Source organism: Gossypium arboreum, chromosome 10, assembly GCF_025698485.1.
Source record: "Gossypium arboreum isolate Shixiya-1 chromosome 10, ASM2569848v2, whole genome shotgun sequence".
NCBI classification, from domain to species: domain Eukaryota; kingdom Viridiplantae; phylum Streptophyta; class Magnoliopsida; order Malvales; family Malvaceae; genus Gossypium; species Gossypium arboreum.
Genome location: NC_069079.1, coordinates 114,958,776 through 115,029,660, shown reverse-complemented (window position 1 = coordinate 115,029,660; position 70,885 = coordinate 114,958,776). Strand labels below are relative to the sequence as shown.

Sequence of the window (70,885 nt, the reverse complement as noted above, 5' to 3'; positions counted from 1 at the left end):
TTTGTCACGTAAACATTAGTTACCATTGACATGTTATATGTTATTGTCTTGCGTAATCACTTACTATAATCAATTTTAACGAGAAAACTCAAACTAATTTCTTTTCAATAAAAAATTGAAAATATTTTATAAGGGTTTATATTTTTTTAGTAAGCATTATTTTAAAAAACTAAAAAAATAAAATTTCAAGTAAATAATAATAAATACTTGCATTTTATATAAAAATTCTAAATCATTTTCACTATTTTAAATATAATATTTATTTTATATTATAAAATAAATAGATTAATTATAAATTTATTTTTTAACTAATAATTCATAAATCACACGAAAAACATGTATTCAAATCAATTTCCAATTTTTTGATTATTGTGGGATAATCTACAAAACCGAAAGAAGTAGAAGAAAGAAAATTACCTGGAGTTCAGCCAGCTCCTCGAGATACTCAGGTGGGCAGAGATCGGGTCTAGTGGATAAACCCTGACCCAGTTTTACAAATGTGGGCCCTAGTCTGGTAAATATGCCTCTTAATTCAATGGCTCGCTTTCTCTTGTTTCGATCCAATGTCCCGTTCCGTTGATCCACCAACAGTTGCAAAGCAAATGAGCCTAAGGCTACCAATATCTCCAATGTCCTTTTCGCCGCCTATTCATCATATCAATTCCATCGCCATTAACCAAACACGAAACCCATCTTAATTCCATTCGTTCACAATCAAAATTTATCCCTAATTCTGAATTTTTACCAATATTCAATAATTAACCTCTAACAAGGGGATCAATTTTTGATAAATAAAAGATAGAAGAATTATGTTCAAATTTAAACCATAAATTATTTCTTGCATTTTTTAAAAAATAGTGATGAATTTAAGAGCGATGAAGAATGATAATGGCTAATTTTAATATATATATATATATATATATATGCTTACCTGAAAAATAACCAAATTAACTTAATTGAATTACACCGACTTTGAATTGATTATTATTAGAGTAAGTTTTCAGTGTTTTTTTTTCAATTTTTCTGGGGCCTAACCTGGACAGGTCGTGACCCATATTTGTTGGCAAGAAGTTCGGGGCTGTAAACGGAGGCATTTGCGGCTCGTGCCATGGCCCTGGCCTCCGCTTGCAGGTCCGCCGCAAGGTCCCCTCTCGATACTTGCAGAGCCGCCGGGGAACCATCGCCTCTTGGTCCGGCTTCTACCAAAGCAGCTCGCGGACCCAATTTGCAACCCTTGGGTTTGGAAATTGAAAACCTTTTACCGGCCTTTAAATTGAAAGAGTGAACCCCAGCTGAAACCAGATTCATGGCCGCCATTGCTGAAACTTTCCCTCTGCTTCAACAAATGGAAAGTGAAGGAAAAATAACGGAAACTGTACGCCACAGTTTGATTGATTTAACTCAGTTCAAAGAAAATAACTGGAGCCATTATTATTATTTAAAATGCGATTGGGTATTTGGATATTTTTTTTATTTGTATTTCTCCACGTAAGTTCGTTGCTTGCACGACTGCCATGAACGTAAGTGAACCAAAAACTGCCATTTGTCCCACTCTGACTCACTTCTGCCTCAGTGTTCATCCAATCAATCATAAAAAGATCCATGAGAATGTTCAACAATTCAATTAGAATTTTATATTAAATCTCAGTTTTAATTATGTCTCCAGTCTCTGTAATCTTTTAGACTTTGAAACTTAGTCCCTCTCTTTTCTTTGATAACGTAAATGTGTTCGAGTTTTCCATGGATTGAACTCAAGGCTGAGGTCAATTGAAGATTTTACATCCACCGTAGTTCAGTCAACAATCCCTCTAATTTTAATTCCAAGTAGTGTCTCTACTTATCTAATTTAAAAATTAAAAGTTGAATTAATGATGCTATTAAAAGAATTTTGTTAAATTTGAATATAATAAATTTTAATATTCAAAGGTTTTATTTATAAATTAAAGTCCAAATGATATCACATATTCAAATTTAACTAAGATGTTGTTTCATAAACTTAAAAATTAAGTCTTGACAAAATAAGTTTTAAAAATTTAGGTACTGAATTTAGTTTCTAAAATCATTTGATATATTATTTAAAATTAATTCTGAAATATAATTATATTTTTATAAATATATATTTTAAATTATAAAAATATTCTACATTCAAACATTTCAAACTTATTCTAAAAAATCAAATTTTAAACATTAAAATTTTATAGGATAATATAATGTTAAACTAAATAAACTAATTAATTGAAATATCTCCACTAAGTGATAAGTAGCTTTCATATACTTATTATTTTCTATATTTTTTATAAAAAAATTCTATCAAATTGTTTTGTTTTAGATTATCAAACATGTGTAAAAAATAATTAAATTATTTAAAATATTATTTTTCAATTGATTTAATTTTTTAATAGTCAATCAAATAAGCTTAAAAGTAATATTGATTTAACTTTAATTTTCAAATCAAATAAATAAATTTATATAATTAAAAATAGAGAAACTAAATTTCAAAAGTCTAAATGTGCAGGGACTGAGTGCAGAATTAGACGTAAGTTATAATATAATATCGTTTTAAGAAATATTTCCAAGAAAAAAAATCCTGTTTTGTTAACGGGTCTTGGCATCGAGCGGTCCAATTTTATGAAGTAGGCTTGCTTTATAAAATAAGAAATTAATTGGCAAAATAGAAGTTTGTTGGGCCGAACTGAGCCAACTTCTGAGCCGAGCCGGTATATCTCAATTTTCACCCTTTTTCAGACAAAGGTGATCGTTATACAGCAATTGGTTTCTTCTGTTAATAAAAAAAAATTAAAAAATTAATGGCTTATTTAGTATTACTGTTGAAAAGTATTTTTAAAAAGTATTTATCAGAATTGATTTTAAAAGTTCGATTTCAGATTTAAGTGTGTAGTATTGCTGTGAAAAATACTTTTAAAAAGATAAAATGTATATTTTAGACATAATGATGTTATTTAAATGATATTAAAATTAATTAATGTTATTATATATGAAATACATCAAATTAGATTATAAAAAATTTATTGTAACTTATATTAATATTTTAATACATTAATTAGAAAAGGTAAATATATTTAAAATAACTTGTATTATTTTTTATAAAATGTAATTTGAATATATAAATCATATTAGATATTAACCTAAAAAAAGCATAAACTTAACATAAAAAACATACCTTAAAGGAACAAAGATCAAAAGATGTATCTTTGAAGAAGGAGGGCAAAGGAAAAGTAGTTCAAAGAATTGTTGCAGAAGTTAAAATAACTAGAGAAAAAGTTATTTTAGTTGGTGTGTAGTAATAAAAAAAAAAAAATTTGTTGGTGTGTGCGTAAAAGTAATTCGACACCTTAAAAGTGATTTTAGTTGCAGCAAAAGCTCAAATTTTTTTGATTCTGCGTTTGATCAAATTTTGGCATTTGAAAAGTATTTTTCTTTCAAAAGTGTCTTGTTTTGGAATGTTTTTATCTCAAAAGAGCTTTTTGTCCCAAAAGTACTTCTTAAAAATATTGCTAAACTAACCCTAATAATCTGCCTCTAAATTTCATTTGGTATCTTTTGGGAAAAATAAACATTTAATCAATAGATGATGGGTGTCAAAACCACCAAATATAATTTTCTACGCTCTAACTTAATTAACCAGTAGTATAAAGTAGTACGGTCAATCCTACAGGATTGGGACTCCTAATTTTCCTGTTTACATAGTCAAATTCCTAAGTCTAGGCAACTGTTGTGCCCATGACTTGTGCGTTATAGAGCTAAAAAAAATAAAAGGGGGATTTTAGTTGATAAAAAAATAAAATAAAACAAATATAAAATAAAAAAATAGAATTATGATTGCAAAATAAAATTAAGAAAATTAAATTAAATTCGTGAATCAAATATATTAATGCTTAACCTCAATCTCGGTACACTCCAAAATTGAATCGTTCTTTGAAAGTAGATTTTCTTTTCTAAACGATAAACTGGTTACAGCAGTCAAGGATCCCCAATAGCCAACTTTTCCTTGTGTAGTTGGTTTTGATACAACCTGCAAACCAACTCTTATCGATTATCTAATCATGCGACATATGTCTGCAATTTAAGATCTCGATAGCCTTGCAATCTAGAAAAGCCCCAACTTGAATTAACAACCTCAACCACCTGAGTCATTTAAATTCGATCACTATCTTCCTTGATGGAATCCAACTTGCTTTTTCCAATTGAACACGCCAACTTATTTGCAAGAATTCAAACTCGGCAAACAACCGTCTCGTTTTCCCAACTATACGAGCGAGTCAAATAACTTCAACCCAACGCGCTCTTTTTAAATTGAAATTGAATTAACTTTAAGGGACAATTATGACTATCCCATATTCTGAAGAGATAATGATACCGTATTGGAAGGTTTTAGTACGGGTTTATATCTCACGATTTTCAATAAGAATGATAACCAACCTAAGGCTAAATAAGGTTTTGTTGAGCATTAAATTAATCATGCTCAACTGGGGTTTAAAAGTGGATTTAAGTGTAATTATGATAGGGGAAAAGGAGAAAAGGCTTACAATTGACAACAAGCTCAAAAGCTACGGACCTTAGATGAAATAAAAGAAAACAATTGTATTTAATTCCATTAATTCTGTTTTTTTCATGGCACCAATATAAGGTATTTATATACTTTTCATATGCTAAATTTAGCATGATTCATCCTAAGAATATATCAACTAAAATCAACTTTTTTTCTATTTATAGAATTTGACAACTTCAAAATGTGATTTAATCAGTCACTAATTCTACAATTTTTTCAATTCGGCCCATTTTCTTGCTTGTTGTTCCAATTTAACCCATTTTGCTTGATTTCCAATTTTGGCACTTTAATTTCATCCTTGATAAGATTTAAGCAATAAATAATAAGTTTAATAGTATTCTATGAAAAAATTAGCCAAAAAAATAGATACATTAAAAGCACAAAATTACTATCGATAGACGTTTAACCTCTCTCTAAATTTTAATGAATAATGGATTTTCCGTAGTTATACTAATTTAACTAATTTGACTTAAAAAGATAATTAATAATGTATGCACGTGAAAATTATATATTAAAATATATATATGTGTATGTAAAAATAACATCTATTAAATAATGAAACATATAATTTAAAATAAATAATAATAATACGATATATATAATATAAACAAAATTAAAATAAAACTACTTAGTTAAAAGGTTGTCATTATTAGGAAGCTTTAAAATATTAAAATACCTATGTCGTATTAAACTAATTGTAAACAAATATATGTTGAAGATTATAAAACGTGTTATGTACCGTGTAATAATTTTACACAATTCTCCATGTGTTGCCTTCCTTATAATTTCTCGAGGTTCAAAAAATTGCAAAATAAATTTTGTGATCATCAAAATTTTTAACTAAAATGTACATCTTATACTAAATTTATTTCAAAATCTTACTTTTATCATGTAACAATTTTGTTTGAAACGGATCGGATTGGTCGGATCGGGAACCAATCGGGAGACCGGTTTAAAAAGTGATTGAACAAGTTAGATCAGGAATTAGTATGAACTAGTTAAACCACTTTAAAACCGGTTGAATAAAAAAATTAAAATTAAAATATTCAATATTTTTTAATTAAACCGGTCCGGTTTAAAAAAAGCATTGTCATGTAGACTTCCTCTTTGATACAAGGTTGTTGTAACTGGACTAAACTATCGGTATACTGGTTTGGATAAAGAAGTTGAATAGATTGACTTCCGAATCTGTACAAATTGAACCGAGCTAAATTTTTATTTTTATTTTTATGATTTTTTAAATAATTTATTTAATCAAATCGAACTAACTAGTCAAACCAAAAACTAATAACCTAACAGCTCAACCATTGATTCAATTATAAAAACATTGTTTCGATATAATTTTTGTACCTAATTGAAATATTAAAGATCCAATTAATTTTTAAAATATAAATGTTTCAATAAAACCAAATTATGGTGGTTAAAAATATAAATTTTGCCCCAAATTTTTAATATAGAAGATGTCATGAGTTATATTTGAATGCAATCATGATCTTCTGTGAATATATTTCTGCTATTTTTACCTAAACTTAATAAATCAAATATAATATATTGGTTTAATATACTTTTATTTGTGAGCATAATTAATACATAAATATCATATTTCTACATTATATTCAGATTTTGATATGTTGTGATTCCTATCAACAACATATAATTAGGTATTTTATTTGAATATGATAAAATATAAGATAAGAAGATAAGAAATGTAACTAAATCATACCACTGCACCATTGTGACAATATTTCTTAATATTTTATAAATTATCGATTGAGTTTTAACTCGATTAGTATGAACATTGTTGTTAATACATGAAGACGTGGGTTCAAGTACGTATCCTCCTATTTATGAATTTGGTGATGTGTCAAAAAGAATTGATATGATAATCACCTAAATGAAATTATTTAAAAAAACTATATTTTATAAATGAGTTTTATTAATGTATATACTATCATTACAACCAAAATTTGTCTCTTTAAATTGTGTTTATTTATAAAATGAGATTAGATTAATTTAATTTGGTAAATTTATTAAACTATAAATATCATAAATTTGATCGTTTAAGTCCATTAAACCGATAAAAAAGGGAGTTCGAGGTTTTATAAATTTGATTAATGTACATAAAATAAATTGAATAAATCTATTTATATATATTTTTATAAAGGTTTAAGGGTGTAAAAGTCTTTAATTTTTTCAAAAAACCTTTTTTTTACATTCAATTAATCACTTGAACTTTCAAAATGCACCAAAAAAGCTATCAACTTCTTTAAAAAAAGCAATTAAGCCCCTGATTTTTTTCGTTCAATTGGATACTTGAACTTTCAAAATTCATCAAAAGACCCTCAAAATTTTTCAAAAAGAAATTAAGCCTGCTCTTATTAAAAATAATAAAATATAACTTTTAGAAAAATATAAAAATTAGAATTTTATTAAAATTAGAATTTTTATAAAAATTATAAAAAATCATATAAAAATAACAACCCTAGTTTTTTCAATTATAGTCATCATGTGTATAACACGATTGTGACATGTGGCGAAAAATAATAAAAATAATAAATAATAAAATTTATAGAAAAATTATAAAATACTTCTTTTATTACGATAATTTTATAATTTTTTCTGAAATTTATATTTTTTACATTTTATATAATTTTCTTACGACTTTTTAAAATTTTAAAATTTTATATTTCTATATATTTTATAATTTTTACGATTTTTATAAAATTTTACAATTTTATATTTTTAATGATTTTATATATTTTTCTAATTTCTAATAAATTTTTAATATTTTATTTTATTAAAATATAATAATACTTATAGCTTTTATTGATTTTAATTTTTTATAATTTTTAATAAAAGTAGGGGCTTAATTTCTTTTTTTTTGAAAAAATTGAGAGTCTTTTTGATGCATTTTGAAAGCTTAAGTACCTAATTGAGTGCAAAAAAGGTAGGGGCTTAATTGATTCTTTTTTTTTAATGTTTGAGGATCTTTTTGATATATTTTGAAAGTTTAAATATTCAAATAAGTGCAAAAAAAAAAGAAGCAATGGCTTAATTGCCTTTTCTGAAAAAAAATTGAGGGCTTTTTGCACTCTTACGCATTTTATCAATGTTTATTTTTATTTATAATCTCTCAACTCTTAAATCAAAAGAAAAAACGTACTTAAGCATTTGAACTCATATTTTCCTAATTAACAGTGTCAGCTAAATTAAGGCTCAATCAACTAATTTTATTGTCTTAATATAAATGTAAAAAGAACACAAAATATTGATTTTCATGTAAAAAATAAATGGATTAAATAAAATAAAAATAAACCATAATGAAAAGGAATAAAAAGGCTTAATGATAAATTTGACCACTAATGTTTGCATGTTTTGTCAAAATGGTCTTACTTGTATTTTGAGTCTTTCTTTACCATCAACCTTTGTTCTTTTTTTTTTTTTCAATATACTTTTTCTAACAGATTGAATGAAAACACTGTTAAAAAGGTTAACGGGATGATGCGAATTTTATATGTAGAATATTTTAATGAGATATAATTTACTACTTAGATAATCTAATAAGATAATTACATGTAAAAATAATAAAATAAATAAATAATACATTAAATTAAAAAGACTCTTATTTTAAATAAAATAAACGTAATTATCTAAAAAATGAACTCAATAGAAAAATTTCTCAATAAACAAATGTATGAAAGATTGAAACTTTTGAAAGAAAATAAAATTGAAACCTTAAATTTATTCATTAGATCTGCTAGAAAACAAATTTAAAAAAAGAGCAAAGATTGATGGCCAAAAAGAGCTAAAAATATAATTAGGACCATTTTGACAAAATATACAAATATTAGTTATCAAATTTAACATTAGACCGGAAATAAAAAATTGAACAAAAATTTAAAATTGAAGTAATGATTTTAGCTTATAACTTAATCAAAACTTTAATCCGCCCACCAGCTCCTATCCACTTCCTTGACTTTGAAATGAGTCATTAAAAGCCAAACATTAGTTCTTTTTAAAATATATATTAAAAAAGTTAAGCCATTCAAAATTTTAACATAATTTGAATTGTTAACGTAATGGTACAGTAATTCATCAAGAAAATAATGGTTGAATTTTTTGATGAAGTCATGTCGGTTTAATATCAATTTTAAATAATATTTAATAATTTTATCAACTTCATTATTAGGACATTTCAATTTAATTTGGTCACTATGGATCAAGTTGACTGAATTAAAATTATTTTCGAAATATTTTCAATATTAGGTTACAATTTTTTACTTCTAAAACTTTTAATTGTTTTATTTATATTAAAATAAATAAAGGGAGTAAGGTTTAATTAGTGGACGAACCAAAAGTTAGGAGGTCATAATTTCTTTGGTTAGGGTGTCATGTCTCATTTGTTTATGATTACTTTGGACTTTGGATAAAAGAAATATTTTTGGATTATTTCTTATTTTATTATAACGGGTGATTTACAGTTTAAATCGAAATAATAAATAATAATAATAAAAATTTTTTGGATTGTTTTATTTTTTCTTCAAAATTGTTTTGATTTAAAAGATAATGTTGTTATTCGATCTCTTTATTATATTCAAATTTGAGATATAGGTTTTATTTGATAGAGTGAAAAGAAAAATGAAAACATAAAAATCGAAGAGGTAAAAATTAAAATGATAGAAAATATAATTTTTCTTTATGTTTTGTAGAGTTGAAAAATAAAAAGAAAGAAAATAAAATATTTAAAAATACATAATTTTGAATTAATATATGTATCTCTTTTATTTTCTCTCCTTTCGTATTTTTAATTTAGAAGAATTACTTTTATGCATTACGATGAAAAATACTCATTCTTCTAACTAAATTAATGAGTTTTTTGGTGAAGCATATACGGTGAACAGCTCTACAAAATTAAATTAAAGAAAATGGAAAAATGCATATTATTAATCTTACTAACTAAATTGGAACTTACTCATTTAAACAATTTGGATTATTTTAGATAATTTTATCCAAAACTTTTATTTCCATTTTTTATTTTAGATATGCTCAATTCTAACACAATTTTTTAAAAATTAAATATTTTTGTTTATAATTACATTTATTTTATTTCTCTATATATTTTCCTTTTAATTTTGAATTTATTGATTGTGAGCAGTAATTTCAAGCACACAGTAAAATTGTGAAAAAAAAAAGAGAAACAGTGGGATGAAACTGAGAGAGCACACTGTAAATAATTTATATTTACCATTTTTATGACTATTATTATTAGGAAATTATTTTTTTTTTAAAGAACGAATAAGGAAATGAGTTATTTTGTAGTGGCAAGTGTTATACACGTGAGTTTATTGTGAATATTATATATATATATATATAAATAGACAAATCATTTTGTTCCATAAATCACACCCTTCAAAGAAAGGCAAAAGCCCAAAAAACCGCGTCTTTCAAAAGAGACAGCTTCTACCTCATTTCCTGTTCACCTACACAGTAAGTTTTATCTTTCATATATTAATATAATAAATTATTAATTAAATTAATTAAGAAAAAGCTTTTAATAAAAATTCCTTTTATCAGGAATTCTTTTTTTTCTTGACAAAGATTTTATTTTTCCATCAATTATTTTTAAAAATATTGTTTTTAAAATGATATCTTATCTGACCCTTTTTTATCACATAAATTTTTTAAAAAAATTACTTATAACGATAAATGACGTAAGAAGGACTAAATAAATATACCTGAATATTATTTTAACTTCATTTTTTTGAAAAATATTGTTTTTCAGCAGATTTTGAAAAAATCATTTACTGTAAAATAAAATTTATTTAATTAGAACTTTCCAAAAAAAAGTTTAATAAATTATTTTGTAAATTTAAAATTAAACAACATAGAAACAAGAAATATTTCTTGCTTTGCTGCTACGCCTACAAAAAAGCAAAGCTCTCTTCTTTCTTCAGTTACCATTCTCCAAATAAACAATTAAAAAAAAAAAAAGCTAACAAGAAGAAGCCTTCATCTTCTTTCAACCGATTGAAACGGATTCTATATTTTAGTTGTTTTATCAACGAAATCAAGAAGAACCCAAATTACAATTCCCAATAACCTTGATTTTTTTTCCGGAAAAGTTTGAATTTTTCCGTTAATTTGCAATTTTTTTTATCTGGGTCGATGGCAGAAATGGAAGACAGCAAGGCGAAATCATCATCTGGGTCGTTCTTCTTCAATCGTTCGTTCACGATGAACTCTACGGCGGCAGCTGAGTCGAATTCCCCCAAATTCCATCTCCTTCTCAACAGCCCTTCGTCTCTCAATCGAGCAGCTTCCATTTCGAGGTTTTACAATTCCTTCGATTCCGTCAAAGGTAAAGTTAAAAAGCTTTGCGATTTGTTCGAATCCGCTAAGTCTTCGTCTTCACCATCGAACTTAGCCAGTCCTAAAGAAACTTCTCCCAAAGTTGTTTTGAGACCCTCGAAATCGATTGCGTATTCGTCCTCGTTTTCTTTGAGCTTTAATAACTCTCCGATAAGGTTACCGGGAACTGAAGATCGAATTGTTGTTTATTTAACTAGTTTGCGAGGGATTCGAAGGACTTACGAGGATTGTTATGCTGTTAAGATGATATTTAGAGGGTTCAGAATTTGGGTCGATGAGAGAGATATCTCCATGGATGCAGCTTACAAGAAAGAGTTGCAAAGCGTTTTGAAGGAGAAGACAGTGAGTTTGCCTCAGGTTTTTATAAAGGGCAAGTACGTTGGTGGTGCTGATGTGATTAAAAGCATGTTTGAAGTTGGGGAATTGGCTAAGATTCTTGATGGGTTCCCAAGGAGACAACCTGGGTTTGTTTGTCAAGGTTGTGGGGATGTCAGGTTTGTGCCTTGTTGGAACTGTAGTGGGAGTCGAAAAGTGTTTGACGAAGATGAAGAGTTGCCTAAAAGATGCTTGGAATGCAATGAGAATGGCTTGATTCGTTGCCCAGATTGCTGCTCTTAAAGCTTTGGTACTTGCATGGTGCTAAGGTATATTTAGAAGTTTTCATTTTCGTTAACGAATGTAGGTGTTAACGAATGTAGATGTTGTGTTTAATGGTCTAGTGTGCCGGTATGAGCCCTTTCGGTAGCAGATTTAGAAGCTTGTTAATGTAGATGTCGTGTTTAATGGTCTATTGTGTTTGGCATGAAACGTTTTGTTGGCAGAGAGCTGATGATCGTTCGTTTGTCATGTTCAACTGGATGTTGACAAATAATATTGTAATGTAAAATCAAAATGCCCTATTTGGTTCTGGCATTTCGATTACGGAGGAGATCCGAAATTTCTCTCTCCCATATGGTATTGTAAATATTTAGTGCTATCTTAATGTAATGGACTCACATATTTTTGTGATAGATTATAATAAGAATAGAATATTATTTATGCTTTACTTCTTTTCTTGAATTCACTTTGTAATCAAAGAAGCTGCAATGCATATATATCTGGATTTGTAACCTAATCGCTTATTGCTCTGGAATTATTCCTACTTTAAGGAATGAGTGAACTGTAAGCAAAAGCTGCTTTGTGTGTTGAGTGCATAGATTGTGAGATTTTAGACAGATTGATGTCTAGATTCTACAAATGTCAACTATCTTTAAGCATTCATTGATTTGATAGCCTAACTACTTTACTTTGTACCAATTTTCTATCAATGCATTTCAGTCCTTGTGCCTCTATATTGATATGCTAAGAAATTAGAGATGCTCGAAAGGGTGGAATATTTTGGATTTTGGAGTCTGTAAAAGTGTTAGCAAATTACTATGTTACTTCGACTTGGTTGTGACAGTATGGGTATGCTTATTGTTTCCAAGTTTTTCTGTATTTGGAGGCTCATAATCTTATATCTTATACGGGGTACTTAAGAAAATTGAAGAGTCGTAGAAACATATCATTGGATAATACTTCTATATTGTTATATTCATTCTATCCCTTTCTTGTGAGGCAAATTTTTAATATGTTTAAGAGCCATGAGTTACATGATTAGTGCTAAACTGTAGTTGTGTTGGTCTATGAAGTATTTCCTTTAAATTTGGTTTATAGGATTTTCTGGGTTGTGTTTTCATGACAAATCTGTTCTACCTAAAAGACTGTTCTTAGTTTTTGCCCAAGTTATATTGTACTTTATCTCCTGCACGTTTTAACTCTTGATTACTGATCGATATCAGGGCTGTTATGTCAAGGATTATTTACTGTTTTATTTTCCAGCTATGTTAGTTCCGACTTTTCAGTTCACTTGAAGTATCTGTGTGGAAATAAGATACTACAAGGACTTTTTTTTTTGGCCACACAATGCAAAGACTCTTTACACTTATCTGTGCCTGTAAACAATAGCTTTCCATTTTCTGAAGGTAGACCTAAATTTGGGATGCTTCTGGCCTAATTCCCTTCCCCTTAGTTTGGTTGGGACAATCCGTCTCCATCATAATTCAGGTGAGCAGTCACCATCAAAATTCCTTAGGCTTGGAGTAGGCACTAATCACTTCATCTTCAATCCTCTCTTTTCCATCAGTAGAATTTTCCAGGTATGAATCAATGAAAAGAGAGCATTGTATACATGAAGTTACTAACATTTAGGTGACCATTTGCTATCCTTAAGAGCATGCATGAAAGAGCAACTGATACTCTAGCTATTAAATTAACGAGAACACTGGGATTATCTTTCAGAAACTGCACCATTTTACGCCTCCATTTTCCTGCATTCCAACATTGGGAGTACATTCACCAATAGGATGGTTGCCATGGAAATGCACCTATGTTACCCGGACTCTATATTTTCTCTAAAATCCCCAAATTTTGCCATTTACATCCAATTTAGGCACGACTATAATCCTTGAAATATATTAGCTCCATTGGAGTATCAGAGGCTTATGTTGTTCCGGTTCTCCATTTTCATTATTCGAAAGTAGGTATGAGATATTCCTTCGAAATATATGAAAAGACTAAAACATAATTAACTTCTGTTCAAATTCGAGTCTGAGTAAAGAACAGAAAGAACCATTCTCCCTATTTTGGCATTTATATTCAATACATATTTTAGGCATAACTCTCACTATATTTGCTCCGTTGGAATATTTGGAGAGGCTTATGTTCTTCCAACACATTCGGATACAAGTATGAGATACGATCCTCCGAATATATGAAAAGACCAAACATACTAGTATATGCCGCTCATATTTGAGTTCTAGTAAAGAACAGAAAGAACCATTATAAAGAAGAAAGCTGAGGAGTACAACTAGGTGCTACAAAATTATACACATCATTGTTTCACACTATAAAATGAGGTTTTGCCTGCTGCTTTATCATCACCAAGCCACGTTTAAAACCTTCTATGATGATGTTTTCCTAAAATTACACGTATCCATTCAAAGTGGTCATAACAAGCATATTTTCGGACATTCTGATATGAACCTGACTATTTTTCCTTCCTTTTACAAGCTATTGAGTAAGCGGAACGCATTCGAGCTCAATCTCAAGCACCCCTCTCTCCACCTTTTGTAGCCGAAGAGAGATATCCTGTTGTACTTTCCCATCTGTCACGGTAATTATACCGTCTTTTTCTAGGGTGTTGTCTTTGCTCGCAACCCATTTCCCTAGCTGCATTGATTCCTGAATCTCTGAACGCTCATGGGCTTTTGCCGCAGCAACAAGCGGTTGAATGTCAATCTCTGCTTCCCCCATAAAATCGTCATGTGAAAAAGTATCTTTATCATACACAATCTGCATATAAAGGTCCCGAAATGCGTTAAATATGAGTACTTAGAGAAAAACAAAAAGTTAGAACAACATAAAGGCAAATTACCACTATCTAACCAGAAAACGTTTCATTCCTGGACAAAAGCAGGAACTTATAATTATAATGTCTTGGTAGAGATTTAATCATTTTCTCTAGAAGTTCATTTGGTCGAGTAAAGATATTCTTAATGATTTACAGGCAAACATAGTACTACCAGTGTAATAAAACTTGCGTTGCAAAGTATAGTCATTTCGTGCTTTTGTGTTAAAAAAATCCAACTCACCACTTTCAAAGGAGGAATGCTATCTGGAATTGACAACATTAGGCTTTCGTTCCAGACTGGATTTAGGTTGTTCTTTATGACTCGGGTCTTGACTGACTGCAAGAAAAGAGATTACTAAGAATTCAGATCATTTACGACAACTTGCTTCACTAGATTTGTCCGTTTCAGTTCAAGATTTAATAACATCATCAAATTTGTGAAAAAGATAAAAGCATACTTGTTGACCCAACGTGAGGATGACGTACGGATCGCTGGTAACCATATCCCGGACAGCTAGGTTGGTGCCTTTAACAACATTCACCTTAATCATCCCAATGAATTCAACCATACCTGCCTATAAACAGTACATTTAAAGAAAAAATAACATTAACACAGTTAATTTGCAGAAATAACTTCATTGAAGGCTTTTCTATGATCATACTAATATTCCCAGAAAGCTAACATGAAATAACCGTGCTGTAGTACCAGTCCAGTTAATTTGGAAGGATATGAGGCATAGAAGATTGTATCAGATTTAGAGATATCAATTTTTCTTACTCCAATACGCACCAACTAGCTAGTTCTTGCGGAAAGAAGTGCTTCGGGAATCGGAAAATTAAAATAAGCATTGGTAAAAGAAAAGGTAATAATTACCAATGAGTTGCTCTTCCTTACAGACTTGTGATTATCACTGTCTCTTCTTCCCCAGCTGTTTCTAAATTTTTGCCCGATACGATGTCTGGTCGGCTGTTTCTCATACTGTCTTTTATCTTGACTGAACAGGTTGGACAAAGAACCCTGTGAGGAGGAAGACGAAGTCCGTTGATGAGAATGGGGGTCATGTTTATTGCCATCAAAAAATTGAAGCATCTCGTATTTTCTCCTAAGCATTCAAGAAGTAAAATACTCAGAAAAACGAATTAAGTGTTCTAGCCAGAAAAAGAAAGAAGGTATTGGCAAGTTAATTTTGGCATTACCTAATGAAATCGGCACGCTCCTCATTGGATGAATCTGGTGTCAGCTTTTTGAGGTTTTCAGGAATGAGAGCTTCATATTTATTGTTTGCTACATTATTGCCACCCAAATTTACCAGAACATCAACTTGTTCGTCTGTCCATTCATCGAGTTTCACTGATAAAACCTAGCATAATTGCATTTCAAATTAGAAAATTAGCAGATAAGTGCATGTCTGGACAGAACACTGTAACCATCTACGTAACTTGGATTCGGATGTAAGTGTAGGGTATAGGTATGCACCTGACACAATTATTTTCATTTTTTTTTTCAATTTTTTCTATGTATTTGAAGATTCTTGGATGTCATATCCCCATACCATGTCAGGGCATGGGTTAAACATGGATACTTCAAGCAAAAATGAAGAGTCGGAGTAACTTAGATAATCAAAACACTACAGCATATTACAGATCAATGACCATGGACTGATTGAATAGCCTCTATTTGGCAAACTTAAATGCAGAGTATCCATGAGAAAAAAATTACTAATACAGCAAGGCCGGTAATTTTATGTGGCAACTTCCAGTTACCAAAGATGGTTAATATGTGCAAGTCCAAATAATATGAAATAATTTTGATTCTTGGCTTTTTGTGTTCTGCAATGACAATGACTGTACATAGCAGACATAGGGATGGCTGATTCATGATGTTTTAATGCAACTAAATCAAGGTTTTATACCAGTAGAATCCTTTGACTATCGTATTTAAAGAAGTAATTTCTACTTAGAATAAGTTTTAAGAAGTCTCACTAAATACACAATGTAATACAATCCTTTAGAACTTCAATCAAGTAAAATATGAGCCAAATCCAAGAACCATACCTTTGATATATGTACTCCGAGGCTTCTATGAACACCAGAGCATTTAATACAAATAAAAACTCCAAGTGTTAATGATCTGATATGCAAGAAAAGGAAAACAAAGTAAAAAAGAAGGAAAGGTCGATTTAATATACCAAACTTAAGCACAAACAAAATGGAAAAACACCTGAAAAGGGGCTAACAAATGAATTACTGCCACTATTACAGATATTGGGACAAACTTCAATGGAAAAAGAGAGATAAAAAGTATTTACTAAATAGAGCATAGACATATGTGGCATGGACTCAGGATAAGTGTCGGATATGGAAATGCTACCTGTCCAATACCAATATGCTCAAAAGTATGAATTCAGTTTCAGTACATGAATTCACCCCCGGAAAGTTGGGAGACGCATTCACGTCACTCAAGAAAAGAGTATTAAAACTTGAAATGGAGTTCCATAAAGAAAGATACCGAAGCTTAAGTCTCGAGAAATCCAAATTATTTCCTAAAAACGAACAAATCAAACTTTATAATAAATCGAAGTACTTCACTTACACCCATTTTGGATCTGGGGTCCCACAATCTGCACAAACACCGTTCCCAGACTCTTTCAACAATTTCTCCAGCCTCTCTTTTGCACCTATTTAATGAACAGTAGAAGTTAAAATTTAGAAATCAGGATAAAATTATATAGCTGTACGGGAAATCAAATGAGATACTACTGCTACTATAGGTTCCGTATTCGAACACGGACTGAGGTCCTCAAAGGGATAAACCAAAGAATTAATCCAAATGCACAAAGGCAAACACGAGTGCTTTCACAAAACTACAACACAGGGTTCTGTAAGTATATAAGCACTGGAAAGGCATCCATGTTAGGGACCAACATAGTGTAGCGTGCTGGAATTAGGTTCTATGCCCTTTGACGCATTTCATTTTGCAATTGCTGTTTTTCATTTTCCATTCGTAATGCTTCAAGCGTAACATTTGAGTTAAAGGCCATCATACCGGAAGATTTCCACAACTCCCTAAAATTCCAAGGGGTACTATCTGCATCACTTGGTCGATTCCAATATGGCTGTTCCGCACATAGGAGATCATATAAGCGAGAACCGGATCCTACATGTGCAACACAATGAATAAACCAAACATATTATCAGAAAAATCCAAGTTCCCGGCCAAATGTCATTGAAATACTAATAGGGGAACCGCTAAAGGAAGTTCAACATGTCATAGTAAGGAAACAATTAATCACAAGCTCACAAAACATAAAAAATATATGTGGAAGGACTCTTGGCTTCGGTTCAACCAAAGGTATCATTACTCGCCAAAATCGATCCAGAAATAGAAGATCACCATCAATAAGCACAATCATCGGCAACGGACGATGAGAGAAATTCAAGAATCTAACCTATTATTCAACATATGGAGCTAAAATGTTTTGTTTTCATTTTCCCCCCAAACTCAGGTAAAACATAAGCCAACATGGTTTCCAACATAGTGTTTTTTGTCAAGAAATCGCAGCCAAATCCATTGCCTTGGCAACAATTTAGATGATCTGATGTTATGAATGTTTTTCATTGCTTTCAAATTCCTTCTTGTTTTTTTCATAATCATTCAAAGTAAGAAATTATTGAAAATAAACCAACAACAACATAAAAAGAAGCAAGACAGCCCTTTTGTCTTTAAATGGTTTGCATGAATCATTACCAGAAGGTGGTTTGGTATCAGAATTTCCATGTTGGGTAGACATCTCCAGCGTTCAAATTTGAAGACCCTAATCACTGCTATTATTTGGAAAATCCCATTTATGACTTCTTTAAATCTGCACTAAAATAACATTAAAACATCCATTAAACAAGAAGCAAAATACAATAATTAGAATCCAAAAACAAACAAGAAATAAAAAAGTTCTTACATTCTAAATATTTGGCTTTTTCTATTGAAAAGAAGATCATCAGAAAGAAGAATGATGAACCTTTGATCAAGTTTTCTTCTGCATCAAATATATTATTTTTAAAAATAAAATAATGGTATTTAAAAATTGAAACAAAATGTTAAAAACAAGAATTTAAAAAAAGGGTTGTTCTTACATTGTTGGGAAAACCAAATTACAAAGTCAATGAAGGAGTTTGCATAGGAAACAGAGAAGTTTTAGTTGGAACAACGAGATTTTTCAAAAGAAATTAATTTGGTTTTTACTGTAAAAATAAAACAAATCTAAAAGAATTAAAGAAATGGATAAGGGAAGAAAAAAGAAAAGAAAAGAAGGAAAATATTACCTGAATTTAAATATTTTTATCGTTTTTTCATTATTTTATAAAAAAGATTATATTAATTTTTAATAATAGAATGTTGAGGAATAATACCCTCAAAAAGTCAAAGTCGTAATTCTGGCAACTCAAAACTTAAATGCCCTTTTTTTGTCGGTTGTCTTCTTACCAGACGCACGAATACTAATTTTTTCACGCGCACGAACATTTTTTTTTAAATAACTTGCTTTTATATAATTTTCAAATTTTTTGAAAGTATAATTTTCAAATCTTAACCTATCAATCTTCATGTTAGTTTTTTTTTCCCCTAAACCATGGGTATTCCGTACATATGTTGATAAGTCGAATTATCTAATTAAGTTTAAAATCTTATGAGAGAGTTAAAAATAAAGATACGAAGTTTAGACAAATAAAAGATCTATTTAAAATATGAATTGACTTAAATTTTTATATATAATGTATTTTATATAATATAAAATTAAATATATAATAACATAACATAATGTAAATATTAAAAATATGTTTAATATTAAATTAAAAAATATACATTTAGACGAGCTTAAAACATGTTTTGGGTCAATCATTTACAAACATAAGTGATCTTGAGCAAAATTTTAAGCTTATATTTTGGGTCAGATTTGACTTGAGCAAACACAAAGTATGCTAATATTATACACAAGCTGAGCATGAACCTAACATGATTCGATCCATAAACATCTCTAATTTCAACCCTATTAAGAAAAATATTTTCTAAAAAAATTAGGTGGAATTGAGAATCGGCTCTGAAGGTTTTTGTGTCTCGTTTCAATATAATTATTAAAATATTTGTATTTATTATAAAATTTTTAATTGAGTTAGTGTCACGAATTAATTAGATACTACCTTAGATCATGTTTGATAAAGTGTTGAAAAATTCAATCAAATAAAATTTAATATTCTTAGAAACTTGATTTTTTAAACGGGTTTGATAACCCACAATGAAATTTACTATAAAATTTTTTTCAACAAAAAAGTGTGAAAAATGATAAGTAGATAGAGACCTACATAGCACTTAATAAAGAATAAATTCAGGCTTTTTTACATATATAATGCAAATAAAAAATTAAATATTGAAATGGCATGTCAATACTATTATTTACCAAAATTGTATGTTTGAAACAATAATAATGGGTGGAGGGAGAGAGATAAGTGGCATCCATAATTTCTTTGATACATTCGTTGAATCATCATTACAAAATGATGTGTGTATAAAAAATATTTTTTTTAAGGGTGGAGAGGGAGAGATGGGCGGCACTAGTTTGGTACAAAAATACAATCTGACTGGTGGAGGATGAGAGAAAGACGGCACCAAAATGAAATGTGATAATTTAAAAAATTTAGGGATCTAATATGTAAGTTTTCCATTTTAATTGAACGAAAAAATTTAGGATGACGCCTTAGGTGGCACCAAACTTCAAAAAAGTTTAATTCCTTTATAGGCTCTTCTTATTTACTATTTTCTTTTATTCTCTTTCAATACCAAAAAAAAAAGAAAAAAGAAAAAAAGAAGAGAAAAGAAAAGAGAGGCTTATTACCAATTAGCTCAAAGTTTTTTGTACAAATTTTTTTTTTAAATTCGATTCCAACTAGAAATAAATTTTATTTATTTTTGAAAATAACTTCTTTTTGTTCAAAGTTTTTTTTGTTTAAATTATTTTATTCCACTATTCAAATAAATTTTTTGTAAAATTATTATATGAAATATCACACGTTTAAATTTAGCAACATTCTTTCCCTAGGATTTATTTCGGAAAAGATAATATGCAACTTTGAGTTGTCGATTACATCATTTATGGAAATGACAAACCGACTCGGAGCATTTTTGACACAAGTGTTCAACTAGTTCGGACTTGTAAAGTGTTAAGTTGGGACCAAGACAATAAAAGTTCTTCCGCTGAAGAGGTCTATGCTTCCTTTGTTGAAATAATGACAAATGGTTTGATTCGAGATTTCCAAAGAATCGACTTAGTGAAATATTATATTTTTTATATCAGAAAAAGAAATGATCCGTCAAGTTCAGGATTGATTTATGATAATAGGTCAGATCGTACCAATAAAAATTCGTTTTATTCTATTTATTCTAACGTAAGGATTTAACAATCGTTTAGCCAAAATCACGGAACTATTCATACGCTCTTGAACAGAACTAAGGAATCCCAATCTTTGATAATGTTGTCATCATCTAATTGTTTTCGCATGAGCCCATTCAACGATATAAAATATCACAATGTGATAAAATAATCAATTAAAAAGATCCTCTAATTTCAAGTAAGAATTTATTATTTAGTTTTATTCCAATAATTATTTGAACAAAAAATATTTTTAAAAAATAAATAAAATTTATTTCCAATTGGAATTAGATTTTTTACAAAAATTTTTTTGAGCTAATTGATAATAAGCCTCTCTATTTTTTGTGTTGAAAGAGAATAAAAAAAAATGGTAAATAAGAAAGACTTATAAAGAAATTTAACCTTTTTGAAGTTTAAGTGCCTCTAAGCAGCACCCAAAAGCTCTTATTTTTAGCAGTCAATTAAAATGGCAAATTTCCATATTAAGTTCCTGAATATTTTAAGTAATTATATTTCAATCCGGTGCCGCTCTCTCATCCTCCACCAGTCAAACTATATTTTTGCATTAAAAAATACTGGTGCCGCCCATCTCTTCCCCTCCACCCTTTGTTATTGTTTCAAACATGCCATTTTGATAAATAATGGTATTGACATACCATTTCAGTATTTAAATTTTTTTATTTGTATTATACAGGTAAAAAAGCCATAAATTCAATTATTTTTTATTTTAACCTATTTCATTAATATTATATTATCTTTTATAAAACAATCTAATTGTAATAAGTATTTAATTTTAAGTAATACACCAAACTAGAGTTATTCATGGGCCAGACCGAGTTTGGACTTTAGGCCCAATTTATAAGCCTAACTTAGGCCGAAAATGGGCCTAAAATTTTGCCCCAAGCATGAACAGAATAAAATGCTAAAACTCGAGCTCGACCCGCTTGTATTAATTTTTTTTGTATAAAAATATAATATATCAAATACATTAAAAACATCAAAATAAATGTTTCCCAAGAAATGAAAAAATTAAAAAATATATACTTAAATAACATTAAGATAAGTGCAACTTAACAAGCAAATACCTCTAAAATAGTAGTAAAATTAATAAAAAAATAAGAGTTACACAATATCCAAATAATAACAACAAAATAATAGCAATATAATAGCAAAATGATAGCAAAACAACGAAAAATAGTAAAAAGTAGCAAGTGTTTTTTTTACAAATTCGGTTAGCCTCAGGCCAAAAAAAACTTATCCAAGGCTCATTTTTTGGCAAAAAAAATGAATTTATTTTTTGTCTAAGCCCAATTTTCGGAACTATAATTTTACCTAAACTCTTCCACTTTTTGAACGGGCCTTTAGGCCGGGCTGAGTGGCTCAACTCATAGACAAGCCTACACTAAACAATTTGTATAACTTAAATTCAACATTTAATTTTTCAATATTTATTTTTTAACACTTAATTTTTAATTTATTAAACATAATGTAATTGAGAAAAAACTGTACTCATGATGTTGCTTTTGTCTTTAACAATCGTGTATAGAAGGATCAGACATGTATATATATTTTACCACTCCATTTATAATTATTTATAAATAAATTTTTAAAGAAAATATTTTTCACACAGTTAACATAATCCACTATCTTTTAATTATATAACTTCTTTTTACATGTTTTATTAACTTTGTAAGCATCTTTATATATTTCAACTTTTAATTTCTTAATTATGTAAAAATTTAAAACATAAATTTTATTAGTCATCACAATGAAACTTAACAATTAAATACATTTATGTTAGATTTGTAAAATAAATCTTAAATAAAACTTAATAAATTAGGATCTATCATGTCAAATCATCAAGAATAAATGAAGAATAAAACTAGATGCGGAAGCGTACCTGAATCCATGAATTCCTTGAAATCTATGGATCTTGGGGATTTGATCTTCCAAATTAGCACACAAATATTTAGAGAATATTTGCTCTCTCTTTTCTAGGGATGTGATATTATAGAAGATATCTTGTGTGTAAGTTGGGGACCATAACCTTAATATTTATAACATTGGCATATTAGTTCTAATTCCTAATTAGCCCATCATTAATTACAATTTGATTAGAACTCAATTACTAGAGTATCTACACATATTTGACCCATACTTTATTTAATAATTGAAGCTCAAAAAAACTCTAACAAAATTAGATCACTTTTAATTTGGGCTAACCTATCATGATAGTAAATAATAACATGTAATCACCCTTATTATATATGTGATGTCTATATTTTCCAATAATCTCCCACTTGGACCACACATATATATACTAATTACTTAATAATTACATGTCATTATATAACCTTATGAGCTCAAAATTTTACTATCATATCCAAAAGGTATTCTGAACAATCTTGTCCATTGATTATGCTAACATATAACCAAGGCGACTTTCGTTACATATATCGTAATTAAATCTATCTCTAATCACATATATTAACACAAACAAATGACATAGATCAAGTATGGATGTGTAGCATGGAAATTACATGCAATATGATCTAAACATATCTATTTCCAACTAGTCCCCCTTAAACTTAAGTGAGGTCAGTATCAAAATAACAAACAGAGTGAATAAACTGAATACTTCATTTCTGATCAGAAAATAACCAAATACATAAATGTTTGAAAACAAACATAAAACAAATAAAATATATAAACTCCTACTAAATCATGATATCCTTAAACAATGTAACACCCATGTGAGCAGTGTGCTCATAAAAGACCTTAGGTGGTAAACCTTTTGTGAGTGGATCCGCTATCATGGAGTTTGTCCCAATGTGCTCTATGGATATTTGACCATTTTGCACTCTTTCTTTCACAACTAGGAACTTTAAGTCAATATGCTTTGACTTAGATGAACTCCTATTGCTATTGGAATGCAGCATTGCTGACTTATTGTCACAAAATAATTTGAGTGGTCTTTCTACATTCTCCAAAATGAGTAACCTTGTGACGAAATTTCGCAACCATATTCCATGGTTTGATGGCTCATAGAATGCTACAAACTCTGCTGCCACAGTAGACGAAGCTACAAGTGTCTGTTTGACACTTTTCCAAGATATAACTCCTTCAGCTAACAGGTAAATATAGCCTGATGTAGATTTCTTTCTATCTTGGCACTAGCGAAATTAGAATCAGAATACCTTATGACCTCTAAAAGATCCGATCTCTTATAAGTAAGCATGTAATCTTTTGTTGTTTGAAGAAATCTCATAACCCTTTTGGTTGCTATCCAATGGTCTATACCAGGTTACTTAAATATTGCCTAACATCCCAATAATGTACGCAATCTCCGGACGCGTACATATTTGAGCATATATTAAACTCCTACCAGTTGATGCATAGGAAATTTTTTGCATTTCTTGAATTTCAAGGTTACTTTTAGGGCATTCAGTAAGACTAAATTTGTCTCTTTTAGCGTCAGGGGTGTCACCTAGTCTATAACTTTGTATGCCAAACCTTTTGGAGTATTTTATCAATATAGCTTTTTTATGATAATCCAAGAATACCTCGAGATCGATCTTGATGTATCTGAATTCATAAAACAAAAGAGGTGTCCCCAATATCTTTCATCTTAAAATGCTTAGATAAAAACCTCTTAGTTTCATGCAATAAGCCTATATCATTAGCAACAAGCAAAATGTCATCGACATATAGAACTAGAAATATGTACTTACTCCCATTGAATTTGTGATAAACACAATCATCAACAATATTTATATCAAAATCGAATGAAACAATTATTTGATGCGACTTGTGGTACAATTGACGAGAAGCTTATTTGAGTCCATAGATGGATTTTGTCAATTTGCAAACCATATTCTTTGAGTCTTCCGACTCAAAAATTTTTGGTTGCACCATATAAATTGTTTCTTCAATGTCGCCATTAAGAAATGTAGTCTTAACATCCATGTGATGTAACTTAATATCAAAATGAGCAACAAGCGCCATGATTATCCTGAAAGAGTCTTTCGATAAAATTGGAGAGAAAGTCTCTGTAAAATTAATACATTCTTTCTGAGTATATCCTTTAGCTACTAGACGCGCCTTATACCTCTTCATATTACCATTTGCATCCCTGTTGGTTTTAAATATCCATTTACAACCAACTGGCTTTGCACCTTCAGGTAATGAGACAAGTTCCCAAACTTAATTCTCTTGCATAGACTTATACTCATCTTTCATGGCATCGATCCATATTTAAGAATTAGGCCTTTTCATGGTCTGCTGAAATTTTATTGGATCATCCTCCATCTTTCCATTGTCATCCTCATGTTCTTAGAAAAATATAACATAATCATTTGGAATAGCAGTTCTCCTTTCTTTTGTAGCCTCCTTAATGTCATTTGTTATTGAAAACAATTACCTTATCTTGAATGAAGAGTTGTTCAATATTATCTTGTTGAGGTTCTGGATTCACTTCTTGATCAATGATAGGTATGAGAACCTGAACATTGTCAAAAGTAATAGTAGGAACTGAGTTAGAATCTAATTCCTTCTCAAAAGCAATGTATCTAACCTTATTTCTCCCCTCAAACTCAACATCCTCAAAAAATATTACAGTTCCCGTCTCAAAAATATTCCTTATTATGAGATCATAAAACTTATAGCCCCTAGATCGCTCAAAATAACCAATAAAGTAGTTGTTTCCTGTTTTGGAGTCTAATTTCTTTTCATGTGGCCTATAAGGCCTTACCTCAACTGGACATCCCCAAATGTGAAAGTGCTTTAGATTAGGCTTTTGACCTCTCTAAAGCTCATAAGGTGTTTTTGCAACTGCTTTATTGGGTACTCTATTCAGAATGTAAGCTTTTGTCTTTAATGCTTCTCCTTAGAGGGACTCAAGTAATGTGGAAATAACAATCATGCTCCTTACCATATCCTTGAGAGTTTTGTTTCGTCTTTCAACTACACCATTCATACAGGGTGATTCTAGCATAGTGTACTGTGGGACAATACCATATTCCCCTAGGAATTTCACAAATGGTCCTGTATATTGTTCACCTGAACCATTATATCTACCATAGTACTCACCACCACGATCAGATCTGACGTTTTTAATCATTTTGTTGAGTTGATTCTCAACTTTAACTTTTTAAGCTATGAACACGTCCAAAGACTGAGATTTCTCATGAATGAGATATAGGTACCCATAACATGAGTAATCATCTATAAATGTTATGAAATATTGTTGACCATTCTAGGATGTTGTAGGGAATGACCCACAAATATCTATATGAATTAATTCTAAAATGTTTGAAGATCTGTTGGCACCCAATCTCTTGGTTTTGGTCTGTTTTCCCTTAATGCAATCGACACAGACATCAAAATCTGTGAAGTTAAGGGATTCTAAAATACCATCAAACACAAGGCGTTCAACTCTACTTTTTGAGATATGACCTAAACACTTATGCCATAATGATGCTGAAGTTTTCTTATTTAATTTTTGTTTAATACCACGTGATTCCACATGTAAGGTTTTATTATAGAATGTAACTATTTCTAGCAAATAAAGGTTGTCATAAGTATTTAAATAACCAGTTCCAACAATATTCAAATTTAAAGACAAACTAAATTGATTGTTTCTGAATGGACAATAATATCCAAATTTGTCCAACGAAGAAACATAAACTAAGTTCTGTCTAAATGACAGTACAAGAAAAGTGTCTTTTAAATCCAAATAAAAACCAGTTCCTAATAGCAACTTAAATGCCCAATCACTTCCACTTTTACCAATTTTCCATTACCCACGAAGATGTGTCTTTCACCATCACTTGGCTTTTGGTAACTCAAGCAACCTTGCATAGAAAAACTTATATGAGTGGTAGCACCAGAATCTATCCACCAAGTGTTTCTAGGTACTGAAGCTAAATTAATATTAGAACAGACCAAATTAAGAATTATACCTTTTTTTGCACGCCAAGCATGATATTTGGTACAACCTTTTTTTATGTGTCCAGACTCGTTACAAAAGGAATAACTCTCTGTAGTTTGTTGTTGTTTCTTTTAAGTTGGACCCTTAGCAGCTTCATTATGATATTATCTTTATTTGCCATTACCTTTAGGGGCATTGGCCAAATGAGCACTTTCAGACTTATCACGCTTTAACATTTCTTCTTCTTGCACACAATGAGAAATAAGCTTGTTTAGAGTCTATTTCTCCTTTTAACAGTTATAACTTATTTTAAATTGATTAAATTGTGCAGGAAGCGATACCAAAAATATAAGAACAAGCAATTCCTCAGAAAGCTAGATCTTAAGTGCTTTAAGTCTTGAAGCAGTATGGAATATCTCCATAATGTACTCCCTTACGTTTTCTTGACCCTTATACTTCATAGACATCAAAGAAGTCAGAAGTGATGTCATCTCAACCTTATCGTTTTTAGCAAAACGTTTCTCAGTTTCATCAAGGAAATTTTTAGCCTGAGTAATCTCTTCAGATTCTATGTGTAACAGTCCGGTTTAGACCTTAGTCAGAATATTAGTTTCGGGACCACAAATTCAAGTCATAGAAATATTTAAATATTATTTTATGTGCTTATGATATGTGAATTAGCATGTGTGAAAGTTTTATATAAAGATTTAATCGTTTGTGTGCTTAATTTGATAAAATGGCCTAATCACGTAAAATGTAAAAGTTGCCTGTTGTTTGTAAAAGTGTTTATTTGATTTTCCCTATTAAAATAGAGGTCCTTATATTGATATTGGACCATTTAAAGTTTGAATGGAAATTGTTGGACAACCATTACATGTTTAAATGTTTATTATATTAAGGTTAAAATTGTAAAAGATGAATTGATGTTAATAATTAAAGAAAACATGATATTTGCTTCATATTATCATCATTTGGCTGATTATATCAAAGAAAAAGAAAAGAGAAAAGCTTGCTAGTGTTCAACACTATTAAGCTTTGAATTAGGTATGTTTTTGTCTTGATTTTTGATAATTTCTACGTTTTTATAATCGTTGCTTCGTATAATATCAAACCCATGTCCCAATTTTTGATATTGTTGATGATTTTGAGTTGAGAGATTGATGAAATAGTGAGCTTTGTGAAATTTGATGATAGTTTATTAAAGATGTGTGTTAGATTACTAAGTTTTGTCTTTAGATTTTTGACGAATTTGAGTAAAATGGGCTAAATTGTGAAATTTGTAAATTGAGGGACTAAAATGTAAAATAAATGAAATGTGTGGACTTGTTGAGTACTATGAGAATTCGGCCAAGCATGAGTATATGCAAATTATGTGTATTTTGTGATTTTGTGAAATAGGGACTAAATTGTCAAATTGTGAAAATGAGAGGGCTAGTTTGTAAAATGCCCTAAATATGTGTTTGTGGATTGATTTGAATGTTTTGGTGAATAAAAGAGTTAAATTTGAATTTATATAGATCTAGAATTAAAGAATATGGAATTAGATCGGGGAAAGTAAAAAATTGTTAAGTAGCCAATTCCGTCTATCTGAATCCGTACGAGGTAAGTTGATATACAAATAAACGTGTTCGAATTGAATTATTATTGTTCATATGATATTTAATTGTGATGAATGAATGTTCAAGCTTAATATGTGCTATCCGAGAAAGTATCTACAAAGTTCCGATGTCCAAAAAGCCCCTACGAACCTTAGAAATAGTTAGGATATATATTCATGACATAGGATTTTTGATATGTGTTATCATGTAAGACTACGTCCAGGACGCTGGCATCGACTTATGATTTACGTGTAAGACCATGTCTGGAACATCGGCATCGTATTTGATTTCGTGTAAGACCTTGTCTGGGACAGTGGCATTGATGTTTGATTACATGTAAGATTACATCTGGGACGTTGGCATTGTATATGTTTTCTGAGCTATTTGCGTATCCTTACATTTCCAAACGGTTCAACGGGCATTCCGAGAAAATGAATGATTAAGTGAATATGTATCCGATTCAGGTACGTTTGCATTGTATATTATGTTTGAGAATGAAAGGTAAGTATATGTACAAATGATGATATATGATTTAAGTATATGAATATGAGGTTTGTGTTGGTATTTGGCTACAAAGTATAAGTAATTTGATGATGTTTATATGTTTTAAATGATAAGTTTACTTGTATATGGCTTACTAAGCTTTTGAAAGCTTACTTTATCTGTGTTTGCATTGTTTTATAGATATCGTAGCTATTGGGAGCTTGGGGACTGTCGAGGATCATCACCACACTATCGAATCTTATTTTGGTACCCTTTTGAAAATATATATATTGAAGTGTGGCATGTATAGGCTAGTAGTACTCAGAATATGTTTTGTAATGTATATATCATGCCATCTGATATGGCTAAATTGTGTTTGAAATTATGGTTGGATAATGATATAAGATATGTGATGCAATGGTGGTATGTATGATGTGTTTTATATGGCCAAGAGAGTTGGTCAATTTTGTAAGTTTTGTTATGTGTTTGTTTGAGAATTCGGTAAGTTCATAGCATGAAATTGAATGATATGTATTAAGGTTTATAAACCATATGTTTTGATATGATTTTGTTTTATGTTTTGGCATAAATTAGTAAGGTTTATGAGTATGTAAATGGTTGATAATGTTATGGCATGAATGATGTATGGTTTGGTATAGAAGTTGGCTGAAATTGTTGTGCAAATATGCTTGGTTTGGTGCTTGTAGGTTTGACCCAATTGGGTGGCAAATTAGCTATTCAAATGACCTATTTTTGTTCACACGGGCAGAGACATGGGCATGTGTGACACACGGCTATGTTGCACGGCCGTGTGTCCCCTGGGGTATCCTATAATGGTAAGTCAGGCTCGACCACGGCCAAGGCACACAGGCGTGTGGCTAGTCGTGTGACCCAAGTCAGTGTTGACCATGGCCAAGACACACGGGCGTCTCTTATGGCCGTATGAATAAGTCAGTATGTATGCCCTGTTTTGACACGGCCTAGAGACACAGACGTGTCTAATGTCGTGTGAGGCACTGGCCTGTTCGCACGGACGTGTGACCTATATAACTTTGAAAATTGTTTAAGTTTTGGAAAAATTTTGTATGTGTTCGGTTTAGTCCCGACCCCTTTCTAATGCATGTTTAAGGTCTTGATGACCTATATGAGGGGCTCTATATTGATGTTTGGTTTCTGATGATATGATGTTTATGAAATAAATGTTAAATTTTTCGATTTTTCCGGTAAAGCCTTTAACCCTAGTTTGGTGATAGATACGGGTTAGAGGTGTTATATTTTATTAGTGTCAAAGCTATGGTTTAGTCAGTTCTGGGACTACCATAACGTATATGAGTCTAGCTATACATGCCATATTTATAAACTGCGATAGTATGATGAATCTTGACATTGAAAATGTGCTTGTATATAGCAAATGGATCCCGAACGAGCCGTAGCAAACGATGTCAAAAGCAATGCGCCTGCTCCCTCGCTAGGGACAACGCCATCCAATTCTAGACCGTTTACGAGTAGCCCTGATGGTGAGCCTAGACAAGTCTTCTATCAAATGATAAACGATTGGTTTAGCCAATACATTAGAACCAATCTGGCTGTTCAGCAACCTCCACCCTCGGTAAATCCTCCACAAGCCTCTGTTATGCCACAAGCTAATCCAAATCCATTGATTAAGCCTTTGGTAGATAAGATTAGAAAATATAGGGCCGAAGATTTTCGAGCTACAACGAACGATGATGCTGAAAGAATGCATAAAATGTGCCGTTTCACTTCTGAGAGATACAGCGTATCACTTATGGAAAACTTTGATTTCGGTGGTTCCGAGTGAGTGAGTCACCTGGGATTTCTTCTAAGCTGAATTTCGAAAGAAACACATTAGTTAGAGATTTATAGATCAGAAACATAATGAGTTTCTTGAGTTTAAACAAGTCCGTATGTCTGTTACAGAATACGAGCGGAAATTTGTAAGACTGAGTCAGTACGCTCAAGAATGTGTATCTACTGAGGCAATAATGTGTAAAAGGTTTGAGGATGGCTTGAACGAAGATATCTGTTTGTTAGTTGGAATTCTTGAGATCAAAGAATTCGTTATACTTGTTGAACGAGCATGTAAAGTCGAAGATCTCGAGAAAGAGAAAAGAAAAGTCGATTCAGAAGCTAGAGAAGTGAGAAAGAGATCAATGAGTAAGTCATTTCATTCGGCATCAAAGAAGTTTAGATATGATAATAGCCGTTCAAAGGCTAATGTGGGACACTCGAATAGCGATCGTGCTAGATTATATTCGAATTTCAAAGCTCCAACTACATCTATTGCCAATGTTAGAAATGCTAAATCCGATCACCCTGAGTGCAAGCATTGTGGTAAAAGACATCCTGGTAATTGTATACTGTATGATTGAGCTTGTTTCAAATGTGGATCGTTTGACCATTTTATTCATGATTGCCCCGAATTTGTTGAGTAAGAGATTGTGCAAAATCTGAGGCCAAGTGGTAATGCATCTCATGGTAGACCTCCTAGAAATACGAGAAATGTGAGTGGCAGTCAGAGAGGAACAAAAGACACTACTGTTAGATCCGAGGCTCGTGCACCTGCCAGAGCCTATACCATTCGAGCTCGTGAGGAAGCTTCATCTTCAAATAATGATTACGGGTACTTTCACACTTTATGATACTTCTGTGATTGCTTTGATAGATCCTGGATCAACACATTCGTATATATGCATGAACTTAGTGAATAATAAGACTTTGACTGTAGAGTCTACTAAATTTGTAATTAGAGTTTCAAACTCTTTAGGCAGTTTGGGTTGATAAAGTCTGCAAGAATTATCTATTAATGTTTCGAGACACTTGTTTTCCAGCTGATATGATGTTATTGCCCTTTTATAAGTTTGATATAATTCTGGGTATGGATTGGTTAACTTTACATGATACTATTGTGAACTGCAAACGAAAAACTATTGATTTGAGTGCAAGGATGATGAAATTGTCCAAATTGAATCTAGCGATTTGAATGGGTTCCCTGCTGTGATATCTTTGATGAAAGCTCTGAGTATTGTGAAAAAGGATGGTGAAGCTTACTTTCCCTATGTGATTGATTTGAAAGTGACAGAAAAAAAAGTTGAATCGGTGCCAGTTGTCTGTGAATTTTCTGATGTGTTTTCTGAAGAACTTCTGGGATTTCATCCGATTCGAAAAGTTAAATTTGGCATTGAATTAATGCCTGAACTACTCTAATTTTGACAGCTCAATATAGAATGGCTTCGACTGAATTAAAAGAATTAAAGTCTCAGTTGCAAGAGTTGACCGATAAAGGGTTTGCTAGACCAAGTTTCTCACGTTGGGGTGTTCCGGTTCTGTTTGTGAAAAAGAAAGACGGTATGATGAGAATGTGTATAGATTATCGTCAGTTGAATAAAATGACTATCAAAAATAGGTATCCTCTGTCCCGAATTGATGATTTGTTTGATCAGTTGAAATGAGCTGCTGTGTTTTCGAAGATAGATTTGAGATCAGGCTATTATCAGTTGTGAGTGAAAGACACAGACATTCCGAAAACTACTTTTTGAATGAGGTATGGCCATTATGAATTTTTAGTTATGCTTTTCGGATTAACGAATGCTCCAGCTATCTTTATAGATTTGATGAATAGAATTTTTAGATCGTATTTGGATCGATTTGTTGTAGTATTCATTGATGACATATTGATTTATTCACGTGATTAGTCCAAACATGCCGAGCATCTGAGAATTGTGCTACAGACTTTGAGAGATAAGCAATTATATGCGAAATTTAGCAAATGTGAATTCTGGTTGTGCGAAGTTGGTTTTCTAGGCTATATTGTGTCAGCATCAGGTATCCGAGTTGATCCGAGCAAGATTTCAGCTATTTTGGATTGGAAGCCTCCGAGAAATGTTTCTGAAGTCTACAGTTTTCTGAGACTTACCGGTTATTATAGACGATTCATAAAAGACTTTTCAATGATTGCAACTCCGTTAATGAAAGGTCTAAAAAGTGTCAGAAAAGTATTGATCAGTTGAAAACTTTGTTGACGGAAGCTCCTGTATTGGTACAACCTGAATCGGGTAAGGAATTTGTGATTTACAGTGATGCTTTTTTGATCGGTCTAGGATGTGTTTTGATGAAAGAAGGCAAAGTTGTTGCTTATGCTTCAAGACAATTAAAGCCTCATGAAAACAACTGTCCGACTCACAATCTGGAATTGGCGGCTATTGTGTTTGCTTTGAAAATTTGGTGCCACTATCTGTTTGGTGAGAACTGCCACGTATATTCTGATCATAAGAGTTTGAAATATCTGTTGACTCAGAAAGATTTGAATCTTCGATAGAGAAGATGGCTTGAATTGCTAAAAGACTATGAACTTGTGATAAACTATCATCCGGGTAAAACAAATGTTTTTACTGATGCTTTGAGTCGAAAATCATTGTTTGCTTTGCGTACGATGAATGCTCATTTGGTTCTGTCCGATGATGGTTTGATTTTAGCAGAATTGAAAGCGAGACCTTTGTTTTTACAGCAGATTATCGAAGCTCAGAAGATTGATAATGAGATTTTAGCTAAACGAGCTCAGTATGAATTAGATTCTGATTCAGAATTCAAAGTTGATAAAGATGATTGTTTGAGATTTCGAGATCGAATTTGTTTTCCGATAAATCTAATTAATTCAGATGATTTTGAATGAAGCTCACAATAGTCGATTATCTGTGCATCCGAGTAGTATGAAAATGTATAATGATTTGAAACAGCATTACTGGTGGTCTGGAATGAAAAGAGATATCTCTGACTTTGTTTTGAAATGTTTGATCTGTCAACAAGTTAAAGCTGAACATCAAGTGCCATCTAGTTTGTTACAGCCGATTATGGTTCTGGAGTGGAAATGGGATAGAGTGATAATGGACGTTATTTTGGGTTTGCCCCTGTCTCCGAGAAAGAAAGATACTATCTGGGTTGTAGTTGATCGATTGACGAAATTTGCTTATTTTATTCCGGTACGATTTGATTACTCACTTGATAAGTTAGCTGAGTTATACATTTATGATATTATGAGATTGCACGGTGTGCCATTATCTATTGTGTTAGATAGAGATTCGAGATTTACATCACAATTCTAAAAGAAATTGCAAGATGCTCTGGGTACGAAATTGCATTTCAGTACTGCTTTTCATCAGCAAACAGATGGTTAATCCGAGCGGATTATTTAGATTCTCGAGGATATGTTGAGATGTTGCATTCTTGAGTTTGAAAGTACGTGGGAACATTATTTACCTTTGATTGAATTCGCTTATAATAACAGTTTTCAATCGAGCATTAAAATGGCATCGTATGAAGCCTTATATGGTCGTAAATGTCGTACACCTTTATATTGGACTGAACTCAGCGAGAATAAGATTCATGGGATTGATTTCATAAAAGAAACTGAACTAAAAGTAAAAGTGATTTGAGATAATTTGAAAGCAGCTTCCGGTCATCAGAAATCTTATACAGATTGAAAAGAAAAGACATTGAATTTGAGATTGGCGACAAAGTGTTTTTGAAATTATCTTTGGGGAAAAAATTACTTCAATTTGGTAGGGAAGGCAAATTGAGTCTGAGGTTCATTGGACCGTATGAGATTACCGAACGTATTGGGCCGGTAGCATATAGATTGTTATTACCACCAAAGCTAGAAAAGATTCATGATGTATTTCACGTATCGATGTTTCAATGATATAGATCCGATCTTTCACATGTGATTTCTCCGTCCGAGATTGAGATTCAGTCTAGTATGAATTATGAAGAAGAACCGATCCGTATCTTAGCTCGCGAAGTTAAAGAATTAAGAAATAAGAGAATTCCATTAGTAAAAGTGATGTGGCATCGACACGGTATTGAAAAGGCTACGTGGGAGCCTGAAGATGTTATGAGACAACAATATCCAAATCTATTTAACGGTAAGATTTTCGAGGACGAAAATCCCTAAGGGGGAGAATTGTAACAGTCTAGTTTAGACCCTAGTCAGAATAGTGGGACCATAAATCCCAGTCAAAAAAATATTTAAATATTATTTTATGTGCTTATGATATGTGAATTAGCATGTGTGAAAGTTTCGTATAAAAATTTAATCGTTTGTGTGCTTAATTTGATAAAAGGACCTAATCGCGTAAAATGTAAAAGTTGTCTACTGTTTGTAAAAGTGTTTATTTGATTTATTAAAAGAGAGGTCCTTATGTTGATATTGGACCATTGAAAGTTTGAATGGACATTGTTGGACAACCATTTCATGTTTAAATGTTTATTATATTAAGGTTAAAATGGTAAAAGATGAATCAATGTTAATAACTAAAGAAAACATGATATTTTCTTCATATTATCATTATTTGGCCGATTATATCAAAGAAAAAGAAAAGAGAAAAGCTTGCTAGGGTTCGATACTATTAAGCTTTTAATTAGGTATTTTTTTGTTTCGGTTTTTAATAATTTTTACGTTTTTGTAATCGTTGCTTTGTATACTATCAAGCCCATGTCTCAATTTCTGATATTGTTGATGGTTTTGAGTTGAGCCATTGATGAAATAGTGAGCTTTGTGAAATTTGATGATAGTATATTAAAGAAATGTGTTAGATTACTAGGTTTTGTCTTTGGATTTTTGACGAATTTGAGTAAAATGGCATAAATTGTGAAATTTGTAAATTGAGGGACTAAAATGTGAAATAAATGAAATGTGTAGACTTGTATGAGTGCTACGACAATTCGGCCAAGCATGAGTATATGCAAATTATGTGTATTTTGTGATTTTGTAAAATAGGGACTAAATTGTCAAATTAGGAAAATGAGAGGGCTAGTTTGTAAAATGTCCTAAATATGTGTTTGTGGATTGATTTGAATGTTTTGGTGAATAAAAGAGTTAAATTTAAATTTATATAGATCGAGAATTAAAGAATACGGAATTAGATCGGGAAAAGTCGAAAGTAGTCGAGTAGCCGATTCCGTCTATTTGAATCTGTACGAGGTAAGTTGATATACAAATAAACGTGTTTGAATTTAATTATTATTGTTCATATGATATTAAATTGTGATGAATGAATTTTCAAGCTCAATATGTGCTATCCGAGAATGTATTTACAAAGTTCCGATGTCCGAAAAGCCCCGTACAAACCTTAGAAATAGTAAGGATACATATGTCATGACATAGGATTTCCAACATGTGTTATTGTGTAACACCACGTCCGGGACGTTGGCATCGACTTATGATTTACGTGTAAGACCATGTATGAGACATCGGCATCGTATATGATTTCGTGTAAGACTTTGTCTAGGACAGTGACATTGATGTTTGATTACATGTAAGATTACGTCTGGGATGTTGGCATTATATATGCTTTCTGAGCTATCCACGTATCCTTGCGTTTCCGAACGGTTCAACGGGTGTTCCGAGAAAATGAATGATTAAGTGAATATGTATCCGATTCAGGTACGTTTTCATTGTATATTATGTTTGAGAATGAAAGGTAAGTATATGTACAAATGATGATCTATGATTTAAGTATATGAATATGAGGTTTGTATTGGTATTTGGCTACAAAGTATAAGTAATTTGATGATGTTTATATGTTTTAAATGATAAGTTTACTTGTATATGGCTTACTAAGCTTTTGAAAGCTTAATTTGTATGTGTTTGCATTGCTTTATAGATATTGTTGCTATCGGGAGCTTGGGGATCGTCTAGGATCGTCACCACACTATCGAATCTTATTTTGGTACCCTTTTGAGAATGTATATATTAAAGTATGGCATGTATAGGCTAGTAGTACTTAGAATATGTTTTGTAATGTATATATCATGCCATGTGATACGGCTAGATTGTGTTTGAAATTATGGTTGGATAATGATATAAGATATGTGATGCAATGGTGGTATGTATGATGTGTTTTATATGGCCAAGAGAGTTGGTCAATTTTGTAAGTTTTTTTATGTGTTTGTTTGAGAATTTGGTAAGTTTATAGCATGAAATTGAATGATGTGTATTAAGGTTTATAAACCATATGTTTTGATATGATTTCGTCTTATGTTTTGGCATAAATTAGTAAGGTTTATGAGCATGTAAATGGTTGATAATGTTATGGCATGAATGATGTATGGTTTGATATAGAAATTGGCTGAAATTGTTGTGCAAATATGCTTGGTTTGGTGCTTATAGGTTTGACCCAATTGGGGTGGCAAATTGGCTATTCAAATGGCCTATTTTTATCCACACGGGCAGAGACACGGATGTGTGTCTCAGCCGTGTGTGACACACGGTTATGTTGCACGGCCGTGTGTCCCCTGGGGTATCCTACAACTGTAAGTCAGGCTCGACCACGACCAAGACACACAGGCGTGTGGCTAGCCATATGACCCAAGTCAGTGTCGACTACGGCTAAGACACACGGGCATGTCTTGTGGCCGTGTGAATAAGTCAGTATGTATGCCCTATTTTGACACGGCATAGACACACGGGTGTGTCTAATGCCGTGTGAGGCACACGGCCTGTTCACATGGGCGTGTGACCTGTATAACTTTGAAAATTGTTTAAGTTTTGGAAAAATTTTATGTGTTCAGTTTAGTCCTGATGTAATACCCCTACCCGTATTCATTGCCGGAATAGGGTACGAGGCATTACCGGAGTTTACGAATTAAATTTTTTTTTTATATTCAATATAGCCCCTTTGTAAATTCTAACCTTCCCTGCAATATTAAATCGAGACCACTCCACATCAACCAAATCAATTCAGCATATTTTCAAGATAAATTCATGCATATTTATAAGATAACGTCATCACATATTTAAAACCAGGTTTGTTAACCATACTAATGGCTAACTTTACATTCATTTCACGTTAACATTTACTTTGTTAGCTTATACATGCCTTTGATTTCCAAAATAAAGTTTCTTTATATACCGAAATCCTGAGGTTGACAGTGTGATGTGTCTCCGACCAAATCCAACCTCCGAGCTCTTAACACTTGATACTTGTTTGTAAACAATAAAAATCTACTAATCCCGAACTTTTTCCTTTCCTCGATCTAGCTTCGTATTTGAATCTTCCGGATTTGGTGCAAAAATTATGAAATACCAGCTTAGAGAACCCTCCTATGGCATTTTTAGCTGCTGGAATTGAAGAGAAATGAAGAGAAATCTAGATATTTCCTATTTAGTCCTAGTTTTATTTAGTTAATTTTGTAATATTCCAATTTTACCCTTAATTTATCAATTTTTCTGCTGATTTCATACCCTTGCCGTCCAGCCCAAATAACTTTGGGTCTAATTGCCTTTTAAATCCTTTCTCATTAGATTTTTAAGCTATTTAATCATTCTAGCAACTTTTACACCTATTACAATTTAGTCCTTTTCATTTAATTGACTACCCAAACATTAAAATTTCCTAACGAAATTTTAATACCACATTAATAACATTTCATAAATATTTATAAAATTATTTTTGACTCAGTTTTACGAGATAGAGGTCTCGATACCTTGTTTTTACCCAATTTCTTCAATAATTTCTTTTTCTATCTAATCACTAAATCGGTAAAATTTTTCTATCAATATTTTCATACAATTTTCCTATCATATCAATTTTCATGCAAAAATATTGAAATAAATTTCTCTTTAAATCGGATTTGTGGTTACGAAACCACTGTTCCGATAATTTTGAATTTAGGCCATTACACCTGACCTCTTTCTAATGCATATTTAAGGTCTCGATGACCTATATAAGGGACTCTATATTGATGTTTGATCTTTGATGATATGATGTTTATGAAATGAATGTTAAATGTTTTGATTTGTCAGGTAATGCCTTTAACCCTAATTCGGCGACGAATACGGGTTAGAGGTGTTACACTGTGCCCTAAAGGCTTCTAGAGTACTGTGTTTCATGATCATTCGACTCCTGCAATTTGAACGATCCCACATCTCAAAATGCCTCTTAACATCAAGGGTGTTTTCCGCAGTGAGAGGTGTAGGTTGTTCTTCCCTTAATGCATGGTCTATATCCATACAATCAAGCACTATAAGTAAGTGCCTTTTCCATTCAAGTGCCTTTTCCATTCCTTAAAATTAGTCTCATTAAGCATGAGTATAAAATTTATATTAGCACATATTGTGGTAGCAGAAGATGAATTAGCTGAATATAGAACAAATAAAAAACAAGTTCACATCAATATTCATAAACAAACAATAAATTCAAGATAATGGCTAATCCCATCTCAAGATACCAAGCACAACATTAATATCAAGTCTTTAAACAGTAATATTAACAGTAAGCGATACTCTTGTTGTAGCAATCAAATATTGACAATAAATAATGTCAAACAATTAACTAATCTTTGGATTAACTTATTGCTCACATAAAATACCTTATAATTGTCACACATTTATCACCACAGATGTCGTTGAAATTCTTCCAAATATTAACTTACCTTTGGGTCAATTAATAAACGCATGAATCACAAAAACATATAATCATCTTGATATTTCAAATAAACTAATCTATACAAAAGATGCCACTTTGGAGACATTTTGTTTCAACTAATTTATTTAAAATATTAGACATCCTTAATTAAAAGTCAAAATCTGAATTTATTTGTTTCAAAATATTTACCTTAATCTTATCTTTCAATCAAATTAAAAGATAAACATATATATTTATATAATTTTCCAAAACCACATATATTAAACCAATCAAAACATGCATATATTATATATTTATATATATAAAACTAAACATACTGAAACATATATATGAATCAATTTCTATACTTTGAATTTTATTTTTATTAAAAATACCAAAGCATTGACCAATTTCTATTGATAAACTTTAATAGGTCAATTCCATAATAATTCTGCCAGAAATTATAAAGATATTGTGTGAAAAGAAAGGAAAACAAATCACACAAATAAACTTTTATCAATTGATTAAAGATATAGGTATAACGACATATTGAGTTCAATAGTAGAGTTCAATTATAAAATCATAATATATATACTTAAACCGATTGAAACAAACAATTGATTGAAAATTAACATAAAAATAACAGCCTTAAAATTTTAAATCCAAAAGATTAAATAGGTGTATGATCGAAACACCAAATCAGTATATCAAATCCATAAAATCTGAAAAATAAATTAATTCATATATAAAAATAATTCATTCTCAATAATTTAATATGACAAGGCTCTGATACTACTTGTTAGATTTGTAAAATAAATCTTAAATAAAACTTAATAAACTAGGATCTATCATGTCAAATCATCAAGAATAAATGAATAATAAAACTAGATGCAGAAGCGTAACTAAATCTATGAATTCCTTGAAATCTACGGATCTTAGGGATTTGATCTTCCAAATTAGCATGCAAATATTTAGAGAATATTTCTCTCTCTTTCCTAAGGATGGGATATTAAAAAAGATATCTTGTGTGTCACCATAACCCTAATATTTATAACATTGACATATTTGTTTTAATTCCTAATTAGCCCATCATTAATTAGAACTTAATTACTGAAGTATCTAAACATATTTGACCCATACTTTATTTAATAATTAAAGCCCAATAAAATTTTAATTAAATTAGATAGATCACTTTTAATTTGGGCTAACCTATCATGATAGTAAATAATAGCATGTAATTACCCTTATTGTATATGTGATGTTCATATTTACAATATTAAAGCCATATATAAGTTAATTAATAAACAACGGTATTCACATTGAAAATGCAATTGATAACCCCATCAAACAACATATATAATTAGAACCACGATTCTTTACTCATCCCCACTCCCGACCTTACTAGGTTCTTACCCTTTTGCTTAGATTTGTCCTATGTTTTATGTAATAATTGGAACAATTATTGAGCTTTCTTGGTATCCTTATCTCTTACACTTAGTTCCAGTTTATTTATTTTCTAGAAATGGCATGTTATGTTTTCAGAGTTTAGAGCAATTTAATTTCATTTTAACTTGAACCCATGTGATGGCCTGATGATTAGGGTAAATACCTTAAGTATGCCTAAGTTCAAGTCAAGCTAGTTGCGTTTATTGTTCGAATTTTTTCCTATTATTATAATTAAAAAAAAAATCATTTTGACTTTGCCTGATGATTCTCTGGTTTTAGATTGCTTCATAAACAAAAACTTTGTGTTGAAATCAACCAACGAACAACAAGAAACATAAAAAAAATAACAAAAAGGTCTACTTATTTTTTTAAACTTACTCTAATAATCCCAAAAGGTCTACTTATTTTATTAAACTAGCTTTAATAATCCCAAAGGGAACCGAGTCTGATATTTATGCTTAGAGTATCAAAAATTAAGTCTAACAATACATAACTAATTCTCGGCTAAACACTAGCAGATTACATTGAATTAAATTGACTTTGATTAACTACTTTAACTTACTCACCAAACTAACAACTGACCATAACAAAATTACCTAACCTTAACTGTTACCAGCTGCAACTGCTTCAACTGTTACTTTATAATTAGGATTTAGGAGTAAAGTCAAAAAATTGTTTTAAACGGTCAAAAATGAAATATAATTTTTTTAAGGTCGAAGTATAATTTTACCATTATATCGACTTATAATTTCACAAAATCTGAATGGTTTAAATCGTGATTTTACCATTTTTTGATGTCTAAGACTCCCTCTTAATATTTGTACATGATGACATAAGTGGTATTTAAAAACCTAAAAATAAATAAAGGCACAATGACTTAGTTAATCCTCCAACTTTACAAAAAAATTATCTCTATTTAATTTTTTTAAATTTTTAGTAATTAAACTTGTGTTTTTTTTGTCAAATCACCCTAAAATGGATGAAAAGTTAACATTTTTTAACATTGCTAATGTGACATACACATGAATTACCACATGAATGACACATCAAGATTTAACTAATTTTTAAAATTTTAAAATTCAAAAAATATAAAAAAATTCTAAACATTAAAAATCATTAACATTATTAAAAATTAAAAAATATATTTAAATTTAAACAAATTAATTAAATGCTAACATGTCATCCGCGTGGTAATCTATGTGTATGCCACGTCAGCAAAGTTAACAAATGTTAACTTTTCATCCATTTTAGATTAATTTAATAAAAAATACAAATTCAAAAACTAAAAGATACAAAAAAAAAAATAATAAGGAGCTAAAATGAAGTAAAAAAAAGCTTGAGTGCCAAAAAAATGTCATTATACTCTAAATTAATGGAACATGTGTCTATATTAAATCTACCTGTGAAGTTTCTATTTTTCACAGAATTTTAATTAATATTTTGGTAAAATGATTTATTTGGTTCTCAAATTTTATAAAATAATGTATGTTAACTTTTCATTTAATTTTTCGTTTCTTTTACATTACGTTTGGTTCATTGTAATGGAATAGGGCTGTAATTGAATAGAGCTGTAATGGAATAGAACTGTAATAAGTAATTCAACTGTTTGGTTGAATGAAATGTTATAGAATTGTAATAGTATTCTTGTGTTTGGTTGAATGGAATGATGTTGTAATAGCATAAGGAAAAAAACTAAAATGACCAGCATACCCTTAGCAGAATTTTTTTAAGGTAGATGATTATTGTTATTGTTATTAAATTTTAATAAGATTATTATCTAAAATAATTTAATAAAAATAATAAATAGTTTAACTATATTTTAACATAATTATTATTAAATATAATTTAATAAATAAATATAATGTAATAACATTCTTAATATAATTATTATTATATAAATTAAAAATTAAAAATATAATACTATAAAAATATATAATCTACTTTATTATTTTTAAACGCAATATATATTTAATGTGCTAAAATATCATTACTGAAAAAATAATTTAATTATTCTACAATAAAAATAGTTAAATATTAGAAGTCATAAATAACTTATTGTTAAAAAGTAATAAATAACTTGAGAATTATATTTCACTTCCAAGTATAATATTCATATATTAACAAAAAGTTACATGATTTCATTAGTTTATATGTCATAATCCATATGTTTTAAAATTTTACAACATGAAAGAGTTACAACATTGTCGACATTCTATCATGTCATTATACCATCAAAATATTACAAACACAAAAAGTTACCAAAATATCAACACAACCATGATTTTTAATGGTCAGCAAGAAATCTTCTGATCCATTCTAATCACACAGCAGAAGGTAAACTAAATAAAATGAGCATTTGCATTGGATGATCTGGAATTTTGCTCAATGCTCGATAGCGTTCATCCTCAGTTAAGCCTTCCACTTCACATAATATTGGATATAATTTCAAAGTACTTTCTTGAATGGTCATTTCTGACTTTTGTTGAATTACCACTTCGGAGGCAATACTTTTACTGATTTCAAGGCCAACGGTCCGTATATTTTCCGCCAATAAAGCGGCAGCATCATTAAATGAAGTAGAAAAATCACTTGCATCAAAAATTCTTTTTTTCTTCTTTGAAAATGCAGAATCACCTTGGTTTCTAGCTGGTTGCGGTTCTGATTGCTGTTGTGTAGCTGAAAGATCCATGTCATCCAAAGAAACATCAGCTTCGGATCCATAGAAGTCGTTTCTTTCTTCACGAGTATTTGTAGAAGCTACATCCTCAACATTTATTTCTTCAAAAATATCAGCAGCTGTTTGAGTATCTTTTCCAGTGGCTCGATCTTTTGCGTAGATGGCAGTAAGTTGGTCATAATAAGGGAAACTTCGATGGCAGTAAGTTGGCAGTAAATTTGAATTTTATTAAATTTTTTCACCAACTTTGATTTTTTTTATTAAAATTTACCGCCCAGTATTGATTTTGAAGATTTGAAAACAAATTTAACAATAAAAATATTCTTTCAAATATTTTATTTTAATAGTTAACCATAACTTAATTTATAAAATATAATAAATTAAATTAGAATTTTTATTTATTAAATTAAAAGACTTGAAAAGTAAATATAACTTAAATTTAATTTGTAAAATTATATTAATTTATTTATTATTTTAACAATTAAAATAAAACATTAAAAATATGTTTTAATTAAAAATTATCTTTAAATTAAATAGAGAGTTAAAAAAATAATAGGCAAAAGTTGATGTTTGAAGCCTCCTTTACAAGTTCTTGAAGTCTCTGAATGTTCTTCTTGTAGAAGCCCAAATTGCCCGGGCCTGATTTCATCAAAACCCAACCAAACCTCTAAACCCACTAAAACCCTTAACCCATGACCCATTTACATCTACCCAAACCCATTACAAAACCCAAACATTAAACCCAATTCAAAAGCCCATTAAGCCCCCCAAAAAAAAACCTAACCAAAAAAAAAAAAAGAAGAAAAGAGAAAAACCTAACCCAAAAAAAAAACTAAGAAACCCTAGCCACCTAGCCACTTTCCCACTGCCCCATTTTTCTTCCCATTTTTGATATCCATTGTCTACCACCACCACCTACAAAATAGAAAAAGAAATAATAGAAAATCATGTAAAAGATGGCTATAAAAGCCATTCAAAAATCATGTAAAAGGGGAGGATTTTACAAAGATTGAAAAAAACACAAAATCCTTCAAATTTTGAACACAAAAGAAACATCAATAAAAGGTTGCATCTTTTCTTTTTCCTCTTCTTTCGAATCTTTTTTTCTTTTTGTGTTGTTTTTTTTTTTCTTTATATATACATATATTGTTAAAAAATTTTACCTTTTCCGCCACAGTAGTTTGACGAGTGATTGGTCGATTTACAAGACGACCGACGATCGATCGGTGACCAAGCCCCCCTTGGCCGGATTTCCTTTCCTCCTCCTTCTCTCTTCTTTCTCCTTCTTTTTTAGGTATTTTACATATATTATGTATATATTTTTAATGCCATTAGTTATATATTTCTTATGTATATATTCTTAAATACTATTATATACATATATATATATATATTTTTAAATACCATATTGTGTATATATTATTATTACAAATTATTACTATTGCTAGTATTATTATAACTATTATTATATCAATGTATATTTTATGTACATATGTATATATATATTTTTGCACATATCATTATTTTATATTATTGTTGTAAATTTTTATGTATATATTTTTTATGTACGTTTCCTAATATTTTCTTTTATTGTAGATATTATTATTATTACATACTTTTATTATATGCATATATATATATATGTATTTTTATGTACATATTATTATTTTATATTATTATTACCAAATATATCATTTTTCCTATTTTATTATTAGTACATGATTTGTTTTTATTTTGTAAATATCATTATTATTGTTATTCTAATATTCTAGTATTCCATGTTAATATTTTTCATTAATGATATCATTTTTTTAAGTCCTTTATCTATTTTTAATTTCTCACTTTAGGAATATTTTTCTCATGTTTTAATTAATTTCAAAATAAGGCAATGTAATGATTTAATATTAAGCAATCGATTTCATCGTTATGTTGGGTGAATTCGTCAGCTTGTGTTAAAAAACGGGACACCCTTTCTAAAAAAAAAAAATCGAAAACTAAAAATTCTCATTTTTCAATCGGATCACGATTAAATATTATATTGAACTCGTATTTTTGAAAATCAAGTCAACACATGTTTATGAGATACCAATTTTGGGCGTCGCGAGGGTGCTAATACCTTCCTCACGCGTAACTGACTCCCGAACCCCAATTTTTCTCTGGACTTTCATGTAGACCTAAATTTGGTCTTCTTTTTGTTTTAAAATAATTTTATTAGGTGTCTGATCACACCTATAAAAAAGGATCGGTGGCGACTCCCTTTATTAATAAAATCAAAAGTTGGTTTTCATATGTTTAATAAATCGCCACAATTAGCGACCAAGCGAAACTAAAAAATTTTTTACGTCGCTACAGCTGGCGACTCCACTGGGGACCCTTTGTGAGAGTCGAGTCGAATTAAACTCGTGTTGTCAAAATTTTCAAAGTTCCTTGTTCAAATTAACATTTAGTCGTGATCCTCAAATTTTTTGTTTTCAAAAAAATCATGCATTTGCATCGTGTTGTATATATTCTAACTTGTTTTATCAGGTTGTTTTTCAGCTTTAAATTTTTGTGATTTTAGTTTTGGTTTAGTTTTTCTAAATAAAACGTAAAGGTTTGCAAGTTTCTCCCCACACACCGTGCACGTGCATTTTTGTTGCATAACATGAGCTCTATACCCGGGCTCCGTCCCTGTTAAGAGAAAGTAAACGCTACGCCTTCATGAATTAACTCGTTCCTCCGCACAGGCTAGTGAATACTTTCGGGTTACATATGACTTATGCTTTCGTGAGTTAACTTGTCCCTCCGCATAGGCATAAGTAAATATAATCCCTCGAATTGATCTCGTAAGCCTATGATGGGCCATGACCGAGGCTCTGTACTAATCTTAGTAGATGACAGTGCAGACGATTCGAGTACCATCTAAAACCAAAACCGCATATAGTGAACCATACGAGCCATCAAACTAGAGCCATGCCTAACCTCCGCTCGTTTAGTAGTCACCAAAATAAGTACACGGGAAAAGCACATCTTACCTTCTATTTCTTTTACATTTGTGCTTTCTAAACAAGGGAATCGAGTCCACTGGACCAAGTAACTTAATTTGTTAGATTTTCCACAGTTTTTCTCTGTTTATATGTGTTGCGCTAACCAATGTCGTTTGTCTGTATTTCTATTTTTCATCATGCATCGAAGGCATCTTGTTAGGAAGGTGTTGATTAGAGATTGGTCGCTAAAAACGGGTTTCTAATAGAGGAGTCAATTATACGAGTGACAGAAACGTTGTGTAATAGACTCCTTTGATTAAGGAAATGCCTAAATAGGGGCTATCTTAAAATTAACACCAAAGTTTTGCATATTCATTCATAACTGACATTCATGCATTCATTCATGCATCCATTCATTCATTGCATATCCCATACTCGTTCGCTGAGGTTAAAACGTATAATTCGCAGTTGCAAGACTTCAAATCTAGAACCACGCCATTCCTATAAAACGCCCCGACAAGCTAGAGTAATGGAAGCTGAATTCAATGAGAGAATTGAAAGGATGGAAAGGGCTCAAAAGGAATTACAAGAGCAACTGGCCAAATCGCAACAAGAGACGAGAGACCTAATGGTGAGATCTTGAGAGGAATCACTCGAGCAAAGAGATCAGATGGCTAAAATGATGGAGATGATGACAACTTTGGTCAAAGGAAAAGGACCCATGCAGAACCCCGATGTTATGGAACCTCAGTCAAGAATTCACCATGATCAGGATCCACTCTATCCCCCGGGATTCACTCCACCACCCGCATATACAACACAAAGAGGGTATACTCAAGGGGAACCCACAGTCTTGGAACAACGATCTATGCCACCTGCTCCACCCACTAATCTGGGGCAAGGAATATTCGTGTCGAACCTAGGGGCAAGCCCTGCTGATCCACTAGTTCTAGATCTGGACGACCCAACAGAGGTAGCCAAGTTGAAATTGGATAATCATGATGCAAAATATAGAAGTCTAGAGGAAAGACTCAAAGCAATAGAAGGCATTGAAGTCTTTTCCGCACTAGGTGCCAAAGAACTCAGTTTGGTACCTGATCTAATCTTGCCTCCGAAATTCAAGGCGGCTGATTTTGAAAAGTATGATGGGACAAGGTGCCCAAAAGCACATCTCATCATGTTCATTCGAAATGACCGGTTATGTGAACGAGGATAAGCTACTCATACATTGCTTTCAAGATAGTCTAACAGGTCACTCTTGGTGGTACAACCAACTTAGTAGAGAAAAGATTCGATCCTAGAAGGACTTGGCGTCTGCATTCTGCGAGCAGTACAAGCATGTATCAGACATGGTGCGGACCGGATGACCTTGCAAATGATGGAGAAAAAGCCATCGAGACCTTCGAGACGATGTCTTGCAGAAATGGAGAGACGTCTCGGCCCAAGTGGAACCCCCACTAACAAAAACGGAGATAACCGTTCTCTTTATCAACACCTTAAAGGCGTCGTTTTATGACAAACTAGTGGGAAGTACCACGAAGGAGTTTGCGGATATTGTAATATCTGGTGAGCTCATAGAGAATACCGTCAAGAGCGGTAGAATGGAAGGTTCAAAAGGTTCAAAAATGGCAGCGCCTATGAAGAAGAAAGAACCAGAAGCCCACATGGTGGGAATGGGAAACTGTTATGCCCCTAATCCATATCCAAATCAACCCTGACCTCGAAATTATCCACCTCTAAATTTCTATTATCCTTCTCAAACCCCTTATTACCAAGCACCACCTCATTCCTATCCCGTTTATGCCACGAACAATCAAAGACCCGTCACCCCATTCCCACAAAACACGGTACCCGCTCAAAGCCAAACCAGAAATGAACCAAGACCAGCAAGGCCTAATCCCGAGAGACCGCAATTTACTCTCATCCCTGTGTCGTATGGGGAATTGTACCCAAAACTTTTGGAGAAACAACTGATTTCTCCCCATTACATGGCACCCCTTAAACCTCCATACTCGAAATGGTACCATCCAAACGCTAGTTGTGCATACCATGCAGGGAATCAGGGGCATTCTACTGAAAACTGTCTTGCTTTCAAAAGGAGAGTTCAAGGGCTCATCGATGCGGGCATTTTGCGATTTGATGGTACTGGCAGTACTACCTGGAATCCATCCCAAACCACACCGAAGGGAATGTGAGCGCAGTAGGAGAGGAGGATAAATGACAAAGTAGAAGATGGGTTTCTGAAGTAAGAACACCTCTACAGAGAATCTGGGAGGTACTAAGTGAGAAAGGGTTACTCTGTCGTGTTAACGGAGTATCCAAAGGAAAAGATGCAAAAGGTCACAGTTTTTGCGAGCTCCATGGTATTGGGGAGCATAACATTCAGTCCTGCGAGGAATTCAGAAGTTTACTGCAAAGTATGATGGATAATAAGGAGATTGGGATTTTTTGTAAAGCCAAAGAGGCCGATAGTGGAGAAATATGTACCTCTGACAATCAATCATCAGGTTTCCCATATAGCGACCGATCAATAGTTAATAATCTATTATGACGCCGAAGAAGGAGCCGTGAAACCAAAAATGATAATTGAAGTACCATCTCCTTTCCCTTATAAGGACAATAAAACAGTACCGTGGAAGTATGATGTCAACATCGTTACACCTGAAGGTGAAAAGCTTGAAGCCACAACTGAAGACATTGAAGAAGTAGGTCATTTTACCCGCAATGGACGATGCTATTCTAAAGAAGTTGAACCGGTAAAGAAAAGTAGCGACTTGAAGCAAAAAGGGAAAGCAGGGATGCACGAAATCGAAGTCGAGCAAGAAATTCCACCCGTGCGAGAAACTAAAAAGCCTGTGAATGAGGAAGAAGCTCAGAAATTCTTGAAATTTATCAAGCACAGTGAGTATAGTATGGTGGAACAATTGAGTAAGCAGCCAACAAGAATCTCAGTTTTATCTCTACTCTTAAATTTAGAGCCACATCGGAACGCTTTGCTGAAAGTGTTAAATCAAGCTTACGTAGCTAACAACATATCCATTGAGAAGCTTGATAGGTGGGTAAACAATCTGAATGCGGACAATTTCATCTCTTTTAGTGATGATGAGATACCGCCAAATGTAGAGGCTCGGTGAAAGCGCTGCATATCACGACTCATTGCAAGGGCTACATAATACGAACGTGCTCATCAATAATGGGTCGTTAAATGTTATGCCATTGGCCACGCTTTCGAATCTGATGGATTTGTCCTACTTAAGGCCTGTCATTCCATGGTAAAGGCATTCGATGGGACGAGGCGAAGTCATGGGAAAGATCGAAATCCTTTGGAAGTGGGCCCTTACATTTATGATGTCGAGTTCAAGTCATGGACATTACACCTCTTATAAGCGCCTTTTGGGAAGACCACGGATCCATTCTGCTGGAGTAGTCCCATCATCCCTCCATCAAAAGGTGAAATTTATCATGGACGGTTGTTTGGTCACTGTCGAGGGAGAAGAAGACATTGTCGCATCTAAACTTGGAAGTGAGAAAAGACGCATTGGAATGTTCCTTCCGATCCCTTGAATTCATCAATGCCACTTTTGTTGTTGAGGGAAACAGAATTCCGGTGCCAAAACTGTCGAGAAATACTAGAATGGGTGTCAAATTGACCGTAGGAAGGGGAGCTCGAGCGAGAAGAGGTTTTGGGAATGTACCTGCAAGGAATAGTCAGGGCTCTAAAGCCAGTACATCACAAGGTCCGATACGGTTTGGGGTTCCAGCCGGACATACGTCAAAGAAGAAAACAGTGGAAAAAAGATCAGGAGAGAAGGATTGCGAGAACTTTGGGCCGAGAAGTAGAATGGGAGCCCATAACATACCCTCCTTTGTCAAAAACATTTACATTTGCAGGAATGATATACCCTGGACAGGATAATATACAAAGCACGTTGTTTTTAATTGAAAGGGGTCTTTAGAATGTCAGTATAAATGTCATTGACAAAGGAAGTGAGGCTATTAAAGATGTTTCAACGATACGCCATTGTCCTCCGGGTTTTATGTTGAACAATTGGACTTCCGAGGACCTTCTTGTAGTTTATAAGTCTTCAGAGTAATGCTCAAACATTAACATACCATTGTGTCCTTAGATATAATAGAATTCTTTTGTAAGAGCTTGCATTCACTCTTTATCATTTAAATGAATATCAATAAAGATGCATTTTATCACGATCTTTCGCATTATCACTAATTTCATAATCATCTCCTCATTTCATAGCCTATCTGTACATTTGCCTCATACCATGCCATAACATTTCGTTTGTTGGTTCCAATACTTGGATGCCCCTCTATAGTTTCCTTTTCCATTCAACTTTCAGGTGCTCGGATATCAACAGCATGAACAAACCCGTTACGAGTCCTGAAATCGATTTTAAGAAGGCTGTTTCTTTAGGAGAATTTGAAGTCGAAGAAAACGCTGAAGACTATGTCTCGTCTCCTGATTTGCTAAGAATGGTGGAACAAGAGGATAAACAGATTTTGCCTCATCAAGAATCTGTTGAAACAATAAATCTGGGAACTGAAGAAAGGAGGCAAGAAGTGAAGATTGGGACTTCTATTTCGGGGGCACCGGCATAATTTGATTGCTTTGCTCATGAATACAAAGATGTATTCGCATGGTCATATCAGGACGTGCCAGGATTGGATGAAGATGTAGCGGTCTATAAGCTCCCATTAAAGCCAGAATACAAGCCTATTGAACAAAAGTTAAGACGGATGAGGCCTGAGATGTTGTTGAAGATAAAAGAGGAAGTCAAAAAGCAATTTGATGCTGGCTTCCTACAAGCCTCTAAATATCCAGAATGGGTGGCTAACATAGTCCCAGTACCAAAGAAAGATGGCAAAGTACGAATGTGCGTGGATTACCGTGACCTGAACCGAGCAAACCCAAAAGATAATTTTCCCTTGCCACATATTGATACCTTGGTGGACAACACAGCAAAACATTCATTTTTTTCTTTCATGGATGGATTCTCGGGGTATAATCAGATCAAGATGGCCCCTGAGGATATGGAGAAAACTACCTTCATAACAATGTGGGGAACGTTCTGCTACAAGGTGATGTCATTCGAGTTAAAGAATGCTGGGGCAACATATCAGAGGGCTATGGTGACATTATTCCATGACATGATGCATAAAGAAATAGAGGTCTACGTCGACGATATGATTGCTAAATCCCGAGGGGAAGAAGAGCATGTAGTGAATCTCAAGAAGTTGTTCGACAGGCTGAGAAAGTTCCAGTTAAAGCTCAATCCAGCCAAATGTACGTTTGAGGCTACCTCGGGGAAGTTGCTAGGCTTCATTGTCAGTGAAAGAGGTATCGAGGTTGATCCAGATAAAATAAAAGCCATTCAAGAGTTATCATCTCCGCGCACGCAAAAGGAAGTTAGAGGATTTTTAGGGAGATTAAATTACATCGCCCGATTTATCGCTCAGCTTACCAACCAATACGACCCAATCTTTCGACTTCTTCGAAAACATAACCCTGGAGAATGGAATGAGGAATGCCAGGTGGCCTTTGATAAGATAAAACAATATTTGTCTAGTCCTCCAGTGCTAGTACCACTAACTCCGAGAGACCATTGATATTGTATTTAACTGTGTTTGAAAATTCAATAGGTTGCGTACTGGGGCAACACGACTAGTCAGGAAAGAAAGAAAAGGCGATCTACTACCTCAGTAAAAAGTTCACTGAATATGAGGCAAAGTATTCGTCCATTGAAAAATCTTGTTAGCGCTCGGTTTGGGTAGCTCGGAGACTCGGACAATATATGTTGTATCATACGACATGGCTAATTTCAAAGCTAGACCCAATAAAATACATGATGGAATCACCGGCACTCTCAGGAAGAATGGCACGATGGCAGATCTTACTATCAGAATATGATATCGTCTATGTGAGCCAAAAGTCGATAAAAAGGAGTGCAATAACTGACTTCTTAGCAACTCGAACAACGGAGGAATACGAGCCATAGAAATTTAATTTCCCAGATGAAGACTCAATGTGCATTACAGAAAAAGAATGTGAGTCATCAAAAGAAAAGTCATAGAGGATGAGCTTTGATGGTGCATCGAATGCATTGGGGCATGGGATTGGAGCAGTCTAAGTATCACCAAAAGGGAACCATTATCCGTTCACTGCCAGGCTGAATTTCTTCTGTACCAATAACATAGCGGAATATGAAGCTTGTATCATGGGACTTCGTGCAGCAATTGAACGAAACATCCAAACTTTAGAGGTATACGGAGACTCAGCATTAGTGATTTATCAGATCCGTGGAGATTGAGAAGTGAGGGATTCAAAATTAGTCAAATACAGTGATCTCGTAGCAGGGTTGATTAAAGAATTCAAAGAAATAACTTTTAATTACTCTCCACGAGAAGAAAACCAGTTAGCTGATGCCCTGGCCACTTTGGCTTTAATGTTTAAAGCAAACAGAGAAACATAAATAATGCCTCTTCAAATGAGCATATATGAAGTCCCTGCACATTGTTTCAGCATTGAGAAAGAGCCAGATGGGCAGCCATGGTTCCATGATATCTTAGAATATATCAAGAATCAAAGCTATCCCGAACAAGCGAATGAGAACGACAAAAGAACAATCAGAAGAATGGCAGCGGGATTTGTTCTTGATGGGGATATCCTGTATAAAAGAGGAAAGGATCAAGTACTTTTGAGATGCGTGGATGATGTTGAAGCCAGAAAGATACTTGAAGATGTCCATGAGGGAATCTGTGGGACACATGCCAATGGTTTCAGTATGGCCAGAAAGACTATGAGACTCGATTACTACTGGTTGACGATGGAAAGCGATTGCATTATTTTTGCCAGAAAATGCCACAAATGTCAAATCTACGGCGATAAAATTCATGTAGCCCCTTCGCCCCTTCACATCATGACTTCTCCGTGGCCTTTTTCTATGTGGGGCATGGATGTCATAGGGCCTATTTTCCCGAAAGCTTCTAATGGACATCGATTCATTTTTGTGGTCATTGATTACTTCACAAAATGGATAGAATCCGCTTCGTTTGCCAATGTGACCAAAACTGAAGTTTGCAGGTTTTTGAAGAAAGAAATCATTTGTCGATATGGGTTGCCTGAAAGAATCATTTCAGATAACGCCATGAATCTGAATAACAAGATGATGAAGGAAGTATGGGAGCAATTCCAAATAAAGCATCATAACTCCTCGCCTTATCGCCTAAAGATGAACGGGCATTTGAAGCGACCAATAAAAATATTAAGAGGATCATTGGGAAAATGACTGAGACGTTTAAAGATTGGCACGAGAAGCTTCCATTTGCTTTGTTTGCATATCGCACATCTGTACGAACATCTACGGAAGCAACTCCTTTCTCTCTGGTTTATGGAATGGAAGCTGTGCTACCTACCGAAGTTGAGATCCCTTCTCTACGAGTCTTAATGGAATCAAAGATAGAAGAAGCAGAATGGGTACAAGCTCGATATGATCAGCTGAACCTCATTGAAGAAAAGCGTCTCAGGGCAATTTGTCACGGGCAGATATACCAAAAAAGAATGATCGCAGCCCATGACAAGAAGGTACGACCAAGAGAATTCCATGAAGGAGAACTCGTGCTGAGAAAAATTCTCCTAATACAAAAAGATCTGCGAGGGAAATGGGCACTAAACTGGGAAGGACCGTACGTCATAAAGAAGGCATTCTCAAGAGGAGCTTTGATCCTTACCGAGATGGATGGGAAAGAGTTGTCGAATCCAGTGAACTCAGATGCTGTGAAGAAATATTATGCTTAAGATGAAAACCCGAAAAGGGCATCTAAAAAAAAAAAAGGGATCAAGGCGAAAACCCGAAAAGGGCGTCTTGATTAGTACAAAAAGATTAGGATGAAAACCCGAGAGGGCGTCCTAATGAAACAAAAATGGCGGTCGAACAATAGGTCAAGCAGTGAGGCTATAGTATTTGAAGCATTTCTGAAAGCTCGAAATCTTCTACGCAAGAAGCCGCGCTCAAAAAGATTTTTGATTGAGGAACGAGGAAGAGTTCATGTGTTGAATATCTAGAGCATTTGTATCCATTGAATACGACCCTTTCTTTCTTTTTGACATTTTTTACTCTCATTGTTTAACTTGCTTTGTTTGCCACATTTGAAATAGATGAATATGAAATATCATTTTTGTCCCTATCTGACCTTTTTCATGCATCTCATTATGTGTTTATTTACATGATAAATGGTGAAATGACATACTCTAAACAAAAGAAATGTTAAGCATTACGGATGAAAATTTGATAAGCACAAGAGTCTCAAAGTAAGAACAAAGTTCAATCGAGGCGGAAGAGTGATATCGAGAAAGCGTCGATTACTCGTGAAGCTTGAAGATAGGTATAAGGCTTAAAGAGAAAGTCGAGAATCAAAGCAATGAACACAGATCCTCAACAATTGTGGCTAAATGGACATACGGCAAACATGCTTAAGGAGCACTGTATAATCATTAGGCATAAAAGCATTTAAGATAAACATGTGCATATCATGATAACATCATACATGGCATATCTGGTACTCAACGAGCAAGAAATCTTGAATGAGAGTCGATGATGAATCAAAGGAAAAGACACCGAATTCTACCAAAGGATGTGTTTTGGTATTTTGATGTTTTTAATTCATGCTTTTCAAGGAAAATCAACTCATATTGCGAGAGATGAGTTGAGCCTCAAGACACGTTGAGGTATTTTTAATTGTTGTTTTCAAAATCAACTCATATTGCGAGAAGTGAGTTGAGCCTCGGGGAACCTGTTGAGGTATTTTTAGTTTTAAATTGACTCATATTGCGAGAGGTGAGTTAAGCCTTTTAATTTTGTTTTTCAAAATCAACTCATATTGCTAGAGGTGAGTTGAGCCTCGAGAACCTGTTGAGGTATTTTCAATTTTGTGTTTTAATTTCAACTCATATTGCGAGAGGTGAGTTGAGCCTCAGGACACGATGAGGTAATTTCAATTTCTGTTTGTCAAGAATCAGCTCATATTGCGAGAGGTGAGTTGAGCCTCAGGTCACGCCGAGGTATTTTCAATTTCTGTCTTCATTATTATGTTTTTGAAAGAATCAGCTCATATTGCGAGAGGTGAGTTGAGCCTTAGGTCACGCCGAGGTATTTTCAATTTCTGTTTTCATTATTATGTTTTTGAAAGAATCAACTCGTATTGCGAGAGGCGAGTTGAGCCTCAGGTCACACGCCGAGGTATTTTCAATTTTCGTTTTTCAATTTCTGTCTTTCAAAAAAAATCAACTCATATTGCGAGAGGTGAGTTGAGCCTCAGGACACGCTGAGGTAATTTCAGTTGTCAAAAAAATCAACTCGTATTGCGAGTGGCGAGTTGAGCCTCAGGTCACACGCCGAGGTATTTTCAATTTCTGTTTTTCAATTTCTGCCTTTCAAAAAAAATCAACTCATATTGCAAGAGGTGAGTTGAGCCTCAGGACACGCTGAGGTAATTTCAATTTCTGTTGTCAAAAAAGTCAACTCGTATTGCGAGAGGTGAGTTGAACCTCAGATCACACGCCGAGGTATTTTCAATTTCCATTTTTCAATTTCTGCCTTTAAAAAAAAATCAACTCATATTGTGAGAGGTGAGTTGAGCCTCGGGACACGCTGAGGTAATTTCAATTTCTGTTTTCAAAATTCAACTCATATTGCGAGAAATGAGTTGAGCCTCAAGACACGTTGAGGTAATTTCAATTTCTGTTTTCAAAAAATCGAATCATATTGCGAGAGGTGAGTTGAGCCTTGGCTCACGCGCTGAGCTATTTTCAATTTCTATCTTTAAAAAAAAAATCAACTCATATTGCGAGAGGTGAGTTGAGCTTCAGATCACACACTGAGGTATTTTTTTTTTACTTCAATTTATATTTGTCAAAAATCAACTCATATTGCGAAAGGTGAGTTGAGCCTTGAGTTACATATCAAGGTATTTTCAAAATCTACTTTTCAAGTTAAGTTTCAAAAATCAACTCATATTTCAAGAGGTGAGTTGAGCCTCAGGACACGCTGAGGTAATTTCAATTTCTGTCTTTCAAAAAAAAAATCAACTCGTTGCGAGCGGCGAGTTGAGCCTCAGGTCACACGCCGAGGTATTTTCAATTTCCGTTTTTCAATTTCTGACTTTCAAAAAAAATCGACTCATATTGCGAGAGGTGAGTTAAGCCTTGGCTCACGCGCTGAGCTATTTTCAATTTCTGTCTTTCAAAAAAAATCAACTCATATTACGAGAGGTGAATTGAGCCTCAGATCACACGTCGAGGTATTTTCAATTTTCGTTTTTCAATTTCTGCCTTTAAAAAAAAGTTCGACTCATATTACGAGAGGTGAGTTGAGCCTTGGCTCACGCTACTGAGCTATTTTCAATTCTGTCTTTCAAAAATCAACTCATATTGCGAGAGGTGAGTTGAGCTTGATCACACTGCTTGAGGTATTTTTTTCAATTTATATTTTCAAAAATCAACTCATATTACGAGAGATGAGTTGAGCCTTAAATCACATATCGAGGCATTTTCAAAATCTGCTTTTCAAGTTAAGTTTCAAAATCAACTCATATTATGAGAGGTGAGTTGAGCCTCAAGACACGTTGAGGTATTTTCAATTTCTGTCTTTCAAAAAATCAGCTCATATTGCGAGGTGAGTTGAACCTCAAGACACCGAGGTGTTTTCCATTTCATTCTTCAATTTTGTGTTTCAAAAAAATCAGCTCATATTGCGAGTGGTGAGTTAAGCCTTGACTCACACGCTGAGGTATTTTCAAATTCTGTTTTTCAAATTTTGTTTTTCCAAAAAAAATCAACTCATATTATGAGAGGTGAGTTCACCTCGTGGACACGCTGAGGTATTTTCATTTTTTTTCAATTTATGTTTGTCAAAAAAATTAACTCATATTGCGAGAGGTGAGTTGAGCCTCAGGCCACACGCCGAGGTATTTTCAATTGATGTTTTTTTTTTAATTTATGCTTTGCAAAAATCAACTCATATTACGAGAGGTGAGTTGAGCTTCGGGTCACATATCGAGTTTTAAAGAGTCAATTCATATTGCGAGAAATGAGTTAAGCTCAGGATCACATGCCGAGTAAAGAATAAAGACTGGAATTAATCGAAGACACAGATTTTATTTCCCTAAAGTTACAGTGAAGCTAATTGAAGTTGCAGTGAAGCTGATCGAGGATATCAGATCTTGTCTTTCTAAAGTGGCAGAAGAGAAGACCAAAACCTTATCTCCCTGAAGCTATAGAAGAGCATATTGAAGTTGTAGATCTTATCTTTCTGAAGTTACAGTGAAGCGGATCGAAGCCACAAATCTCATATCCTTGAAGTTACATTGGAATAGATTGAAGCTACAAGGCATATCTCCGAATTTGCAGTGGATTGAACCAAAGCTACAAGATGCGGTGGACTGAAAAGGGACTAACTAAACAAGAAGAGTTCCAAAGCAAGTCAAGACCTAGCAAGACCGGGCAAATTTGGTCTTCCTTGAAAGTCTTTGCTCTATTATCGTTGCACGACAATGAGCAAAGAGGGGCAGCTGTAGAAGCCCAAATTGCTCGGGCCCGATTTCATCAAAACCCAACCAAACCTCTAAACCCACTAAAACCCTTAACCCATGACCCATTTACATCTACCCAAACCCATTACAAAACCCAAACATTAAACCCAATTTAAAAGCCCATTAAGCCCCCCCAAAAAAAAACCTAACCAAAAAAAAAAAGAAGAAAAAAGAAAAACCTAACCCAAAAAAAAAAAACTAAGAAACCCTAGCCACCTAGCCACTTTCCCACTTGCCCCATTTTTCCTCCCATTTTTTATATCCATTGTCTACCACCACCACCTACAAAATAGAAAAAGAAATAATAGAAAATCATGTAAAAGATGGCTATAAAAAGCCATTCAAAAATCATGTAAAAGGGGGGAGGGATTTTACAAAGATTGAAAAAAAAACACAAAAATCCCTTCAAATTTTGAACATAAAAGAAACATCAATAAAAAGGTTGCATCTTTTCCTTTTTCCTCTTCTTTCAAATTTTTTCTTTTTTTTTTGTGTTTTTTCTTTCTTTATATATACATATATTGTTAAAAAATTTACCTTTTCCGCCACCAGGCGGTGGGCAATGTGATGGTGACGACGGCGGCGACCGACGATCGACCGTGACCGCCCCCCTTGGCGGATTTCCTTTCCCCCTCCTTCTCTCTTCTTTCCCCTTCTTTTTTAGGTATTTTATATATATTATGTATATATTTTTAATGCCATTAGTTATATATTTCTTAAATACTATTATATACATATATATATTTTAAATACCATATTGTGTATATATTATTATTACAAATTATTACTATTGCTAGTATTATTATAACTATTATTATATTAGTGTATATTTTATGTACATATGTATATATATATATTTTACACATATCATTATTTTATATTATTGTTGTAAATTTTTATATATATATTTTCTATGTACGCTTCCTAATATTTTCTTTTATTGTAGATATTATTATTATTATTATTACATACTTTTATTATATGCATATATATATATGTATTTTTATGTACATATTATTATTTTATATTATTATTACCAAATATATCATTTTTCCTATTTTATTATTAGTACATGATTTGTTTTTATTTTGTAAATATCATTATTATTGTTATTCTAATATTCTAGTATTCCATGTTAATATTTTTCATTAATGATATCATTTTTTTGCGTCCTTTATCTATTTTTAATTTCTCACTTTAGGAATATTTTTTCTCATGTTTTAATTAATTTCAAAAATAAGGCAATGTACCGATTTAATATTAAGCCATCGATTTCATCGCTATGTTGGGTGAAATTCGTTGGCTTGTGTTAAAAAACGGGACACCCTTTCTAAAAAAAAAAATCGAAAACTAAAAATTCTCATTTTTCAATCGGATCACGATTAAATATTATATTGAACTAGTATTTTTGAAAATCAAGTCAATACATGTTTATGAGATACCAATTTTGGGCGTCGCGAGGGTGCTAATACCTTCCTCACGCGTAACTGACTCCCGAACCCCAATTCTTCTCTGGACTTTCATGTAGACCTAAATTTGGCCTTCTTTTTGTTTTAAAATAATTTTATTAGGTGTCCGATCACACCTATAAAAAAGGATCGGTGGCGACTCCCTTTGTTAATAAAATCGAAAGTTAGTTTTCAAATGTTTAATAAATCGCCACAATTAGCGACCAAGCGAAACTAAATTTTTTTTACGTCGCTACAATTTATATAATTTTGATTTTTAACCAATTTTTTATTAATGATTCCTTTTATTTATTTACGTTCTCATTATTTCCTTTATTTTCGTTTCTTAGCATTTCTAATTAGATCATATTTTATGTTTATCCCTTTTATATATTTTTATATATACATACTTTTATTGCTCCGTTTTATCTAGTTTTGGTTCCTTTACTTGTTTATTATTACATATATTCTTTTAAAATATAATCGTTTATAATCTCTTATTTTCACCAAATTTTACTATTGTCATAGTTATATTATTTTAACCTTTCTTTGTTATTTATTTATTTCATTTTGATGCTTTCATGTTTATTTTACTTTTTTATCATGCATATTCCTCTTTCTTTTATTATCTTTTTTATGTTATTGTTTAATTGATATTATATTTAATTGATAATTGTCATTGCATACTCGCTGTTTCATTATTATAAATATGTCGTTATGTTGCTTATTCGTGTTATCGTTCTATTATTATTCCAATCACATCATGAGCCACGTTTAAATGTTCGTTCTTTACACTAAAATCCAAACTAAATAGATATGCATGGTTTTAAATATTACATATATATTTATTCAAAAATTAAAAAATAATAATAAAGGCAATATTCCGTGTTTGGAGATTCTAGAGATCGTGCCCTAATAACCTTTTGAAATTAAACGCATGAGTTTTGAAAATCAAAAGACAAGCTTATTTTCGAGGTTTTAAAATGTTGTGTCCTAACATACTAGATGTGGCATTTTATTACTTTGGGATAAGAAGGTCTTTAACATCCGTTTCGATTTAAGCAAGCAAATTCTTCGTGAAAAATCAACATTAAAAAAGAGAGAATCGTATTTTTAATTCTTTTCAGGTTTTCAACTCTCGACGTTAAGACATTAATTAATCAATTTGGTACCAATTTTGGGCGTTACGATGGTACTAATCATTCCTTGTACGTAACTGACTCTCGAACCCGTTTTCTTGATTTTCGTAGACCAAAATCATTGTTTTAGTAAAATAAAACAATTTAAAATAATCAAATTACGAGGTGATCCGATCACACCTAAACAAAAAAGGATTGGTGGTGACTCCCATGTTCGTTTTCATTTTCAAAACCAAAGTTGATCCCCGTTTTCAAAAAAATGGTTTCGATAGCTTGACGACTCCACTGTTCGTTTTCATTTGCAAAACCAAAGTAGATCCCCGTTTTCAAAAAAATGGTTTCGACCACTGTTCGTTTTCATTTTCAGAACCAAAGTTGATCCCTGTTTTCAAAAAAATGGTTTGACACCTTGGCGACTCCAATCGGGGACCCAAATAAGAGAGTCAAGCCACAAGTTGATTAACTTTTGTGTTTTTGTCGAAAATTGAAAATTTGGTTTTGATATACGATCCTTTCATTGCATTTCATCTGTTTTGTGTTACGATCTTCATCATTTTATTCATATTTTTTTTATTTGCTTCGAGTTTTTTTGTATATCCCTGCACATTGCATTGCATGACCGCGCGGTTACTCCCTTTTAAGTGGGAGTGAGAAACTATTCCTTCGTGAGGTCTTCACCTCTGTGCAGGATAATGGATCATTTTCGGGATACATCTATACCTATGTTTTCGTGAGATTTTTATCTCCGTGCAGCCATAGGGAAATGTATTCCCCTGAACTAAACTCGATCCATACGAGCTTATAATGGGTGAAGAGCCTTTTACTTTAGAACCAAACCACATATAGAGAGCCCTAGGAGCTTACCCTAAGTAGAGCACGCCAAATCCTAGTGGTCACCTGGATAGGCTCTATTTTGTTTTTATTTCTTCTGTGCTGATGCGTTTGATTTTGCTTCAATCACATTGCATTTTCATCGTAAGAGATCCTTTCGTTACATTTTTATTCGTCTTTGTTACGATCCTTATCATTGCGGTTTATAATTTTTGTATTGGTTTGAGTTTAGGCATCTTTCTGCATATTGCATTGCATGATCAGTTGATCTTACCCTTTTAAGTAGGAGTGAGAAGCTATAGCTATGCCTTCGTGAGGTTTTCACCTCCGCATGGGCTAGTAGACTGCTTCCGGGATACATCCGTACCTATGTCTTCATGAGATTTTCATCTCCGCATAGCCATAGGGAAATGTATTCCTCTGAACTGAACTCGATCCATATGAGTCTATAATGGGTGAAGATTGAGGAATCTGCTAGTTCAGGTACCCTTTCCTTAGAAACGAACTACATATAGAGAGACTTAAGAGCCCACCTTAGGTAGAGCCATGCCAAACCCTAGTGGTTACCCAGATAGGTGTTCTATTTTATTGTTTAATTCTTCTGCACTGATGTATTTTGTTTTGTTTTGCATTGCATTACATCATCATAGAAAGGAGATGTCGATTCATATTCGATTGCTAAATAGAAGAGCTTGTCATGGGAAAATGGATTTCTTGATAAAGTAGATTATAATACGGTTGTCTGAATATAGTCCAAGTAGACACAACGAAAGAAGGTTGATAGTCTGCAGAGTAATACAAAATTTTGTTTCATTGCCCGAGGATTCAAGCAGAAAAAGATTATTCGAGAGCCGTCACATCTTGACTTTCTTAAAGAAGCTAACGAGTATCGCGGGATAAGTGAGCAATGAGTCGCAACCCGGATCAAGCAAAAAGGAGATAGAGGAGGCACCCCCTTAAAGAGTTCACGAGATTTGATCTTGACATTTGGATATAAAGAAAATGATCGATGTTTTCATTTTGAGTATTAGGACAGAGCCGAATATGTAATCCGTTTTATGTAAAGAAATTTATTTTCTAGAGAAGTTGTTCTAATGGAATTGAATTCAGAATCAACGCCTCTCTTTCTTTTTGCATGCATCTCATGCATCTCATGCATTTGTATTGCATTTTAGTATATGCATTAGATTTTCCCAAAATGACCCTAATTAGGTAAAATTATTTCAGAACCGACAAAGGATATGGACCAAAGGTTGGAGAAAATAAAGTAAATGCAAATACAGATGCAAGAGCAATTGACCAAAATTCGACAAGATATGCGGGAACAAATGCTAGAATTCCAAAGAAATATGATGAGCCAGTTAACACAGTTACTAGCCGGAGAACTTGAAAAAAGGAGTGGCCCAGTGGTCAACAATGGGTATGATAATGAAGACCTCATCTATTCCCCAGGTTTTACCCTAATAAGCGTCCTGACCCAACCAGACGCGCATCTGCAAGGGGTACCCGTCATTATTGGACCCCAATATTAGACTGATACATCGGCACTGTTAAACTTCCCGATGGGTTCAGGTTTTAACCCGGAGGATGATCAAGCCAAACTGGTTGTTCTGGCGGAGACAAAGGAAAGGGGAGAGTGGACTTTAAAGGCCCCAAAGAAGAAAGTAAATGAAATTCTTCGAGATAAGAAGGTCTTTAACATCCGTTTCGATTTACGCAAGTAAATTCTTCGTGAAAAATCAACATTAAAAAAGAGATGATCATATTTTTAATTCTTTTCGGGTTTTCAACTCTCGACGTTAAGACATTAATTAATCAATTTGGTACCAATTTTGGGCATTACGAGGGTGCTAATCCTTCTTCATACGTAACTGACTCCCGAACCCGTTTTCTTGATTAACTTCAAAAATAAGGCAATGTACCGATTTAATATTAAGCCATCGATTTCATCGCTATGTTGGGTGAAATTAAATTAAACGTGTTAAAAAACAGGACACCCTTTCTAAAAAAAAAATCGAAAACTAAAAATTCTCATTTTTCAATCGGATCACGATTAAATATTATATTGAACTCGTATTTTTGAAAATCAAGTCAACACATGTTTATGAGATACCAATTTTGGGCGTCGCGAGGGTGCTAATACCTTCCTCACGCATAACTGACTCCCGAACCCCAATTTTTCTCTAGACTTTCATGTAGACCTAAATTTGGCCTTCTTTTTGTTTTAAAATAATTTTATTAGGTGTCCGATCACACCTATAAAAAAGGATCGGTGGCGACTCCCTTTGTTAATAAAATCGAAAGTTAGTTTTCAAATGTTTAATAAATCGCCACAATTAGCGACCAAGCAAAACTAAAAAATTTTTTACGTCGCTACACTTCTCTTGTGATAAGATAATCTGCAACAAGTGAAAGATTATAAGTTAATCACAAGTAGAATAGCCGGCAAAAGATATGTATCATGCCAAAAACATAACTTCAATATAATTTGCCTTTTCCTAGTAGCATATTGTAAAGGAAATAGAAATGCTCATTCATGGATAAGTGAATATGTGGGACTAGAAAGAACACTGAAATACTGAAATATTGAAATACTACTGATAAAAGGGTATTATAAAACTTGGCAATCCTAGTGTACGCACCAAAATTTATGTCACAGTCCAACATCTTGGCAATACACCTTAAAGCCACCCTTATCCATGTAAAAATTCAGAACTGTAAAACAATCAAAATATATTTAGCCCAGTCATATAGCATTTTCTCTTAGTATTTTCTTTACTGGTCATAAAATACCAGAAAACAAAATGAAGTGTACTTGACAGTAGATACAGAAGCATGAGTAGGTTGAAATATCTGATTACTACAGACTTGTCTTAACAATTTAACAAACTAATATCTCAGCAAGCACATCTTTGAAGAAGAAAATTAAGATCGTGAAACATATTATTCTAAATTCAATCAATAGTTACACTGATTAATTAGGAAAACTTTTGGTGTCTCTCTTTCAATTTCAACAATATTTTATAGAAGTGAGAATGAATATCAAATAGGAAGTTGGCTTAATACTATGCTAGTGGGCTATAGCTATTCACTGCAAGCACTTGTTAAAGTTACCATAGAATTTAAATCAAGTAACCAATAATATACCCAGACATAGTGCGCTCACACACACAAGAAATATACTATATAAGAACTGATGACTTAGAGATTAAAGAGAAAGAACTTAATTGCAGACCAGAACAGAAATGGAAATTTTTGACTCACAGTTCCTAGTGTTAGCAAGCTTTTATTGATATAAGATCCCTCTTTTCATCTAATGCCAGTTGTTTTAGCCTTTGAGCTCTCAGAACCAGCCAGATCAATAAGGTTCTGCACATATATGTAAAACATGAAAATATGGAAAACTTGAAATATAAAGTATTATCCCCTTCAAAAAACAGGAAAGACGATAAACATATATAAATAACATACCAAATAAAAATAAGAAAAAGAACTAAAAACATAAAAAACCGAAAAAAAACTTAAAACTAGTCCAAGACAGGCTATAGAATTTACCAGCTATAAGAGATTTACTGCTTCACCTTCACTATTTCACCACATGAACTGCTCTCTATTGTCTGGAGATAAGTTGGTCACAAGAAATAATCAACTAATCAAATGAACCATCCAAAACCAGAACAATGGCAAACGTGAATACATATTTGACATGTAACAGAAAATCCACATTTCAAAAGAAGGAATCAACATTATTCTTGCAAATTCTTGGATATAAAGATTGCAGTTAATACCACTTAAAATAGTATCAGCAAAAATATTTTTATCTTAATGTGGTAAAACTAAAAATAGGGGTATTGGAAACTTCTAAAAGATGCAGAGTAACAGAACGTATACTAGTGTAAATATTGTATGGCTCCTGCTACTGAGTAAATTCAAGTTTTTTTATCCAACATGTTTGTGTTCTATTTTAAAAGAGTGAAATCCATTCACATAATATGAAAATTTTTTCATTACCGCTAGCAGGAAATTGACCCTAGTTCAAATAAGGAACATTGATAAGGCATGCAATGAAGAGAGCATCCATATAGAAACACACATCTAAAACTATTTAGTCATTTTATCCAACTAAAAAATAGATTATAGTGTCAATTTTGATAACATAATGATCTGAAGCTTAGTTTTGTAGAAGCTCTCTACAAAATCTTCCAATTCAATTTTGGACAACTTGTCTCTGGAATCTGGATATTGAAAGTCAAGTCAACATGCTTTACCTTCCCCAGCTGCTATAAGAGAGAAGGCATGAACAGAGGATAGTAAAACTTATTCTTTTACTCCTTCAACAAAGGTTCCCTACAACCATAAACCAAGCAAACAATAAAACATACTTCCAAACAAACAAGAAACACAAGGCATACCGATAATAAAATGAAATTCCTTACGACGACCTATCAACGCGGTGCACCTCAGAAGAGACGGCTCAATCGAACCCGTGGTTGATCTCGCAGCACCACTCTCGAAGAAAGAAATACAAGAAGAGTTAGAGAAGAGACAAAAGAGAAAGGGGCCTGGTCTACCACGAAAGAAGCCTACCTCGCCTTCGATTAGTCAGGCCAAAGAAAGCCTAAACCAACCATCACATCCTTTTTCATGTGCAGGGGATTCTTCCATTCTAGCAGTGGATTCAATAGCTGCCTATTCTTCGATCAAAACCCTAACAAGAAGGCTGGAAGGAAATGGGAAAAAGAACGAAAAAGAGAAGAGGCTTAAGACATGAGGAAGGGAGAAGGGTAAAATTGAAACTGAGACACTCTGAATGGCTATTCTATGAGTAAGGCGCCGAATGCTATTCAACGTGTTTAGTGGGAATAGAGGCTGAATTGAATAAGGCTGTAATGGAATTACAGCCAACCAAACATTGCTTTGGTGGTGGGCCTATTGAATTGGGCTGTAATCTATTCCTATTACACCCAACCAAACATAATGTTAATTCTTAAACTTGTATTGTTTAACTTTACTGACATTATATTTATGTGTATACCAGATCCTCAATTAATTATTTTTTAAAAAAGTTCAAAGAAGTAAAAAAATTATTTAATAATAAGCATTAAAGTAATATTCTATAATTTTTAAAAAAAATTATCCATTTTTAATCTGATTTGACTTGGTTTGGTATAGATTCACCTGGCCCGATTATATAAGCTGACCCTGTTCAGCTCCACGGGTTGACCTAATTTGACTTTGACTTTATACGATGGCTTAGTGGACTTATGGGTTTTGGTTTGCTAAAGGGTATTTAAAAAAAAATACTAATGGGCTTATGTGTTATGGGTTGGACTTGATTAAAAAAGTCTAATAAAGGAGGTTTTTTTTTGTCAAAACTGACTCAAATAAATTGATTATTCATGAAAATATTCCAAGTATAAAATCTTGTATGAAAATGACCTCTTTTCTACCATGTTGGTGTCGGCTATCTCACCATTGGCACCACCCTCTATCATCCTCTAATGATTTCCCGATCTATAAAAAATAATTTTTTTAGTGCTATAGAAGCCCAAATTGCCCGGGCCCGATTATATCAAAACCCAACCAAACCTCTAAACCCACTAAAACCCTTAACCCATGACCCATTTACATCTACCCAAACCCATTACAAAACCCAAATATTAAACCCAATACAAAAGCCCATTAAGCCCCCCCCAAAAAAAACCAAGAAACCCTAGCCACCTAGCCACTTTCCCACTTGTCCCATTTTTCCTCCCATTTTTGATATCCATTGTTACCACCACCACCTACAAAATAGAAAAAGAAATAATAGAAAATCATGTAAAAGATGGCTATAAAAAGCCATTCAAAATCATGTAAGGGGGGATTTTACAAAGATTGAAAAAAAAACACAAAAATCCCTTCAAATTTTGAACACAAAAGAAACATCAATAAAAAGGTTGCATCTTTTTCTTTTTTCCTCTTCTTTCGAATCTTTTTTTCTTTTTTTTGTGTTGTTTTTTTTCTTTCTTTATATATGCATATATTGTTAAAAAAATTACCTTTTCCGGCCACCGTGGGCGGTGGCGGTAGGTCTATTTACTTGACAGGCGACGACCGACGATCGACCGATCCACCCCCCCCCTTGGCCGGATTTCCTTCCCCTTCTCTCTACTTTCCCCTTCTTTTTTAGATATTTTATATATATTATGTATATATTTTTAATGCCATTAGTTATATATTTCTTATGTATATATTCTTAAATACTATTATATATACATATATATATATATTTTAAATACCATATTGTGTATATATTATTATTACAAATTATTACTATTGCTAGTATTATTATAACTATTATTATATTAGTGTATATTTTATGTACATATGTATATATATATATATTTTGTACATATCATTATTTTATATTATTGTTGTAAATTTTTATATATATATTTTTTATGTACGTTTCCTAATATTTTCTTTTATTGTAGATATTATTATTATTATTATTACATACTTTTATTATATGCATATATATATATATGTATTTTTATGTACATATTATTATTTTATATTATTATTACCAAATATATCATTTTTCCTATTTTATTATTAGTACATGATTTGTTTTATTTTGTAAATATCATTATTATTGTTATTCTAATATTCTAGTATTCCATGTTAATATTTTTCATTAATGATATCATTTTTTTAAGTCCTTTATCTATTTTAATTTCTCACTTTAGGAATATTTTTCTCATGTTTTAATTAACTTCAAAAATAAGGCAATGTACCGATTTAATATTAAGCCATCGATTTCATCGCTATGTTGGGTGAAATTAAATTGGCTTGTGTTAAAAAACGGACACCCTTTCTAAAAAAATCGAAAACTAAAAATTCTCATTTTTCAATCGGATCACGATTAAATATTATATTGAACTCGTATTTTTGAAAACCAAGTCAACACATGTTTATGAGATACCAATTTTGGGCGTCGCGAGGGTGCTAATACCTTCCTCGAGCGTAACTGACTCCCGAACCCCAATTTTTCTCTGGACTTTCACGTAGACCTAAATTCGGGCTTCTTTTTGTTTTAAAATAATTTTATTAGGTGTCCGATCACACCTATAAAAAAGGATTGGTGGCGACTCCCTTTGTTAATAAAATCGAAAGTTGGTTTTCAAATGTTTAATAAATCGCCACAATTAGCGACCAAGCGAAACTAAAATTTTTTTTTTACGTCGCTACAGCTGGCGACTCCACTGGGGACGCTTTGTGAGAGTCGAGTCGAATTAAACTCGCGTTGTCAAAATTTTCAAAGTTCCTTGTTTAAATTAACATTTAGTCGTGATCCTTAAATTTTTTGTTTTCAAAAAAATCATGCATTTGCATCGTGTTGTATATATTCTAACTTGTTTTATCAGGTTGTTTTTCAGCTTTAAATTTTTGTGATTTTAGTTTTGGTTTAGTTTTTTAAATAAAACGTAAAGGATTCCAAGTTTCTCCCACACACCGTGCACTTGCATTTTGCATAACATAAGCTCTCTACACAGGCTCTGTCCGTTTAAGTGAAAGTAAACGCTATGCCTTCGTGAGTTAACTCGTCCCTCCGCACAGGCTAGTGAATACTTTCGGGTTACATATGACTTATGCTTTCGTGAGTTAACTTGTCCCTCCGCATAGGCATAAGTAAATGTAATCCCTCAAATTGAACTCGTGAGCCTGTGATGGGTTATGACTGAGGCTTCGTGCTAATCTTAGCAGATGATAGTACGAGTAATTTGAGTACCTGTCTAGAACCAAAACAGCATATAGTGAACCATACGAGCCACCCAACTAGAGTCATGCCGAACCTCCGCTCGTTTAGTAGTCACCGAAATAAGTACACGGGAAAAGCACATCTTACCGTCTATTTCTTTTACATTTGTGCTTTCTAAGCAAGGGAATCGAGTCCACTGGACCAAGTAGCTTAATTTGTTAGATTTTCCACAGTTTTTCTCTGTTTATATGTGTTGCGCTAACCAAGGTCGTTTGTCTGTATTTTTATTTTTCATCATGCATCGAAGGCATCTTGTTAGGAAGGTGTTGATTAGAGATTGGTTGCCAAAAACGGGTTTCTAATGGAGGAGTCAATTATACGAGTGACCGAAACGTTGTGTAATACTCCTTTGATTAAGGAAATGCCTAAATAGGGGCTATCTTAAAATTAACACCAAATTTTTGCATATTCATTCATGACTGACATTCATTTAACATTCATGCATTCATTCATGCATTCATTCATACATTGCATATCCCATACTCGGTCGCTGAGGTTAAAACATACAATTCGCTAGTTGTGCATACCATACGGGGAACCAGGGGCATTCTACTGAGAACTGTCTTGCTTTCAAAAAGAGAGTTCAAGGGCTTATCGATGCGGGCATTTTGCGATTTGATGGTACTGGCAGTACGACCGGGAATCCATTCCCAAATCACACCGAAGGGAATGTGAGCGCAGTAGGAGAAGAGGATAAACGACAAAGTAGAATATGGGTTTCTGAAGTAAGAACACCTCTGCAGAGAATCTGGGAGGTACTAAGTGAGAAGGGGTTGCTCTGTCGTTTTAACGGAGCATCCAAAGGAAAAGATGCAAAATGTCACAGTTTTTGCGAGCTCCATGGTATTGGGGAGCATAACATTCAGTCCTGTGAGGAATTCAGAAGTGTACTGCAAAGTATGATGGACAATAAGGAGATTGGGATTTTTTGTAAAGCCAAAGAGGCTGATAGTGGAGAAATATGTGCCTCTCACAATCAATCATCAGGTTTCCCATATAGCGCCGACCGACCGTTAATAATCTATTATGACGCGAAGAAGGAGCCGGTGAAACCAAAAATGATAATTGAAGTACCATCTCCTTTCCCTTATAAGGACAATAAAACAGTACCGTGGAAGTACGATGTCAACATCGTTACACCTGAAGGTGAAAAGCTTGAAGCCACAACATTGGGGAAGTAGGTCATTTTACCCACAGTGGACGGTGCTATTCTAAAGAAGTTGAACCGATAAAGAAAAGTAGCGACTTGAAGCAAAAAGGGAAAGCGATGATGTACGAAGTCGAAGTCGAGCAAGAAATTCCACCGTGCAAGAAACTAAAAAGCACATGAATGAGGAAGAAGCTCAAGAATTCTTGAAATTTATTAAGCACAGCGAGTATAGTGTGGTGGAACAATTGAGCAAGCAGCCAGCGCGAATCTCAGTTCTATCTCTACTGTTAAATTCAGAGCCACACCGGAATGCTTTATTGAAGGTGTTAAATCAAGCTTATGTGGCCAACAACATATCTGTCGAAAAGCTTGATAGGTGGGTAAACAATCTGAATGCGGACAATTTCATCTCTTTTAGTGACGATGAGATACCGCCAAATGGTAGAGGCTTGGTGAAAGCGCTGCATATCACGACTCGTTGCAAGGGATACATAATACCAAACGTACTCATCGATAATGGGTCAGCGTTAAATGTCATGCCATTGGCCATGCTTTCCAGAATACCAATGGATTTGTCCTACTTAAGGCCCTGTCATTCCACGGT

General features: G+C 32.7%; 3 protein-coding genes across 5 annotated transcripts in view; 1 reads left to right on the top strand and 2 right to left on the bottom strand.

Moving 5' to 3' along the window:
* LOC108487292 (protein ACTIVITY OF BC1 COMPLEX KINASE 3, chloroplastic-like) overlaps positions 1-1,490 on the bottom strand; it is a 5,462-nt gene extending 3,972 nt beyond the window's left edge. Inside the window, exons 1-2 of the mRNA XM_017791594.2 lie at positions 1,036-1,490; positions 418-645 (exon numbers count right to left, since the gene is read on the bottom strand). Of these exons, the coding sequence (XP_017647083.1) occupies positions 418-645; positions 1,036-1,317 (510 nt within the window). The 5' untranslated portion in view covers positions 1,318-1,490. The remainder of the gene's footprint in view (positions 1-417; positions 646-1,035) is intronic.
* An 8,940-nt stretch (positions 1,491-10,430) lies between these two features.
* On the top strand, positions 10,431-11,984 carry LOC108486923 (uncharacterized protein At5g39865-like). Its single transcript, XM_017791087.2, has one exon. It carries the CDS (start codon positions 10,736-10,738, stop codon positions 11,555-11,557), a length of 822 nt encoding a protein of 273 aa, XP_017646576.1. The 5' UTR covers positions 10,431-10,735; the 3' UTR covers positions 11,558-11,984.
* A 1,789-nt stretch (positions 11,985-13,773) lies between these two features.
* Positions 13,774-18,776, bottom strand: LOC108487286 (probable ADP-ribosylation factor GTPase-activating protein AGD11). Of its 3 annotated transcripts, none has more exons than XM_053019637.1 (11): positions 18,690-18,776; positions 18,326-18,403; positions 18,118-18,237; positions 17,416-17,526; positions 16,963-17,047; positions 16,425-16,500; positions 15,567-15,730; positions 15,244-15,472; positions 14,828-14,944; positions 14,611-14,706; positions 13,774-14,311 (listed from the first exon to the last, which is right to left on the bottom strand). In XM_053019637.1, exons 3-11 carry the CDS (start codon positions 18,158-18,160, stop codon positions 14,030-14,032), a joined length of 1,203 nt encoding a protein of 400 aa, XP_052875597.1. In that variant the 5' UTR covers positions 18,161-18,237; positions 18,326-18,403; positions 18,690-18,776; the 3' UTR covers positions 13,774-14,029. The 3 variants fall into 3 exon arrangements, with proteins under 3 accessions (XP_052875597.1, XP_017647076.1, XP_017647077.1); XM_017791587.2 differs by lacking the exon at positions 18,690-18,776 and adding an exon at positions 18,501-18,668; XM_017791588.2 differs by lacking the exon at positions 18,690-18,776 and adding an exon at positions 18,501-18,668 and having other exon boundaries at positions 18,118-18,232.
* Between the last annotated feature and the right edge of the window lie 52,109 nt (positions 18,777-70,885).

Coding starts and splice junctions, on each gene's coding strand:
- LOC108486923 (XM_017791087.2), top strand. CDS start 10,736: ATGGCAGAAATGGAAGACAGCAAGGCGAAATCATCATCTGGGTCGTTC.
- LOC108487286 (XM_053019637.1), bottom strand. CDS start 18,160: ATGTCTACCCAACATGGAAATTCTGATACCAAACCACCTTCTG. Junction 14,707..14,827: donor TCCTCACGTTGGGTCAACAA/GTATGCTTTTAT, acceptor CTTTTCTTGCAG/TCAGTCAAGACCCGAGTCAT. Junction 14,312..14,610: donor GCATTCCTCCTTTGAAAGTG/GTGAGTTGGATT, acceptor CTTTATATGCAG/ATTGTGTATGATAAAGATAC.